Raw genomic sequence first — 72089 nt, forward strand, 5'->3', positions numbered from 1 at the left:
ACTTTTCTAAAGTCTACAAAGTAGCAAATTGCCCCCTTGTGTATTCCATATTTTTTCAACCAAGAACTTAAGGTTAACACCATGATCGATGGTGGAATGTTTTGGTCTAAAATTAGTCTATCATTTGGCTCTTTTTCCTTCTATTTCTACCTAACTACTAATCATGTGTTCAATCATGCTTCCAAAAAGCTTCCCAAGGAGGGGGTTGACTATAATAGTGCGGTAAATTTGATGATTTATTTATATCACAACTTTTGTGAAGAGGGAACACAACATGGGTTGTCCAATTTTCTGGGAAACCCTCAAGTGACATTATTGAAGATGCAATTGATATGAGGTGCAAGGACATTTTAAATATTGTGCTTGCAACCCATCTATATCATGTGCCTTCCCCCTGCCAACCTTTTTATGCCATGTTTGATATCTTCAATGATAAAAAGTGTAGTAGTGTCATTGATTACTGGGGTTTCCTATTTATTTTGACTACGCTCATATAACATCTTTGCATATTCAAGCCATTAACATCTCGTGATACTATTTTCTATTTGTTTTCTCTTTTGTTGCAACTCTTTCTAGAATCTTTTGGAGTTTTGTTTTCCAAGGCAATTAGCTCTACCCTTCTTATGTTCACATATTTTTCTTTTTTACACCTTAACAATTTTTTGTACTCTTACTTTCCTTGTCCATCCCATCTTCTCACAAATTTCTTTTTGCTAACTTGCACTCATCATCAAACCAAGAATATGTCGAGAAAGAATTATTTGCTTATCTTTTAGATCTAGTCCTCTTGCACTTGACTAAAGCTTTGTGAATCAAGGAAGCTACATATCCTTGCCCACAAGATGATATATCAAATAATTTGAATTATTTTTTATTCCTTAATAGACCGTTTGAGCGCAACCTTGAAGAGTTTTTAATTCTCGAGTCATAAGGATTCTCCTCCATGAGGGTGCTTTCTTTTATTTAGGATGGATTTGTTCACCCTATTGCATGTTTATATGAATGTCCAGTTTTTTATATATTGGATTATGATATAAACTTAGCCCTATTGGGCATTCTGCTATCATTAAATCCATTACTCTTGAAATGTGATCTTGTAAATAGATAACATAGTCTACAACACTTTGACCATTGTACATTTTACAAGTGATGTTTCCTAATTTTGGTCATGCCTTCATACCTTTACATAGGACCATTGTGTACAAACTACATACGCTCAATAATTTTGCCCCATAATGAGTAACATTACCCTTACTATTGTTTGAAGTTATTTCCCAAATTTGATCACTCTCTTCTTCTAGCCATAGCGGGTCACTTTTTTTTGTGCATTGAAGTTTAAAAGGCTAACAAAATTGATAGTTAGTTGATTCGCATGACCTCATATTTTGGACTTTAGGGATTAGAAGGAACTCATTAAAGGTATACACATAAGGGAAATCCCAATAGCCTAAAAAGGTCGACAAAATAACACAACCAAGAATACACTTTGGACTTTGAGGATCGAGGATGCTTTGAGGCATGAGTGTAAAGGAATCCTCAACAACCTAAAAGCTTGACAACCACCAAACTTGGGCAAAATGCAAGGCCTCGAGGCAAGGTTTCAAGAGTGATAGGAAAGGAATGCAAGGACAAAATACCTCAAAACTTTGACTAGGCAACAAACATGACAGCCAATTTTTTCAAATATTAAAGTAGGTATCAAGATCAAATTGAAGGCATGATGGCACGAGGCACCGAAACTCATTCTGATAATTTTCACAATTGGTCAATTTTTTGTTTTTTCAACTAGGCTATTTGATTACAATATGAGAGGGGGTCAACACAATATCCATGAGCACAATCCAAGCATGATTAACCCAATTAAAATTTCTTAGATCAATTATAAACTTAGGCTAGTCAAATGCAAATTGGAGACATGTAGAACAAAACAAGGCAAGAAGAAACACAACAAAATTGGTTAAGAGCTATGCAATACACATTCCCAATTCATCAATATAAGGATATTTGAAACTATTTCCTAAAAACTATTCTTTTGACATTTTATCACTTCTATATGATAATATTTGGAAGGCAAGCTCCTAACAAGTGAGGGTAAAATGTAAATGTGCAACGTACATACCATTTTGCAAACTGTATGGGCATCCTTAGTATATAGTCCTAAATTGTACTCACTTAAATACTCAAATTGACATACAGAATAAGATGAAACTCGTGTTAAAAAAAATCCACACCTTAAAATATCATTATGTCTATCAAATTAAAAGTACAAGGATTCTCAATTCAAGGTTGCATATGCAAAATTGGCATACTTCTCCAAAATCCAAATTTAATATTAGCGCCAAGCTAAGTCAATCTAAAATAGATCTATCAAATTAAAAGTACAAGGATTCTCAATTCAAGGTTGCATATGCAAAATTGGCATACTTCTCCAAAATCCAAATTTAATATTAGCGCCAAGCTAAGTCAATCTAAAATAGATCTATCAAATTAAAAGTACAAGGATTCTCAATTCAAGGTTGCATATGCAAAATTGGCATACTTCTCCAAAATCCAAATTTAATATTAGCGCCAAGCTAAGTCAATCTAAAATAGAATTTAACCTACCTTGAAACAAATCCAACATCCCAAAATACCATTCCTATACTAGGTTAAAAAGCAATAGTGTTGCCTTCAACTATTTCAAGTCGCACGTGCAAGATTGACCCATTTTTATCAAAATCTAAATCCAATTATTACCCTAAGTCAAATTTGTCCAAATTTAATGTTTGAGGTTGAACCAAATCATTCACTCTACTGTTCTTGCCACTCACAACCAGTCGTACCCTTGCCATAGCAAATATTAAGCACCAATTATTCTGATTGCATCAAATCCTTTATCAACAAACTCCAAAACCCTAGTTCTTGCGCTAGGTCATTCCATTGCCCAATCACATCAATTTACATTTGTTAATTGTTGCTTTAAACTAAAAGAAAATCATTAAACCAATCAATAGAATTTGATTTAAGCATAGAGAGGAACAAGCCAAATTCCCATCTCTAGCACAAGTTCGACTGCTGTTATTTAATGCCACCAAGATTTTCATTGCAAGTAGAAACATCAGGAAAATCTTAATTACAAGTACCAAAGATTGGAATATTATGGTTTAGAATCATGCCATTTGGTTCAGACCCACAAACGTGGGGATCAAGGCTGCAGATTCAGGATTGACCCATATTCAGAAAACAATTACAGATCACAGAACACAATCATCTCAATTTGTTCATAACAGATCCAACTTAAAAAATCAAATAACCGTTGTCTATCACAGCGAGTTCAATCTCCTCTCAAACACCAAGTTCACATTTATTTGTCATTTTATTCATGTCTCAGATTTGATCAAGTACACGTCTAAATCCAATGCTTTTATCCAGGGTAATTTATTTATTATTCTCTTGTTTGCAGTTATCCAGCCTACAAAATTATATAGGGTTGTTTTATTTCCTTACAACATTATATTTAAATATTTTGTGAGGCAATCTGCAAATACTATTATATTATTGCAGTACAAAATGAGAGAAACAGGAACAGCACATTAACTAATAAATTGAAAAACCATGCGCCCTTTACAAGACGAATAAGAAATTAATAACTATCACAAGTTTTCGGGTTGTTTTATTTCCTTAATAACATTATATTTAAACATTTTGTGAGGCAGTCTGCAAATAGTATTATATTATGGCAGTACACAATGTGTGAGAAACTGGAATCAGTACATTAACTAAATTTCAAAAACCATGCACCATTTTCAGTGACAAATAAGGAATTACGAACTATCACAAGTTTTCCCATGTAATATTGATATGTATTTAATAGCAAGGTCCATCAGCACATTTACAATGAAGACATTCCATTCCAATCCATATCAATATTCATGTTGATGACAAGAAGAGTTAGACAAACCCAGTACTCCTTATCGATATTGATCAGTGCAAATGCATGAAAAGTGTCCAATTAAATTCCAGGCAGGTGTTGTAATTCCAGATATCCACTGTGGCAAGTAACAAAAATCCACCACATATAAGGTACAGAAATTTTCTTACTGCGAGTAGGGACCAATACACTACTAAGCTAATGACTGGCTGGATCATTTTCTTTCAGCTATCTAAAATTATTCGAGTTCTTGAACACAAACTTCTCTAGGCATCCATTAATGCTCTAAGCATTTGCTCCATTTAGTGCACAGGAGTGTTCCACCCTATGCAACTCATTTAAAAGAATGGTAATACTCCACTACAAAACAAAAGATACTTAAAGGTCTTGAACCTATACTTTATGATCAACTTAAAAAGGCATACCAGAAGATATCCATAATACCAAAGGATCGTAATTATCAAAGCCTTCTCTAAAGTTGTTAAAAAGATAACTGGCTGTCAACAGTATGCTTATTTGAACTGAACTACAGATTGGATAGCAGCTGATCTTACACCTGTAATGACAAGCTAGGAATCACTCCGACTTCAAGGAAATAGCATTTGACAACAATTCAAATTTAATTTTACAACTCAATTTTTTCTAACAAATTCAGGGCATCAGAACTAAAAAAGAGATCATATAATACATCCATTCAATCAACAATTAATAGTACAGAACATGGCTTAAATCTGTTCATTCAGTATGAACAGAACAAAGGAGGTCACGAAGTTCTCAACCTCTTCTTGCTTATCAATGCCATGTGAAAGGCTGGAGTGTAGAACATTGAGCACTTCTTATCCTGTAGCCATGATAGACAAAGAACACCTGTGGAGAGAAATTGCTTTTAAGGTGATGGCCGGCCTTAATTGCAGCAATTGTCTTTCTTTCAACCCATATGGATGTCTTTTAAAAATGTACAGGTGATTTTGTGATCATCTCCTAAAGGTGACAAAGACATCCACGACTTTGTTACCTGATGAGTCTTGATAGAATTATATATTTCTTCTTCCTCCTTAAATCTATACCAGTCCAAAGTGATCACACTTAATGGTATGCCTAAATCGAATCCTGTGACACAATGGATCCTGGTGACATAAAACCCAAAAAAATCTTCAACTCCATATCAAGCGCGAAGACACCTGCTGAGCAAACACAACAAAATTATTATTTATCAGACAGTTAACAGAATAATAAAATAAGGGGTAAATTTAATATTTATCAGACTGAACAGAATAATAATATAAGTGGGATATGAAGCTTTCTGTAAACGATTAATTTATTGTATGGTACAGTACTGTATACTAAAATAGATTATGAGCTTATGCTGGAATTCACATTCATATGGACAAATAATAAATATAATTCAATCAATCAGCTGCCACTGCAAAAAACGAAGGCATGCATGACCACATCAATCATAAAGCAAAAGACTGCAAAATGAGCATTTCTATAATTCATTGGAACGTGAAACCAAACTAGGATTTCAGACTTTCAAAGCTGATGTAATGTCTATGACTTTGTTCCCAATAAATGTTTAAGAAGTTAAAAACCATTCAAAACGTAAGTTTTTACTACTAGATATTTCCTTCGCCAGATTAGATCCCATCTCACCAAAGCAAGCAAAAATTCCAATAGCTGAAAAGAGAACTAATTGTCTCTCGAGACAGCAGAGTGTAGAAGAGATACTGATATTATTTGGCATTTTGTGCCTCCTCCAGTAGGTGACTGAGGTTGGGAACTCCAGAGGAGACAACCATTCAGCAAGAGTAGGAAGCAGGATGATTGATAGATCAAGGAAAGAAAAGCAACTCCGGTCCTCCTCCAATTACAGGAAGATAGACAAATAGGCAAACTCTGACCCTTCCAATGAATCAAATCAAAAGATAGCCAGCAATAAAAAACAGAACCTGATTTTCTGAAGAATACAAGGTAAAGGGGGGCAAAGCTTGAGGGCAAATACAGTAACCTGATTTTCTGAGGAATACAAGGTAAAGAGGGGCAAAACCTGAGGGTAAATGCAGTGGATGGATGAAGAGGATGTAACTTAGTTCTATTTCCAGTATCATGGGATAAAACATACATCCGAGATAATTTTTATTTATATAAGACCCTTAGAAGCTATTCCTGAGAATGATGTGCAAGTCCAGTATCTTCCATGAATCATAACCACCTTCAAAGAAACTTCACTTAAATGGGTTCTTATCTTTAAAGAAAGAATTCATCCCTCAGGTGAATCGATACCTGTGAGAGGGTTTTTTTCCTTTAAAAGGAATCAGCTGTGGCAATTGGAAACTACTATCGGGCATCATCCTGACCCCATCAGTCACATTGTGGAGTTCTAAAAGAGATGAATGTAATCAGACTTTTTTTTCAAAATATGCTCAAGCCAATCAGAAGTGAAAATATGAGAGGTTAAGGAAGGTCCTATAAAGCTTATCCCTAACAATGCCAAATGTCAGTTGGTAGGAAGATGGCACCAAGTTACCATCCTCAACATTTCCTACAAATTTTCAGCAATAGGCATTGACCAGAAGGATTAATTATCCAAATGGCTGGATAGTCAAAAAGAAGCAGACTAGTTTTATTAAAAAGTTAGTTGATCTCTGATAATCTTATAACTACATGAGAGGACCTCCAGAGAAGGTGCCAAAACGAGTTAATAAGTAATACAAGGCAAGGGAAGCTGGAATTAAGGGGCATGTGCAGTGTACGGATGAAACCATAAAGGGGATGCATCTATTATAAGTTCTAGATCTAATACACAAGGAGAAAAACAAAAAATCAGAGCAAACTTTGCTCTGTGAGATGCCAGACAAATCCTTTATGAGAATGAGATGCAAATTTGGGTCATCTTTCACAATCAGTTTCAAAGAATCTTCACCAAAGTGATATCTTAACATTGTGTGACACTGCAATAAAGCTGGTCAAATAAGTCTTTTCACATAAAGTCAAAACCTGCAAGAGGGTTTTTATCTTTAGGACAATATAGCTGTGGGGCTTAAAGGCTACTGTTGAACAGTCTCCTGGTCCAGTCTTCTGGTAGATTTCCATGTGCAGCGTGGTCAACCCAACTATTTACAAAAGGTGCATTAAATCTAGTGGAGTTGGAAATATGAGGCCAATGCCGGTCTTATGGAACATTCCCCAAAGATGCTACAACAGTTTTGGTAGGAGGATGACAACCAATTACCCCACCTAATGTCTCTATAAATTCTTAAAAAATGAAGTGGTCAGAAAGATTAAATTGCCAGTTGACTGGATTGTCAAAAAGGGGAAAACTGGTTTTAGTAAGCACAGGTCGATTGTTGATAACCTTATAACAATTTGGGCATGCAGTAACTGAGTTCATGAGGAATACAAGGCAAGGAGGGCTCTAATGGTGCAAAGTCAGGCAATCTATCATGATCACTTTCAAAGAATCTCCATTTATGTGGGTTCTGATCTTGCATGGCACTGTACTATAGCTGGTAAAACAAGTTATCCTTTGGAGCTAGGACAATTCTACTAAAAGATGTGTAATGGGAGCAGTCCAGCATTTTCCAAAATATGGGTGCAGTCCCCAGCTGTCTGCTTATGTTTTCTCACGGAAGCTTTGTGTAAGGCTACTTTTCATTAATATCACTCCCTCATGCTAGGGGAGTTGAGTTTATTAAAGCAAGATGTTGGTTGAAGTCTAGATCTTAGCACCATGAGGCGCAGGAGCAAATGTTATCTTTTCTCACTTTCTTTGAAAGAAACTTCCCTCGTATGCCTGCTGTTAAAGGTGGCCCATCCACCTTGTTTGATGATAGGGAGATCATGCATCATTGGTCCATTGATTGGGAGGAACTGTTTCCTGCATAGCACCAATTTGAATTGGCTTGGTCAATCCCCAAGAACTTATCCTACCCCAATCGAGATGGCCCCTACCTATATAACTGGTGTGGGCCCTACTCTATGGAAGAAAAGCCAGTGTTTGGTAAACCATAATTTCAGACACCTTTCTAACAGCGATTCAGGACAAACAGAATGGGTAACCGTATAAAAAGGGGAGGGAAGCGAGCTGGCCACCCTATGGATAGTAGGGGGCCCCACCCCTTTATGTTTTACGACTTATAGTAGGGGCATGCTTGAAAGAGACAGCAATGGTGCCATATCCTAACTCCAAAAAATGCATTTTAGCAACGAACTTCCCTAGACTAAACATTCTACTACTTAAATATCTGCAAAAGAAGCAACAAACATCAATCCTACATCCACACAGGGGTTCTATAGGTTCTTTTGCTACCATCATTCCTGATGTCTTTGAAAAGAGTTTTGTACAGAGAAAACAAAGTAGACGTCAACATCAATGAAGATAATACAACATGGTTGAAGTCAAATTCAAGCATATCCATAGAAGAGTCAAGCTCTTGCACATTGAGGCACATACATAAATGTTATCTTTTCTCACTTTCTTAAGAAGACGCTTGCTTCCCTTTTATGTTAGACTGATGTTGTCGACATGTAAAATTGTCCTTGCCTAATTAAATAAATATTTTATTTATTTATTGTATCCTAAGCCTTCTATTAATTAAATAGATTTTATTTATTTAATTAATTCACTTATCCTCTTCTAGCCTCTCCTCATTTAAATAGATGTTTTTATTTATTTAAATTATCCTTTCCCTAAATTAAATAAATATTATATTTATTTAATTGGTCCCACCTCTTCGATTAATTAAATAGATCTTTATTTATTTAATTAATTCATTAGCTTTTTCTATTCATGACACTTGTCATTCATGTCTTAATTTGTCTTAAACCACCTCTCTAATATTTTATTATTTTCTCTACCTACCCTTTAATCCTAGCCGACCATTTATCCTTTCACCTCTTAAACTTATCCCTCCATTTTCTAAGGTGTATTGTGCACAAGAGCTCAACAATCCGTTCTTTGTTGAGCTCTTGTGCACAATACAAAATATGAGAGAAATCATATCAAACAAGATCAATGGAGATTAAACCCTACTAAGTATGCGAATGGTATAATCTTCCTATTTTGTTGTGATTTGCATGTTTTAGGTTCTTCATTGGTGTATGGTAGATTCTTAATTGTAGAACTAGGGTTTTATGTGGTTGGATCTTTGTTGGTATACAATAGTTTAACATTCCATTTTCACAGATGTAATTTATGTTCCATGAAGTAATAAAAGATGCATTTCTCCAAACCAGACGTCTCCAAGCATATCCATAAAAGAGTCGAGCTCTTACACACCAAGGCACAGGCATAAATGTTATCTTTTCTCACTTTCTTAGGAAGACACTTCCATTTTATGCCTGCTGTTAGACTGCTGTAATTCTATGTTCAGTGGAGTAATAGAAGATGTATTTCTCCAAAATAGAAGTCTCCATAAATGCATTTTGGCAAGGAACTTCCCTAGGCTAAATATTCTGCTACCTAAATGTCTGCAAAGAAGCAACAAACATAAATCCTGAATCCACATAGGGACTCTATAGCTGTCATCATTCTTTGTATGCTTGAAAAGAGGCTTGTACAGAGAAAACAAACTAGATCCACTAATCATTCCTTATGTGGAAATGCTCCTTTGCAACTTGAAGGTTGAGTAATGGGATAGGCCTTTTTATAGAAACACTCCTTTCCAGCTCGAAGGATGACTGGATAGAATATATTCAGTGAAAGAAAATAGGAGGAAAGCCATCTATTAACTGAAAAACAAAGAGATCTGCAGAGAATTTTTATCATAATCAATACTCCATAAGTGAATGGCTCACTTTATGCCTCCAGAAACTGTCTGTTAATGCATGGCCAAACCCCATGAAGGGCCACACGGTCCAAACATTCCTCGGCATCAGTTGACAAGTGTGAGAATAAACCTCCAATCCTCCATTGATGTATCAAGAAATTGGAGACATGTGAAAAGGTTGTCTAATATGCACTGGTATTGCACTTTTCTTGATCATACAGAGCATTTTTATCATAATCAATACTCCATAAGTGAAAGGCTCACTTTATGCCAAACTGTCTATTAATGCATGGCCAAACCCCATGAAGGGCCACACAGTCCAAACATTCCTTGGCATCTGTTGACAATGTTGTGAAATATGGATTGAAGAATAATGACAGCGATTCTGGAAGACTGATTGCCGTGAGTTATTGATCGTCTCCATCATTGAATCCGGTTTAAATACAAGAGGAAAGGTTGCCTACGTAGGGACATGTCCATATGTGGCAGTTGCCACGTATGGACATGCCCCTACGGAGGCAACCGTTTATAACAATTAGTTTGTTTATGTTTAATTTCCAAACTGTATGCTCTGTTAGTATATCACTCTCCAGATAATAACCGATTTACCATCAGTTAGATTCACGAGGGCTATATCTTAACACTCCCTCTTAGCAGAAGTGGATCTAAGTAATTTTCTTGGGAGCATATTCTGTCATGACTTCCAACACAATTCGGGACAACATTTAATATAGTCTTATCATGACAATAAACTCAATATCATGATATCCGGCTCAGTCCGGGACAACCACTTAAGAAGTCAATCATGAGATGATCACATACTTTAGGATCAAGATATCCAGCACAGTCCGGGACAACAACTTAATGTAATCAATCTTGACACTTGGTCAACTATTGTCAAGATCGTCACCTTGAAATAGTAACCTTAAACATAAGAAGATCGTCATCTTCTTGAACACAGTTAGAATATTGCAATATACATTTTATTTATTTATTCATGAACAAATTACACATGGTAGGAATTTCATCCTAATAATCTCAGTTATAATCTAGTCATACCAAGTTTACTTCTGAAGTATTCTATCTTCAATCTTGCAAGTGGCTTGGTGAAGATATCAGCATTTTGTTCTTCAGTACTGATGTACACTAGTTTTATGACGTTTCGATCTACCATATCTCTTATGTAGTGATAAAGGATCTCAATATGTTTGGATCGATTGTGAAAAACTGGATTTATTGAGAGCTTGATACAGCTCTGATTATCACAGTGAATTATTGTTGAATTCAAAGTTTTTCCAAATAATCCAAATAATAACTTTCTTAGCCATACCACTTCACGAGCTCCCATGGAGGCTGCCATATATTCTACTTCGGTGGAGCTTTGTGCAACTGCTGACTGTTTTCTGTTGAACCAAGATATCATAGCAGAACCAAGACTGAAGCAACACCCTGTAGTACTTTTACGGTCAGTGGTACTTCCGGCCCAATCAGAATTAGAATATCCTTCAAGTTGAATCTTAGCATTTTCATACTTTAAGCCAAGTCCGATTGTGCCTCGTAAATATCTTAAAATGTGTTTAGCAGCCATTAAATGTATCTTCTTAGGTTCAAACATGAAGTGACTTAATACATTTGTAGCATAGCAGATATCAGGACGAGTATTTACCAAATACATGAGTGAACCGACGATTTGTCTGTAGAGTGTGGGATCTGTAGGTTCTGAATCTTCTGCCTCAATTTTCAGCTTGTGCAAATTAGTTTCCATTGGTGTAGCTAATGGCTTACACTCCATCATCCCAAATCTAGTTAGAATATATGTGGTGTACTTTCCTTGATTTAGGAAGATGTAGTTTTTCTTCTGCCATACTTCTAATCCCAGAAAATAATGTAGAAGCCCTAGATCCTTCATATCGAATTCTGCTGCCAAATCTTGCTTACATTTCTCAATGAGATTATCCTCTCCTGTTATCAAAAGATCATCCACGTAAAGGACCAATATAATCATATTGCCATTTGAAACCTTGAAGTAAATGTTGGGATCTGCTAGGTACTTGGAGTACCCTAGTTTGGAGAGATAGTTGTCTATCCTTGCATACCAGGCCCTAGGTGCTTGTTTTAACCCATAGAGAGCTTTCTTTAGTTTACAAACATAGCAATTTTTATCACGTATGGTGAATCCTTCTGGTTGTTCTATATATACTTCTTCAATTGAACCATTTAGGACGGCAGTCTTTACGTCCATTTGGTGAATTTTCCATCCTTTGGATGCTGCAATTGCAATGATTGTTCTTACTGACGTATACCGAGCAACTGGGGCAAATGTCTCTTCATAATCAATTCCTGCTTTTTGAGAGAATCCCCTGGCCACAAAGCGAGCTTTATGTTTTTCAATGCTGCCATCAGATGCATATTTGATCTTGAATAACCACTTGGATGAGACAACTGATTTGTCTTTTGGTCTAGGCACTATATCCCAAACATCATTCTTTAGTATAGATTGATATTCTTCAACCATAGCATCTTTCCAAGCCTGTTTTGATAAGGCTTCTCTGACATTTGTTGGTTCAGAATTTGTGAGTTCGGTTAGAAGTGCAGCATAACATTTTAGAGTTTTTGTTCTCTTATTTTCTTTGGAAATTTCATTTGGTTCTACATTATTCTCTTCAATCATTTTCCTTGCCCATAGAGGTCTTTTCTTGTTATTGAGTGTTTCAATATTTTCATCAACAAGAGGTTCAGAAGCTCTTATGATGTCCTCCCTCTCAGTGTCTGAAGGTTCGGAATTTTCTATGATATTCTCCCTCTCAATCTCAGTTATGTGATCTTCTTTTTCTTTAGTAATGTTATCATCCTCAGGTTCTTTGAGTGTAGTGTTTTCTTCAAACTTTACATCTCTACTTATCTCAACAGATTTTTTCCTTGGAATGTAAATGCGATATCCTTTAGTATTTTCACTATAGCCAATGAAGATACCTCTTTTTCCGGATGGTTCTAGTTTTGTCCTCTTTTCTTTAGGAACATGGATATATACGGGACAGCCAAATATCCTTAAATGACTTAAGTCTGGTTTGTTCCCTGTAAAAGCTTCTTCAGGAGTTATGTTTTCTAGAACTGAGTGCGGACATCTGTTTTGAATGTAGACTGTTGTATTTGAAGCTTCTGCCCAGAATGAAGTGTGTAAGTTTTGGTCATGCATCATGGCTTTTGCTGCTTCAATTATGGTTCTGTTCTTTCATTCTGCTACTCCATTCTGTTGTGGATTATATGGTACAGTATACTCCCTCTTAATCCCAACAGAATTACAAAAGTCTTTGAAGTTGTCAGATGTATATTCTCCCCCATTATCGGATCTTAACACCTTAATTTTCTTCCCTGACTGGTTTTCTACTAGTGCCTTGAATTCTTTGAACTTAGATAGTACTTCATTTGAGTCTTTGCACTTTAGAAAATATATCCATGTTTTTCGAGAGTAGTCGTCAACAAAGATTATGTAGTATAAGGATCCAGTTAGGGATGGTGTTGACATGGGACCGCATAGGTCTGAGTGAATTAGTTCTAAAATAACTTTTGATTTGTGCTCGCTTGAGGGAAAAGAAACTTTGACATTCTTTCCCAAGGCACATCCTTTGCAAATGCCTGTGTGTTCAGATTTTAGTTGGGGCAGTCCTGAAGTAATCTTCTTTATGTTGGATAGAGCACTATATCTTAGGTGTCCTAATCTTTTGTGCCATAATTCATTATTATTTGAAACTTCAAGATTTAGTGCTTCCTTTTGATCACTGCATAGTTTGTATAGGCTACCATCTCTTGAACCTGCTGTTATGGCATTTTTGATATTTGTATTTTTAGGCCAGAGTAGAACTTTATCTTCATTGAAGGTAACCCGATATCCTTGATCAGCTAGGCCTGAGATTGAGACTAGATTTCTTTTTATTCCAGGTACAAACAGAACATCCTTTAATTGTAGAGATACTCCATTTCTTAGTTTGATAGTACAGGTCCCAATTCCTTTCACAGGATATGTGGAGTTATCTCCAATAGTAACCTCTTCACTTGAGTGCCCGTTAAGTGTTTCAAACTGATTTCTGAATCCAGTTATATGCCTTGATGCTCCATTGTCTACGATCCAAGTGTTTTTATTTGTATTTATTTCGCTTGATAGGGCTAAGAAGAAAAGTGAGTTTTCTCCTTTGACTTCGGCTAGAGTAGCTTGTGTTTTCTTCCTTTCTGGACAATTCCTGTGAGTGTGCCCATATTTGTCGCATTTGTAACACTGAATTTTAGACATATCTCTTTTCTGATGGTTTTTATTTCCTCTCTTCCGTTTGGAGAACTGTCTTTTTGTTGAAGGTATTCGTATTAAGTGCTTGGATTTCTCCTCCTTTATTTGGCCCTAATCCTCTTGAGATTAGTCGAGATTCCTCTTGAATGCACTCATTCTTAAGTTGTTCAAATTTGGGTAAGGGGGGTGTTCTGCTAATACATTGAATGTAGGATTCCCATGAAATTGGTAATCCTCTTAGGGCTATGAGAGAGATTTCTTGATCATCTACCTCATTTCCAATAGTTTGTAATTGGTCTTTTACTTCAGATATCCTTGAAAAGTATGTAGATATTGTATCATCTTTATTCATCTTTATGTTTAAAAGTTGTTGTTTCAAGGTTAACATTCTGCTCGCATTGTTAACTTCATATGTATTTTTAATGGTTTTAAATACTTCATATGCTTTAGGCAGTCTGGCTATAGATGGAAGAATATGATCTTTGACTGAGTCAATAATTATTTTCTTTGCTTTATTATTACGCCTTTTCCAGGTAGATTTCTCTGGTTCATCATTTGGCATGTCTAGATTTTCTTCTATGTAAGACTCTAATTCTAGTTCTTCATGAATGGCAATGATTCATATCTTCCAGGAAACGAAGTTGGAGGCTCCTTCGAGTCTATCTTCCACTCTCATATTACTTGACATTTTGAATATTTTCTTAGTCGGATATATCCTCTGCGTATATAGCCTCTGCGTCGATTTGTTATTTACTTCCGATAAATGCTTATGGGTAATATGGCTGTCTAATTTATTCTCTTAATATGCTGGCTCTGATACCATGTTGTGAAATATGGATTGAAGAATAATGACAGCGATTCTGGAAGACTGATTGCCGTGAGTTATTGACCGTCTCCATCATTGAATCCGGTTTAAATACAAGAGGAAAGGTTGCCTACGTAGGGACATGTCCATATGTGGCAGTTGCCACGTATGGACATGCCCCTACGGAGGCAACCGTTCATAACAATTAGTTTGTTTATGTTTAATTTCCGAACTGTATGCTCTATTAGTATATCACTCTCCAGATAATAACCGACTTACCATCAGTTAGATTCACGAGGGCTATATCTTAACAGACAAGTGTGAGAATAAACCTTCAATACTCCATGGATGTATCAAGAAATTCGAGACTTGTGAAAAGGTTGTCTAATATGCACTGGTATTGCACTTTTCTTGATCATACTTGGTCAAACCCATTAAAACCCCAACATTTGCAACATTGCTTAGCATCTGCTGATAAGTCAGAGAATAGACCTTCAATGCACAAGTAATGTGTCAATCTAGGAGTTCTGAAACTTGAGAGATGGTACTTCAAATATCTTTCTAATATCCTTTATTAACATCTAAATATGAGAGCAATACAATGATTGTAAATCATATTTCTGAAAATGAAGAATAAAGAAAATTAACAAATAAAAAGATAAAAAGTTCTCAGATGTTCTTGCTTATGCTACCACGGTCTAGCAAACATCAGTCACCCACGAGGAGATTTCCTAGAAATAGATTGCACAAATCTGTTAAGGAAGAAACTGTTTGTGACTTGTATTGAATAAAAAATAAGTTTAAGATACAATGGCTGTAATTCTGATAAAACTGAATTTTAGGCAATAAGAACACAAACCTTTGCTCCTTAATGAAGAGAAGATATATAAAATGATTTTTGTAAGCAATATTTAATTGACACAGCAGATCGAATCTGAACATCATTCACACACCATGTATAAATAATGGGTCATTATAAAATATTGTAAATAAACTTGTATTAAAAAAAAAATTTACATTATTACTTTTATTGATAAGGGACTCTATTAATGACAAAACTCATATTGCAATTTGTAGCTGAGACTTTCTTTGTGTAGAAGGTTGAGGCATGGTTGTGTCAATGCAATTATTTTTGTCAGATAGAAGGTAACTGCTACTTGCAAAATGCTGCAAGTGACGCAATCCAAAATCATCTTTTACTTGGACTTAGTTTTGATTTGTCTCTCTCTACAAACAATTCGCTAGAACCATTACTAGCAACTGGGATACAAGTAAATGCTGTCAATTATTATATATATTATAAATAAGATTTTACAAGTAATATCCAAGTATCTCTAGGAATCAAAATTAACTTAATTTCCATTCAGGTTCCTTATCTCTGCCATCACGCATAGCTTACTTATTCTATATGCAGCAAGAATGAAAACAGGTGCTTCTTGCAACAGGTTTGCAGCTAGCAAATGCCCAAAACTTAAGTTGTTAACAGTCTTCTTTATTTATCCCTGATTAAAATTGCCGTTATTTGCTAACAACACATCTGATGCAGGTATTTGCTACTTTAAATTGAGTGCAAAGATTCTCAAAATCAGCATTTCATTCATTTATGTACTGCAATTTTGAAATATGGTGTGTCATTAAAACTATTTTTACCATCTCTCTTTACATAAAATCTTGCTAGTGTTGTGCATACGTACTGTGTATTTGGAAGAAAAAAAAGATTCTTAACAAAACGAGACATTTCATTGATATTTAATGATCATAACAGAATGTGTAATCTATATTTATCAAATTTAGGGCAATACAAGCTTAAGTTTGCAGAGGCGGTATTTCCAGATATTATTAAAAAATAGCAGATTAATCACTACCAAAAAAAAAAACACCATATAAACAAAGAAATACCACCAACATAAATATCTACTACTTCTTGACAAAATGCAGATTTGAAAATGATTTGAATGAAAAACAGCCGAGATTATTTATTATTATAACAGGATGTGAATCTCAATTTATCAATACCAGGGTAAGACAAGCTTCACAGGTAGCATTACCCAGATATTCTTGAAACTTTGACAGATTAATATACTATCAACTACATGTCTCCAAGTCCATATAAATACACAAATGCACTAAAATAGTTCAACTACCCAGTTATATGCTACAATATGTAACTTAAAAATATAAAACAGGGGAAAATCTCTCAAACAAATGAAGATTTATTTTTATGGATCATTGATCAAAAAATTATTTCTTCTATCTCATGTGGATCTACATCAGGTCTGCCTCTTAATATAACTTGACCAAATTCTGCATCCTGTTCTAATAAATTGTGCATATCATCAATTTTTCTTACAGTCCATGCTTTTGCAAGATGTCATGCCCCAGCCTTAATTACATTTTTCCACATCGTCCTTAGGATGAGTTCAGATATATATAATTCAGAAAATTCTTACTTTGTAAGACTTCACAATTTTCTGTGGGAATCAATAGATTAAGCCCTAATTATCGTCATAAGTAGTAATGAGAAGGCAGATCAATACATAAGAATATACAGTGATCCTTATATAAGTCAACACAACAGCAGATCGAAGAATTCATTGGATGAGCAGTCAGCCTAGACAAGACTCTTTTCCATCATACAACACCCTCTACAAGGAATAATGCCCGGATTTGTCAAGGCAAAGAACGGGTTGTTAAGGACCATAACAATAATTGATTTAATTAAGGGGCAGAAGATATGAGGGAAGGGGCATTACTCCTGGGAGGGTTGTGACCAAATAAAGACACAACCTTCCACCATCTCTTGAGGATATATAACCAGAACAACATATCAATCGAAGGCGGATATAGCCCACAGTTTTATCATCATCGAAGGATACAGAATATATTAATAGAATAGCAGATCATTAATATATTAATAGCAACTAAGATTAAGGAAGCAACAGATTAAGTCTGTAAATGCAGCGCTTTCTTTAAGAAATGTTAATCTTGCATGAAGCGACCCTTATTTCCCTTAACAACAGCAATTATACCTTTAACTACAGCAATCAAGTGAAAGGACAGCGGTTGGTGCCTTTTAAAGACAAAGGGTTATGACCCTTCCCATTGTGGAGGACATGTAAAAAGAGAATGATAAAGGGAAATAGAGAGAATAAGAAATATGTACAGCAAGGAAATTAAGACATTAGATATCTATTGGAAATAAATATCGAATACAGATCTGATTGAGATCATAAGGCAATAAGCATCTGAGTTTATCACACAGTAAGATATAACAATCCATCCCAAAAAACAGAGGCGTTGTGTTGTGATGTTTTCACACATCGCCCCATTGCAAATGGGGACCCCCTTGTTTTTTCTTTTTAGGGTAGTGTTTTGGCGTCTTAGGGTTTTGTCTCCAGTCTCTCACCTCTGCAAATGAGTCAAGTTTTTTAAAATTTGGAGGAGTCACCAAAATTAGTGAACTGAAGGAATGGTGGAAAGAGTGTTTTGATGCTACAAATGTGCTCAGATAGGTCGAAGGAGTAAAATCGCAATTTCTTGGGGTCAATTTCCACAACTTCCTATTTTTAGAAAATTTTACTTTTTTGCTTTTTTCTAAATTCAGAAAGTTTTGTTTTTTGGCATTTTGAGGCCAATCCGGGAACCTGCTTTTTCGGTCTGCTTTTTTTCTTGAAAATAGAAAGTTGTTTTTTTCTAGAAATAGAATGTTGCTTTTTGCTTTTTCCAAGAACGCAGGTGGTCGTCAAGGTAGGAAAGATGTTAAGGAGAATTCATCCAAAACAAACTTTTGAATCTAGAGGATAATTTCCAAAAAAGCTAATTGAAGATCACAAGAAAAATCCCTAAGTCTGGAGATTGGATCAAGAAATTCCTTGTCCAAATCATGAAAGTCCCTTGGGAAAGAAGGAAATTCCTAATCTCACGCAAAGCCTGCCCAAGACACATAAAAAGTTCCTCAACTGCTAGCAAAGTCCACCCTAGGAGTGGGTGAGAAAAGTGTTGGTACTTTGAGAAAAGAAAAAGTACAGAATTTTGGCTAAGTGTGGTAACATGGTGAAAATTTCCAATCTATGCTGAAGTCCGCCCTTCTCCAAGCATGAATTCCTCATGCCACATCCAAGTCCGCCCTGCCTTAGGAAGAATTTCCTTGTCTTCCTACCAAGTCCGCCCAAGGCATTGAAGAATTCCTTACCCAAGGTGAAGTTCGCCAAAGGAGAATGAAAGAAAATATGGCTAAGTGTTGGCGGATAGCAAGAAAGACTTGAGTCAAGATGATATTCACATGGAAATTTTCCTATCCAAATGCTAGGTCACCCTTTTAAACCAAGAAAATCCTTTGGCCAAGTATGAGGATCACCCAAGCATGCTAGAGAAGTTCCTCAACCACACGTTAAGTCTGCCAAGGCATGAGAGAATTATCCTAAGTTGTGATGTCCCCATCTAAACAATCAAAACATGATAATGCCGCTCTAAAATAGAATTTAATAATAAATAATAATATAATTAAAATATAAAAATATATGTATATAACCAAATAAATGAATAGAATAAACTAAATAAATTCTTAATAACAATAATAAACAGGATTTAATATATAGTTTATATTTATTAAATATTAGTACTAATTTCATATTTATCAAATAATAATATAAATTTTACAATAATAAAGATGGTCAAGTCTAAGTAGCAGCATCTATTAGATTAATGAGGCCTCAATCCATCTAAAGAAGGCACGATTAATATCTATAGTAGTAAAAAGATTCAGACTGACAGAGGATTACTCTAAGATTAACAAAATTATTTCTCATAAGTAAGTGTCGGTGTAAGCCTCATATGACTGCAGAAGTATTATACACAGAAGTGGAAGTCCGCTACACCAGACTCAATATTTTCGATTTCCAACCAAGACATCAATGCTTAGGCGTTGATTGGTTTGTTACCAATAAGATTCAACTCATTATATGTGCCAACAATTATAAAAAGAAGTAATTTAAACGTAAGTTTGTTTATTTTTAAAAATGAATAGTTATGGAAAGACATGGTCAAGCATCCACGATTTATGAAAGGATGGCTTCAACGTACTTACAGAATAGGAATATTAGGTGTGCCACGTATTAATGAAAAGGGAGGTGTTCCTTGAGCAAAGGATATATCTCTTCACTAGAAATCCGTATTTATAAGGAGGAATATGGAATTCAGATGGGGGAAATTAGGAAGGCAGCGGTGAGAATCCCACAAGTTTAGTTATTATTGGACATGAATACATCTCCAGACAGCAGCAATTATAATATGCGCTAATTAATATGTTAAGAGGCTACAGCAGATATATATATATGTGAAATACCTAATCAGATTTGATTATTCTATTTGACTCAAGCAGCACTCAGAAAACATATCTTAATTCAGCATCATTTATAATTATCTTGTGATGTGGAAGCAGATTATAAGAGAGGAATTCCACGTGGGGGTCTTTAGATCTGACAGATATCAGAATTAAAGTAAGAAGACTGCAATAGAAATTTAGATTTATTAGTATGGGAATAAGCTTGTCAAAGTGCTTTGGGGCCCACACAATAAATTTTCAAGATTCTTATAATAAAAGAATTCCCAAACAATCAGCAGATGAATATTTTGTCATTCTGATTCCTATAGTAGATGGACCCTCATACGGTGACTGCAGCATTAGGAAAGATTCCACAATTTTTGTGTGTTATTTGCAACAGCTCCACTAAAATGGAATGGGACCCATTTGGGAGAGTTTGGAATATTGGTTGTGGTTTTTATTTCAGCCCCTCTTAAGTCTTGCAGATTATTGATTGTGATTTGAGCAATCTGCATTATCAAAAGGGTCAACAAAGGTTTAAGAGGAGTCAACGAACTGCTGTAGATTGAAGATTTTTGTTTGGGAAAATTATTTGTGTTTTTTTACCCATTCTCCACTAATTATGAGATACCAATCAGATAAAGGCTGCAGTAAAACATGTTCAACAGTATTCAACAGTATTCAACAGTAAGAGTCAGCAATGGTTTAAAGGGTTGTTGGGACAGCATGGAAGATCTATAAATAATTTTGGGAGCAGACTTTTGAAGCATTTATATAAGTTTTATAAAAAAGAATGTTTGCATATTAGAGCATAGTAGAATAAGACATTGGATAAGTCCATCTGCCAAATTAGGAGATAAGTTCTATCCTCCAAACTACTCTTGGAATTTTAAGGAATTTTAAGTTAAGAATTGTGATGAAATGTATTTAGTTCTGATGAACTTATGTTTATTATCATATTACAACTCAGTTTAAGTTAAAATTGTTATCTCAGGACTACATTAAGGCAAAATCCCAAATGGGAACATTACATTAGTCATCATGAAGTCTGCCCTTGGTGGATAAAGAAGAAGTTTGACTAAAGCAAGTGTGGAGAACAAGAAGTTCACCCAAGTTGAGAAGGAAAAATTTGGTTAAGCTGAGGTGGATTAAAATAATTAAAGCAATGGTCAAAAGCAAAGAGAAAATTCGCCCAAGGTGAAAGTGGAGAGATTTGAATTTTTTTTGGCCAAGTAAGGCAACATAGGAAAATTTGCAATCAAGAGGAAAGTTCGTCGTGGATTGCTTGGTGAAAATCCTTGTTCAAACAGGAAGAACATCCAATGCCTAAGGAAGAAATTCCTTGATTGCCAAGCATCAAGTATGCCTAGGAACATGGAAAATCTCTCCAAGCAACAAGGATTATCCACAAGACCATAGGAAATCCGCCCAAGGGGATAAGAAAAGAGGAAGAATTTGAAAATTTTGGTTAAGTGTTGATGAATAAAGCAAAAAAAGGTTGAAATCAAGATAAAATTTGCCCGTGTTGAAAAGGTTCAAAACTCTATAAAATTTGCCTAAGAGAAAAAGTTCAAAATTGCAAACTTACAAAACATCTTCCAAGAGAATTTCAAAGCCAGTTTCCACACTCAAGGACAAATTTGAAAGTGATTCCTCAAGCAATTTAGGGAATTGAGGGCGGCTTTTCATTCGAATTCCAAATTTATTTCAGATTTTCAATCAGAATTTCTAAATTTTCCAGACATGCATAAGAACTTTCATTTCGAATTCTTCAAATTTTATTCAAAAACATCTTTTTTTTTATGGTTTTTAGGGGCAAATGCTTAAATTTCCAAAATTTTACTAAGTTTGATTTCTCGAATTTCATAAGAAATATAAGAATTATCCGTTGAAAATTCCCTCAAACTTTCCAAACATCCAACCCCCTTATTATTTTTAACTTAGAAAATTTTCATGACTTTCAAGTGGTAAATGTCAACTCGAGGAATTTCTAGAAAGGCGCAGATGAAGTTCAATAAGAAAGAACCAAAGTTGGAGTCCAAGATCGTGATGGAATGGAAGAGGTTTGAGGATACCAACCTTGGCAAGGAAATATTCCTTAATCCATAAAGGTGGCAAAAGATCTCATTCAATACAGGTGGCCATTCCAAAAGTTGACAAAGAAAGGAGGGCATCACTCCTAAAGAGGAATTCCATGAGTTAGAGGATTCGGTCAAGGAGAAAGAAAGAAGAAACAATCCAAGCAGTCCAAGACAAGGACATGGACATAGAAGGCCAAAGTTCAGAGCAACTTCTTCACTTTTACAAATCCAATCCAAAAGCAGCATTTTAACAAGGCATCCTCATTTCCATCCATTGAGGATGGTTTTTGAAAACAGGAAACAAATTGGATAACCACTTTTGCCACATGTGAAGATGAGGTGGGTATTTTGCCAATTGTCCCAATAGAAGAGCTCGGCCCCATAGTGACCAAGTTCATTGAATTTGCTGCCAAAGAAAAGGATGGGGGATGCACACTTTTAGAAGAAAGCTGGATTTGGTTGTTTATTTCTCATTGGTCCACTTTGGATAACTATGTTAGCTTGCCCTAATTAGAGTTGTTTTAATCTTGGTTGATGATCTTGGATCAATCTGGGCCATTGTTTTGTAATGGGGTGTCTCTATAAACCACCCTCCTCTCATTTGTAAAGGGAGAGATTTCTGAAAAATTGTTGTAGTGATACTTCTTAAGTGCGCAAACATAATTCATTGTTACAATTGTTGGTGAATTTTCTTGGCTCTCAATAGAATAGATTTCATTTTCAAGTTGATAAATTGAATGGAGGATTTGATAGAATTGCTTAATGTGGAATGGATGTGTTCATACTTTTGATAATTGGATGATTTTCAATTATTGTGCAAAGTCAGCCTAAACCAATAAATGAAAACTAAACTTCTATTGCTATATTCATTGTTCAAAATGTTGGTGAATATCAGTGATATGAAAATCTTTTGAATTCCTTAGAAGATAGCACCGTTCTTGTGTAATTGTTGAATTTGTTGAAACAAGAATTGGTTTTTGAATTCCACTTTTGCAATTTATGTCTCCAAAGTTCATAGGATTAGCTTAGGGTTAGAATTATCTTCCTAAACCCTCCCTTTTGCCCTTTTTTTCCAAATCTTAATATAAGTAAGATTGAAAGAACTTATCGCAAAATTATTTCAAAAAAAAAGAAGAAAGTTACAAGTGTCGGCAATCAACAGAATCCTTTGATTGATTCACTCCTCGAATAATTGTGCAAGTCCCCCTTGAGATTACCAGCATATCACAACGAACCAATTGAGACTATCCGCATGAATCTGGAACCTTGGAGTCGTCTTTGTGATCACACAGTCCGTCTGTTTAGCACATAGAAGATTTTGATCAAGAGAGAATAGGATATCTCTAGATATTTTATTCTGAGTTGTGTGTGCGTATAAAACACACCAACACGCCGAATAAGAGCAGATCTGATATAAGGGTAGAAACAAGGGCATTTACAAAAAGGGAACATTACACAAGGTGTGCAAGACTAAATGAAAATGCTGAGCATGTGAATCTCATAACCTTAGATAAACCAGTATTTTGTCAAAGAATCCTCACACAATTTATCTGAGATTTTCTTGAACACATATGAATACAATTGCCTTACTAGTTAGTCTACATGGAAGAGACAGTAAAATTTATGGAACTTGCATAAAATTTATCATGAGATTTTCTTGAACAAACAGTGCGCATACCTGGATATTTTCTTAAAATCACCCTACCTCTTCACGTGTAACTGGAGATATTGATTGTATAAATATGATGTTTCCTGGAGTTGACGGCACAAGTAATCACTTGAGTTCATGGAGATTGATTATTTGCCATTACCTTCTTCAATTATCTATAATGCATACAGTCTTAATTTATCATCTTGTTTTGCACACACACTGTCAACAAACCCTACAGTTATATGCTAGATAAGATAATCACATTGTTCAGAAGCTGCAGCAGCAGCAAATTTCATTTGCTCCATTTCCATTCCTTTCATTTCTTATTTGGTTCCAGTATCTGGTTCATGGATTATGACATAATCCCAGTAATTGGTTCAATAATTAAGCATCAAGTTAATTGTGCATTAAAATTTCCTCTTGACCAACAACCTCAGCAACTCTTTTAAAGATATGTCCTAACATACTTTACAGAAAAACATCCAAATTTGGGCCATTTTCCTTTGTAGTATCTCATACATTTGTAATATAGCATTTACATTCTTTCTGAAAAGGTCAAAAAATGGGTACTTCTACTGCATAACATCTATCATCTCTTGAGATACCTCACTGGGTTTGTACCAAAATTTAGGCATCCTCGATCCCTCACCAAGAATCATCTCTGTACAAGAGATCCCTTGAGCTCCTTTATCTCCTGCCAGGATAATGACATGGTAAAGATGATAAAATGGAGAAAATGGTTACAAAAGAAATAGGAAAAAAACCTCCCAGTTCCCCAAAACCAAACTGAAATTTGTCATGCCCCTGCCAAAAATCAGATCACAGCCAAAGATGGTCAAAGATTATGATTATGACATGGTAAAAATGATCAAATGGAGGAAAAGGTTACAAAAGAATTAGGGAAAAAACCTCCCAGTTCCCCAAAACCAAACTGAAATTTGTCATGCCCCCGCCAAAAACAAACTGAAATTTGTCAAGCCCCCACCAAAAATCAGATCACAGCCTGTATTAAACCATGGCTGCAAAGATGGCACCAAAAATGATGCTAACAATCCATAGACAAAGTAGATTAAAAGTATATTAGAGAGTTTATGAAGGCCACCGATTTCCTAAAATGAAAGAGATTTAATTAAAATTAAATTAAGAGTTCCAATACAGGGATTAAGGATGAAGGGTTGTACTCTTTCAAGGGGTAATAATTGTGAAAGGTTGTGACTCCCTCAATAATAAGATATAAAGGGCAGATCATTACTTGGGAAGAGATCATCATTCAAGCATCAAATCAGCATTACTCATCAAGAAATCAAGCAATCAGTAATAAATCTATCAATTCATCAAGCAATCGGTCTTGAATTTGAAGAAGTGACTTGGTAATAGGGACTATGAAACTCCTCCCAAGTTCATAAAGAGACTTAAGGACAAAAACCCTTATTTATCCTTATCAAGTTTGGACAAAAACCCAAATCTTGGTAAGCCTTGGAGGACGAAAACACTTATCTCTTTTATCTAGTTTGGACAAAAACCCAAATCTTGATCTTGGAGGATGAAAACCTTTGAAGGTGAACTAAAGAGTTTTCTAGGACGAAAACCCTAAAATACTCTTGGCACGTTAAGGAGGAAACCCTTAATCTTGTCACTGCTGAGTTAGGGATGAAAAGCTTTGGTTCAGCAGATTTGAAAGCATTTCCAGAGAATTCAAGATATAATTGATGTTCAGAATTATTGCATGATTTATTGATTTGGATATTAAAATAAATTCATAAGTTTTGACAAAGCCATTATCAATTTGATTGTTGGTTATTTTTTGAAGGCAAAAATCAGGAATATCCTAAAAAGGGACATTACAAAATTCACCTTCACCTGCATGATAAAAGTCCCATCTAGCCTAGTACAGAAACTAGAACACCATCTTAGGTTATACAATAGGGTTAGCTCCCAATTGTTGACTGCTGTGGAATGCAAATCGGGGATGTGGTTGAATGGAATTAAAATGTTGTTGGATGACACAGGTAACTACACAATTAAACACATACTGTGAGGTGAAAAGGCAGCAGACTTCTTATCAAACATGGCAATTTTGAAAAGATACATTGGTTGTCATATCAAACAAACCATCGACATGGCGTGGTCTTATTTTGGAAGGAAAAGTATAGCAGGACGCTGGCGCTGCTAACTCATTGCATACTCTCTGTAACTAAAATTTTCTGATAAATGAAAGGGAGCTATCCCCTTTGGTAGCAATTTGCTAAAAATAATAATAATATATATTATATGTATTATATATATGTGTAAGAACATACCAATACCCGAACCCAAGGAAAACCGTATTAGTACCAATACACAAGTCGGCAACTTAGATAAATATTATAGGAGGAGTAAAAGATTAAAAATGGCAGATTAAATGAAACCCAAAGGTCTTCAAGAGCACAAGGATGTACCATGACATGACAAGTTGGAGATGAGGATATTGTCCCTTGTCCTTCATTTAAATCAAATGAATGTCACTTGACTTTCATGAAAATAAACATCCATGAATTATGCTCATAAAATAAAATACCTTATTGATAGTTTGCTACATAAGTATTCATGTAGTTGAGCTTTGAGAAAGGGAAAATTCAAACTAATACTTCTCATTTCAAGACTGTGGTTAAGTTTACAAATTAATTTGACTTACATTTTCAAATCAGCTGTGAAGAACTGATGAGGGGAATTTTCAAGTGTTTGACAATTGTTAGCTAGCTCTGGTGTATTAGGTAGAATCCCTTTAGCAACAAGTTTTAGGGTTTTTTGTATTTGTTGTGAATAACGAGTTTAAGGATGATTTTGGGTGAAATGGGCTCCCTGCATAAGCTTTTTCACTTTTCTTATTTTTTAGCCATTTCCCCTATTAGTTTGTCCTTGCAATCATGGTCATAACATGGGCAATTCGGACTTGACGAACTTTGGGTAGGAAGTTAATCTTGTGAAGAGTTAAAGAGTTCCCCATAAATTGTTGAGCTCTTTTTCTGGGACACATATTTTTATTATTTTGTTATGTGATGCTTGTCACATTGCAGAATTGAACCACCATATCAAGATCAAACCACTGTCATTTAGGAACAAATTATTCTAGGCAAGAATAACAAATAAAAATGACTAAAATAAAAGTGTTAGAAAGAATTCCTATAGAACATTTAAAATAACTTTAAATTTTAAAAAGAATGGAGAGGCCACAAATATTGGTCTGCCTTATTTGATTTACAAAGAACCATCTGCAAATAAAAAAAATAATACTGAATACAAATAGCTTCTTCCTGCAAAAAAGCAAGTTCATTAATACCTAGTCCAAAGACCAACATGCACGTGGTAGACAGGGGTTGTATTGATCTGGACATGATTGGCAATCTCTGGGCAATATACTAAGTTGTTTGAAGTTATAATTTGTTATGGATGGTGGCAATTAATTGCAACAATAGCAGCGTAGAGATAATTCCAAAATCATGAATAAATGAACCATGAATGAATGTAGGTACAAATTTACATAGAGAACATGTCAAAATAAAGGAACCAACAAAACTAATAATTCCATAGGTATGTATAGATGTCTCTAAGAAGAGATCTAAAGCTACAACACACTGTTCTCTGCTCTCATTGATTTCTTCTTGAAGGTGGACCTCCCACAATGCTCATTTGCAAATATGTGTGTTGTTACATGGGGAAAGGTAGATGGAGCTATAAGTATATAAAATTCAAAAAGTCATTGTCGAAGAATTAATTCATCTCAAAATCCCAAATAAGCAAGTCAAGTGGGATTCATTAGAACACAATAGACTGGTCTCCAAAAATTTTGAGATCTATAATACATCTTAGTATTTTGCATTTTTATGCCCTTTGGGGCATCTTAGAAACCAAATCCCAAGCTTTTTGACTCAAATTACAAATTCAAATTTTGAGCAATAGTAAACATTTTAATTGGTCCACAAATATTTGCATGAACCAACTGAAGGACCTTTGATGCCAAGCTTGTCCTTTTAAAAATGGAGTTCGATGTTGCTTTCCTACTTGGCAAGCTCTGCATACACTATGTGTTTGCTACTGAATCTCAAGTAAGCCTTCTAAAAGATTCTCTCAAGCCAATTGAGAGAGAAAAGATAGGTTGAGATGTTCATAACGTTGATGCCAAAGAGTACTAATAGATGAACCCTTTGCAGCCAATGTATATGTCTAAGACTCGCCAATATCAACCAGTCCATACAACACATGATCTTTAGTGCCAGCTGCAATTGTTTTCTTGGACTCCTTGTCAACAATATGACACTTGGGATAGTGCTGCATAATCTGATTCACTGAGAGCAAATTGAGCTCCATGCTCAGAACATAGTATACATTAAGAAAATGAGATTTATCTCGCCAAAAGTAATTTGAAAATTGCCTTGGCCAACAATTGTACACTCTTCGCCACCACCAAAGATAACCGAATATGAGAAAGCCTTATACTCTATGAACAAATCTCTCCTGTGTGTAAAGTGTCGAGATGCTCCAAAATTAATATACCGTGCTGAAGACTTTGCATGATCTATTGGTTGTTTGGTCAGGAATGCATAGACGACAGACTCTTGCTTTGAATGCTCTGCAACATGAGCCTTTTGTTGAGATCCTCCCTAGTTGGATTTTTTATCAGCCAACCGCTTTATACAATGCTTCTTCATATGACCAAGTTTACCACAATAATGACATGTGATATTCTTTAGATTCTTGAAAGTATCATCAGATCTACCTTGTCCTTTTTGCTGAGAGGACTTGCCTTTGCCTTTGTCCTTGGCAATAAAAGCCTGTTCCACACTAATTGTCTCACTATTGCTACCAAACTGCTTCTTCCACCTATCCTGTTGTAAGAGCTTGTTGCATGGATCATCAAATGTCAGATCAACATTAGTAGAGGTGATGTTGAGATTTTCGATGAAGTGCTCATAAGATCGTGGTAGACTTTTCAGCATGATAACCACAATAACTTCTTCTTCCATCTTGTGACCAATGGCCTCCAATTGATCGTGAATGTCTTTGATCTTCATCAAATGATCATGAAAAGACATCTTGTCATCCATTGTAATCAAGAACAATGTATTTAAGGAAGAAAACTTTGCCTTTATCTGATGTCTCGTGTAGATTGTTCAAGTGAGCCCAAATTTCTGCAACAGTCTTGCCAGGTGGCACTTCTGGAAGCATCTCATCATTGACAATAACTTGAGCAGCATAACCGCTTCATAATTAGGTTCATCAAACTTGTACTGGTCTTCACCAGCAACTGTTAGACAAACATATTTACCAAGAACAATCTGATCAAGACACTGGTAGCCAAAAATAGTGAGCATTCATTGTTTCTAAGTATTATATTTTTTTATCGTTGAGCCTCTAGCTGCCTTCCAACATGATGTTGGGTAGCGACGCCATCCCCTAGCTATCCAAAGGCACAAAAAACGAGGTAAAATGCAACTTCTTAAATACCTTTGATTTTTGTTGATAAAAAAATCTTGTCAAACCCTAGGTCTAGAACCCAAGCAATCTTGAAGAACTTGTAACCCTAGTCGCACAAAACCCGCGATTTTAAAATCTGAGCGTGATTTTGAAAACCCTAGTCGTATGCAGAGTGGCATGGCATGTAGAGACCCATGATTTTTGAAAATATAGTCACAAATCGTAAAAAACGAAGCAGACAAACCCTAGCCACACGGAAAATGAAACTTGGCAGAGCCACCACACGGAAAAACCATAAAGCCCGCAATTTTTTAAAAGATCAAGCAAAAAAAACACAAAAATCGACAATTAGGATAGAGAAAGGAGTAATTTTGCAGGCATCCCGTCGTGTGCAAAAGGAATTGATAAAAACCCACAATTTTTTGTGCAAAAACACAGAGAAAAAATACACCCCAATTTCTTGATAGAAAAGCCGCAACTTCTAGGGCAAGAAACGTCATGAACTTGCAAAAGTAAGGCATGCATTTTTCTAAAGAAAAACCATGTTTTCCAAAAGAAAAGGAGCTTGCAATTTTGTGCAAAAAACCTTTGCAATTTTTGACAAAAAAAAACCTTGCGATTTTTCTCAGAAACAAAAACCGTGATTTCTATCAAAAGAAACAACGATTTTTATTCTAAAAAATCAATCAAAAAAACTTGTTAAAATTTCCATGAAATTTCCAGGTAAATAGACCTTAAATTTTATTTTCAAAAAAAAATTATCAAAAAGGAGACCTCTACTCTAATACCATGAAATGATAATTGGTATACTACAAAGGAGCGAAAGACTCCTTAAATAAGAGATTACAAACGATCTTTCCATAACGAAAACAATTCACAACAAGGAAAACCATACTAACTGAAAGAAACAAAGAAAGTTTCTATATATAGTGCTAATTGTTAGTTTTTAGCAATCAGACTAAAAGTAAATAACTGAAACTGAAAATGCAACACATAATGGCACAAAACAACACAAGAACACAGCAGTACTCTGGGAAAACCTCCCTCTTGGAGGTGAAAAACCCATCTACAATATCTCAGATCTTTATTAGGCAATGACCAATTGAATCTTTACAATGAGCTTCAACACTTGAAGCTATCAGCAAACTAAACACAGTAATGTCTGTAATATCTTCCACCTTGGGCACACTATAATAGTGAACTTATCTGCAGATGTTGCTGTCACAAAGATGAAGTTCGTTGATGATGTCCACAGCCTTCAATGACAGTTCGTTGACCTTCAAGTGAAGACTGCTATCAGAAAGGAAGGTTTGCTGCCTTCCAAAGGTGTTCATTGTGCATCTACAGAAATTCGCCAACTCCTGAATATAATTCGCTGATCACAGAGATGATTTGCTGCTCTCTGAAGTAATTCGCTTGATAGCAGATAGGAATGTATTCGTTGTTTTGTAGCAAACACAATTCGCTTGTAATTGTTATTATTTGTCCATTAATCATCTTACATATATATGATGCAAGAGCCTTCCATAAATACAATTCGGCTTGCATAATTTGACGCCAAGAAAACATTTTACATAATGTTTACACATTACACATTAATAGGTCAGGACCTATATGCAAGTCACAGCACGTTACATATGTATTTGGCATAAATCGCCCAAATAGGACTCGATAAGAGAAATGGTGAATTGCTAAGGCCAAAGGCCAATTAGCAATTAAGAGAACTAGGTCAGCCCAAGCAAGGGATCTGACCTAGCTATAAATCAACACTCCCTCTTAGCTAGGGAGGATCCTTTGAATAATCAAGTTACATTGTGACCATGCTTCATGGACTCTTTCCATGATATCCACCATGCATTTTCATAGAGGATGAATTCAATATACATCATGGACTCCTTCCATGATATTCATCATGCATACCTGCAGAGGATGAATCCTAAGTACATCATGGACTCTTTCCATGATACCCATCATGCACAACCGCAGAGGATGGACCCACCTTGCATTGCCCACAGAGGGTGGAAGAGGTCTTACACCTCAAAGAAACTACCACCTTGCACTCCGCAAAGGGTGGTCCTACCTTGCACTCCGTAGAGGGTGGGTCCACCATGCCTACTTGCAGAGGGTGGAACGAGGGCTTTCACCTCAACCTTCTCGCGGAAGATTGCCTTAATCGAGGGCTTTCACCTCAACCTTCTCGCGGAAGATTGCCTTAACCAAGGGCTTTCACCTCAATCTTCTCCCGAAAGATTGCCTTAACCAAGGATATGGCTTCCTCTGAAGCTGAAACAACAAACAAGCTCCCTCTGAAGCTGAATACAACAAACTCCCTCTGAAGCTGAAAACAACAAGCTCCCTCTAAAGTTGAACCTGATCGTAGTATCACCAACTAAGCTATGTCTCTTAGTCTTCAGCCTGTGATGCTTCCTCACAGGATGTCTCAAAACCTTCCTCTCTTGAATACAATCATCATCTTTATGCTCCTCAGATCGTCCTGAAAGCATTTAAGAGAGGTTACTAATAGTTCAAGACTATCATACATGATTCACTATCCAATGAATTGATAACAGCATAAAAAATTCAAAAAATACTTCTCTTATAAGTTAGTTTTCAACATAACCATCCACTTAGATCACACTGAATCATCTGATGATGGTTGCGTGGCCTTCGGTCCTCGCCATCACTCAGAATCCATTCTCATCCATAAGCACTTCATAAATACCCTCGCTACAGGAGTGTGAATTTGGTTTGAAATCTGGACACTGCATGACATTGGCAATCAATAGTTGTGAATCGTTTCCCAGTTTGTATGAGTAGAGCGATAAGCCTGATAGAATTGCATTCATGCTAGTCTTCTTCAACACTTCTCTGTGCTACCTGCTCTGATTTCTCAGTCTGCAAAAAAGATACAAGATCTACCTTCAAGCTGTTAGGCTTTATAGAAGGAACCCACTCTGATACCATGTTAGTTTTTAGCAATCAAACTGAAAGTAAATAACTGAAACTGAAAATGCAACACACAACAGCACAAAATAACACAAGAACAACACAGCAGTACCCTGGGAAAACCTCCCTCTTGGAGGTGAAAAACCCAGCTACAATATCTCAGAACTTCATTAGGCAATGACCAATTGAATCTTTACAATGAGCTTCAACACTTGAAGCTATCAGCAAACTAAACACAGTAATATCTGTAATATCTTCCACCTAGGGCACACTGCAATAGTGAACTTACCTGCAGATGTTGCTGTCACAAAGATGAAGTTCGCTGATGATGTCCACAGCCTTCAATGACAGTTTGCTGACCTTCAAGTTAAGACTGCTGTCAGAAAGGAAGGTTCACTGCCTTCCAAAGGTGTTCGCTGTGCATCTACAGAAATTCGCCAACTCCCGAATATGATTCGCTGATCACAGAGATGATTTGCTGCTCTCTGAAGTAATTCGCTTGATAGCAGATAGGAATGCATTCACTGTTTTGTAGCAGACACAATTCGCTTGTAATTGTTATTATTTGCCCATTAATCATCTTACATATATATGATGCAAGAGCCTTCCATAAATACAAGTCCGCTTGCATAATTTGACGCTAAGAAAACATTTTACATAATGTTTACACGTTACACATTAATAGGTCAGGACCTATATGAAAGTCACAGCACGTTACATATGTATTTGACATAAATCGCCCAAATAGGACTCGATAAGAGAAATGGTGAATTGCTAAGGCCAAAGGCCAATTAGCAATTAAGAGAACTAGGTCGGCCCAAGCAGGGGATCCGACCTAGCTATAAATCAACACTAATAACTAAAATGACCATTATAAACTAAATATGGCAATATTATTTTAATATTGACCCCAACGTAACATTCTTATGGGATGTGTAGGTGACTGTCATAGTGGAAGGCAACTATTTATATAGGGATTATATCTCAAAATGCCACCCGAATCAATCACTCATTCTTGGCAAGTAATAGTCCAAATGTGTTAAGTTTGGAGATGAGAACTTCCAAGTTGCCTAATAATCCTTCACATGGATGAAAATTCCAACACTTAACAAAATCATTACCCCTTTTACCACAATAATTGCAAGTGATTGGATGAAAAACATACATTCTATGTGTGAGCCAGACCCAAATGGGCTGTATTGATGTTAGACAAATTAAAGGGTAATGATAAGGATAGATATCATAACTAGAGCATATGGATACACACCTATTACATTTACATACAGATCTGCTACAGTAATAATGGAAATTGTGGTTGTTTGAGAAGGTTCTCTAACATAACCAAAACCAAAATTCTTGAGACTTATGTCTGGCTCTAGAGGTTTTCAAATTCCTTGACCATCTTTAGCAAGACCTAGACACAATGTATACCATTTTCTTCATCAACATGATTACTTTAAAACAATGTTACCGAAAACACCACACCCCAAACCCGGCACTCGTACCACCATACGTGATACAAATACAATACAGCACCAGTATGACAAGAAAAATGTTTTGGAAACTTACTGTTTTTGCACCCATGCCAAAATCGTCGAAATGCAATTTCTAAAAAAAGAGAGGTGTATTTAGAAAAAATCTTAATTAAAGCTTTAATCCAAAAAAACAAGCTATTTTTGTTATAAATAAACCCTCGAAGTGACTGATAGATATAGCATTCGATTTGGTGAGTTATTTGCATTAGTTTGGCAAATTCTTTCTCTACAATATTTTTTTAAGCGTTTCACAGTGCACTCTTTTCCTTGGTTCACCATATTCCAGGCATTTTCCAGCGGTTGCAGATGTTGAACATCGCGTTTTGTTTTTTCCTTGGCTATGTACACAAGTGTGTATAAATTCGAGCTTTAATAGTTTATTTTACATTTTAATAGTTCAATTTTTTAGTTCAATTTTAAATTTTATTAGCTCAGTTTTAATAGAGTTCAATTTAAAGAGTTTTTTTTATTTAAATTTTATAAGGTTCAATTTTTATATTAGTTCATTGAATAGTTTAATGAATTTTTAGGTTTAATAGTTTAAATTTTAATATTATTTAGTTTTCTAGAATAGTGTTTATATTAAAATTAAAAACATTAATATAGTTATTTATTAATATTAAAAACATTAATAATTATATTTTTATTTACAGTTGGCTTTTTTAAAAATTTATATAATATATAACTATTTTATATTTTATTTTATTTTATTTTATTATTTTTTGCAAGACACTAATCATGTCATCGTCATAGGATGTATGACCAAGTTTGGGCTAAGATACGAACAAAACAGGGACTAACAGAATGTTTTAGAAATGACATTGGGGTCAAGCAAGGCTGCCCATTATCTCCTACCCTCTTTGGGTTATACTTTGACAAGTTAGAGGAATGGATAGACAAGTTTGGGGGTGGGGGAGTTCATCTGACCAACTATGTAATCAAGCTGCTTTTATATGCTAATGACCTTATTTTAATGGCAAAAACAGCACAAGATTTGAAAGAACACTTGAAGGCTCTAGAACATTTTTGCTAAGAGGCGGGGATGCAGGTGAACACTAGCAAAACCAAGGTCATGATCTTTACCTTGAAAAGAAAGAAGGTCCATAGAGAATTTATCTTTGAGGGAAACACCTTACAAGTGGTCAATGAATATAAGTACCTTGGCCTAGATTTCCACAATAAACTCAATTGGGAAACATATAGAACCAAAAGGATCCAAGGAGGATGGAAAGCCTTATACTCACTCCAAAAAAGAAAAAAAACAACGGAATTATGGAATTGGAAAACTAAGAAAACTCTTTTTGGGCTTCTTGTGGTTTCGGTGGTATTATACGGATGTGAGGTATGGGGCAGCAGCACTGCAACAAGGAAATGGGGGCAAATAGCAAGATTACAAAAGCATTTAATTACAACTAGTCTCAAGATTTAATCATCTATCCAATATTAGATTATCCTAGCGGAGGCGGGGGCTTTCCCTATTGAGGCATCAGCTATGTTTCGGCTCTTATGTTACATGGAGGAAGAGCACATGGATGAAACAAAACATTAAATGGATGAATAAATGGAGTATTAACCTACAAGATTGCCCAAATAACAATGCAGAAATAAAAAAAATACGTACAAGAAAAATTCAAAGAAAGCATGTGGGCAGGTGAGATAGGGAGGAAAAAAGAATACTATATCAAACACTTCAATCCTACACATGACACAAAAGAACTGCATAGGAATGGACATAAAGTGGAAGGCAAAAATGTTAATTGCTCAAATAAGGACCAGCTCACATCAACTTAGACGTGAAACTGGGAGATGGATGATACCCAAAGAGGAATGGGAAGATAGAAGATGTAGATATTGCATGCAAGGGGTGGTGGAGACTGAATGGCATTTCATCATCGAGTGTCTAGCCTACAGTAACATTCAGAGTAAATATGTTAAGACACTAAATGCGAACACCTTGAGTAGTCTATTTGACGAAGAAAAGATACCAAGAGTTGCAGATTTCCTAATCAAGTTACATAGCAGAAGATCAAAGATGCAGAAGGAGGAGAAAGAAGTTTAACAGTTTGGATTTGTTCGGGCTTTGCATGTCTTCTTTGCTAGCTATTCGTGGGTCCCATAGTCTGTTTGGCCTCGTGGACGTCATTAAAAACATTCATTCATTCATCCTTGAAAAATTTCAAAGTGGTGGAGGATTTAAATGGAGGTGTCATGAGTGTTTGATTGATGATAAAGGTTCCTATACTAAGGTTCATGGGCACCTTTGCCACATAAAAGGTATAGGATGTGAAGTATGTCTTGGTCCAGATCATGGTGATACTCCAAGGAAAGGATTGTCAACTGAGAAGATTGCAAAATATCAAAAAGAACAAGATGAAGTTGATAAACGGGGTTCAAACATCAAATCAAAGGTCCACTCTATGTCCAAAGGTCACAAGAGGAGCAATTTAGGACCTAAAAGGCATTTAATTTGTAAAGTCGAGAGGATACAAATCAAAATATTGCATTTTGTTTGTATACGAATGGAATTTCATTTAGTGTGGTTCGCTCTCCATATTGTCAAGAGATGGTCAAGTCAATTAATGAAGCCCCAAAAGGATACAAAAGTGGATGGTACGAAAAGGTTCATGCCACCCTTTTGGCTAAAGAAAAAGATATTGATAGACAATTGCAAGTGATTCAAACTTCATGGAAAATATCAAGGGTTTCTATCATTTGTGATGAATGGAAAGATGTGAGAAATTGGCCACTACCCTTTTGGCTAAAGAAAAAGATATTGATAGACAATTGCAAGTGATTCAAACTTCATGGAAAATATCAAGGGTTTCTATCATTTGTGATGAATGGAAAGATGTGAGAAATTGGCCACTAATCAATGTGGTTGTAATAAGCCCAAAGGGGGCAATGTTCTTTTTAGTAGTAGAATGCAATGCTAAAGAGAAAATTAACTAATTTATTGCCAACATTCTAATTGAGGCAGTTGAGTCAATGGGGCAAGAAAGTATTGTTCTGGGAATCACAGATAATGCAAAAGTATGCATACCAGCAAATTTAGTTGTGAAAGCAAGGTATCCAAACATTTCATGGAACCCTTATGTAGTTCATTCTTTGAACTTAATGATCAAAAAAATTGGCAAAATTAAATGGATACAAAAGATTTATGAAGAAGCCAAAGAAATTCATATGTTTATTTATAATCATCACATTTCACAAGCTATTTACAGACAATTCACCAAAATTTATTTGTAATAATCTCATGTTTATTTTTTTTATATTTATTTTATGAAATATTTGTAAGATTTTTATGTTTCTAAAAATTATTATTTTTTAATTGAAGGTGATTGAGACACACTTTGTCATGCACTACATTGTTCTAAAAAGGCTTATGGATGTCAAACGAGCCTTGAAAAGTATGGAGATTAGTGACGTTTAGGTAGTTTGGAGGCAATCTCAAATAGATAGAGCAACTAATATCAGAAGATTAATCTTCATAATGATTAGTGGGTTCAAATAGAATATTTACTCTCTTTCACTAAGTCAATATATACCCCCATTCCTCATCGTGATATCAATCAACCAATATTGGGTGACATGTATGATTGCATAGATACAATAATGGAACAAGTTAAAGATATATCATTATAGCAAAAGAGCAAGACCCGTCTAAATTTTTTTATAGACAAATATATGAGATAATCAAGAAGAGATGGAATAAAATGACAGCTCCTTTGCAACTTTTGGCATATGCTTTGAACCCCAAGGTACTACCATGCTAATATGTTAGCATTGCCAAATACGATAGCACCAAATATAAATGTTGAGGTTGTTGATGGATATAAATGAGCTTTTAAAATAATGTTTACCAATCCTAGAGTTGATACGGAGATTCGAGATGCGTTTGGGATGTTTGCATCCTCTTATGGAACTTATGCAGATGTTGATGCAATGGCAGATAAAAAAAAAATAGACCCTATAAAGTGGTGGAACTTCCATGGTGCCACAACTAGACATTTGCAAAAGTTGGCTATCGAACTTTTGTTACAAGTTTATATGAGTTATATTCTAATTTAAATTATTTCTTATTTTAATTTTTATTGATTGTTTGTGTCATTGTTACTAATAATAAAAACTTTTTTTACAAGTTTCAAGCTTTGCATTTGAGAGGAACTGGAGTACATATGGGTTCATCCTCCACAAACTAAACGAAAGTACCTAGTAGACTTTGAGTTGTACAACCTAAGATGAGTGACATTGATGTATCCACAAATGCATTGACACATCTCAATCTCATTGTTGATAATTCTGACATAGTAGGAGGATCCTCTAGTGAATCTTCAATGGATTTTGAGAGTCTAGTTGGTGGTCACAAATGATCCAATTATCCTAGCTCTTCAAAGAATCTTGATAATCTAGATCTCAAATTTCAAGAGAATAGTGATGATATTTTTGACAGCATGTGATTCTACCAAACTATTAATGTATTTGAATTTTGTTTTAATAATAAAACTATATTTAAATATAGTATTTGGAATGTCACAACTATGTGTCCATATTGCTTTGTTAAATATATACGTGTGTTTTTCATGAATGTCGTATCCCATCGTTTCTAGATGAGAGGTCTCGAAAAATGGTCATATCTGTATCCACATCCACGTCCATGCAACTTTGCTTTAAAATAGTTTTCACTTTGCCAAATGAATTTAATGGATAATTAAATGTTAGAAATCAAACAAGCTCACTATGCTCTATATGTCTCTATCTGAGCATCTTGTGTTGAAACCTAATTCATCTAGAAATCTTAGCATGGGAATTTTCTGAAAAATGTTGAAACATAATCACAACAATCGTAGCATCGGAATTTTCTGAAAATGTAACAGAATGATTCATGAAAGAATGGAAATTAAAAACTCGAGACATGTTATAGGTGTAAGTAATTAACTACAACAATTGTAGAAAAGAAATAATCCCAGAAAAGTAACTAAATGAATCATTGTAATATCCCTAAGTAAATATTAATATTTCCTAGAAATAATCCCAGAAAAGTAACCAAATGAATCATTGTAATATCCCTGAGTAAATATTAATATTTCCTACCTTATTAATTTATTTCTTATACAACCAAATTCCATTTTTTATATTTAATCAATGCCTAATATTTAATAAATTAATTTAGTGTCTAAATATTAATTTAATGTCTAAATATTTAATAAATTAATTTAATGACTAAATATTAATTTATAATCAATAATACCCTAAACCCCAAAGCATGATTGATTCAAGAAAGAAGTATTAAAGTATACAGCAGTGCGTTAAAAGTAGTTATTAGAGAAGCATCGAATTAGTAAGTGAAAGGACATGGTCCATGTGCTGACCAATGTGCACTTCCAAAAGGTGCGATTTGACTTTAAATACTCTCCAAATGGTGCGATTCCTAAAGGAAAAAAAGAATATTGTCTTCCTTAAAAAAGGGTACGATTTGCATTAGAGATTATATTATTATTGTGACTATCAACAAAGAGAAAGATACGTCTCTTGAATCTGAAAAGGCATATATCTTAGAAGGATATAAATAAAGATTGGAAATGAAGTTTAAGGCATGGAAGGAAAATACAAGGAAAAGGCTGAGAATCGTGTCTCAGAAAATTAAAATTACAATTTGAGATTTGAGATCTGCTTGCCAAGGTAGTAAAAGGGAACAGCCTGGTACGTTGGCTGATCCATATAACACGATGCTCTCATTAGGTATATATGTTGTCTATTTTAAGCAATATAAACAGTAATATAAGTCAGAAATATCTGACATGTAATGCAAACTAATATATAAAATAATTAAGATAAACAGTTTAACAGTCTTCTAAATCAGAAAAATATAATAATGAAAATCAGAATGAATATATACATATATATATAACAATAATAGATTGTAAATCAGACAGAATTCTTAAATAAACATTAAAGAGAATATGAATATACTATTCATTCTTGCTATTACTGTCAGTATTTAAGGAGATGGGAATGAGATGTTCCAAAGAAGGGCAGTCTAAATCCAAGCAATAGGTTAAGTCCCAAGATAGGGTAGGGATCAGTGTCCCGTAAACTTTGAGGGCATAGTCCCAAGATAGGGTAAGGGCTTGGATCTGTAAACTTTGAGGGAACCTATTGGAGTTGGTCTCTAAGTGCTTTGGTAACACGCATATCCTCCTTCCTTAAAACTGAAGTAGTAACAAAGGTTGGTAATTGCATTAAGAGTTATGGAAGACAACCTTTATTATCTAATATGGTTGATGAACAATTTACTTATTAATAATTGATAAATTAATTGAACCATGGATAGCACAGATTTGATTCATGTAAAAACAGATTTGTCTCCTAATCAATTTAGTTTAAGTCATAAGTATATTGAAATAGATTCATAATGTTAATCAGGTAGGGGACATTATAATCATGAGCAAGTAAAGATTAAAAATACACAAACATAACTGTCTCTTAATAAAGAAACTAACTACTTTATTGGTTTGAGAGTTATGTACAGCTATCTATTAGATGAGATGTAAGTTATTGATTTCTGATAATTACATTAAGGTCACAATTTTGAAGATGAGATGTGATCCTCTCTTCTCTATTACTGGAAGGGAATGACTGTTGACCTCCATTTATGCTGTACTCTGCTTTGCAATCTGCATTGTGCAATCGTATTGGAACTACATCGGTAAAAGTAGATTAAGCAATTTGTATGTTGAATCCAAAACATCATTATATGAGAACTTATTCTTCCTAAGAACCTGAAAGGCTGAAAAAACATATGACAAGTGTCCTCCCAACAGATGAAAAGAATTTGTTGTGAAGTGAAGCTCATAGAAACAGAAAGATACAGTTTTTTTAACTTTTGGCAATCTTCATACATTTTGTTTGTTTTGCATTATTGAGGTTGTTTAGGGGTGATTTTCAGAAAATTGCACTACATAAAGAGGAATGGGATGGAATCCTAATTTTTAGCCTGCTCAATTTTGAATTTGTAGCCTCTTTCCTAAAGGAAAGAGGCTACAAATTGTTGCTGAATGTCTCATCACTATCTCCTTTAAGCATCACATAAAAAAGCTTTTATCTTTCTAGAATACCCCGCTATTCCCATGCATAGTGCAGTTAACTCCGCCCTCGTTCCCAATCAAGCAGCAAAGAGGATCTATTTCTCTTCAACCAGCTTTGATCGATTGGTTTGTGTGCTCCCCCTTGATCAACTAGGTCCCCGGCGAGAACTGGATGAAGATGATATGATTTATGGATGACTAGATAGTTTCATGCAGGTGAATTATGCTATATTTTAGCTTTCCTCATTTCTGGTTTTGAGCTGTGATACTTTTCATCATCAACATTTCAGATCATACTGCATGATCCATCATCAGGATGAAGCAAATATTTATTTCAGTATAAATATTAGTTACTATTATTATATATTTTTTAATATATTAACAAATATATTATTAAGATATAGAGAGTATTCTATTAATATAGATTAATCCAATATAATTAACGATAGATATTTAATACCTCAGCAAACAACATGAAACAAATGGTTGTTCATGCTGAAGAAATCATGAAAAGCATTTAGCGCTCTGTCTCTGTTTCTGCAGGGGTCCTTGTCCTATCTTTTTGCTGTCGCTGTGCTTTCCTTTTGCTGACTGTTTCTGGTTTTTATAGGTTATGTTATGTAAGTTGATCCTTTCCGGTGGGATCTTTTTGTCTTTTTGAAGTGACCAGGCACTTTTTTTTCTCGTAGCTCTGTTCTCTTGGATTGTACAAGGTTCGGGTACCTTTCAAATACCTGCTTTTACTTAATCAAAACGATAGATATTTAATATGGTATTAGTTTATAGAAATATATAAGATTTCTGGCAAAGATGTTACGAAATGTCCTTAAGTGCCTAAAAGAGAGAAGAGAGGCAAGAATGCCCTACCTGCCAATTTCAACCCTAAATCAACTATAAATTCTTTTATTGGCCCACAATTTTGGCATTCATCTTCTAAGGAGATTTCTAGCATTCTTCATTTTTTACCAAATTTCCCCATTCCTTGCAATATTCTAGTGGCACAACCTTCACCTAAAAGTAATGCCTGGAAAAAAGAGACAAGATGAGGCTAATAAAATGCCAATGGTAAACTTTTGATTCAACAATAATATAGCCTTCAATGTGGCAAGCAGTCCATATTAGAAGGGTTGGTAAATGCATTAAAAGTTGTCGATGTGCAGTTTAAGAATCCATTGGCTAAGGATTTTAGTAGCCCATTTCTAGAGGAAACCATTAAAAAAACAAATCTTGTACTTGATGAACAAAGGAAACTATAGCGGACAAAAGGCTGCAGCATTTGATCAAATGGATATACAAATGGTAGGAATAAGTCCATAAATGCATTACACAAAGTCAAGAATGTTGTTACCTTGTACAATATGTTGTAGGGCATGATCCAAAAGGATGGGGTGGAGTATGTTGTTGCCAATGTAGCAACATATGTAGTAGGGGTAGACTTATACAAGAAAGACATCCACCATTTGTTGGAGCCTTTGTGCCTCACATTGCTTGGATTTGATACTTGACGACATTGAGAAGACTCGATGGGTTAAAAGTGTTGTTGAAGCTACTAGACAATTTACCTAAATTATCTACAACCATACTTGGGCCTTTAGTTTAATAAAGAGCACGTTTAAAAAAGGAGCTTGTGAAATCAAGGGTGACACAATTTGCCACCAACCTCTTCACCATGCAAAGAATTGTAGCCTCAATTACTTCTCCCAAGTAGATGTTTGTGAGCAATGCCTTGATACTCAACCAATTTTTTATTATTGTTTTTTTTATTTTCTAATAATTTGAAATTTATTTTCAATTTTTTTCAGTGAAAGCCTTTGGTCAAGGTTTTGTGTTTGGTGGATGTGGATGTCATATCAATTATCTTTTTGAAGCCATAGGTAGAACCAAAGAGGACAGTCTGCATTACTATCATGGTAACAAGAAAAATATGAAATCACTTGGTGCATCATTGATTGTAGATGAATGACCCAACTCCACCAAAGAATTCATATCTTGGTGTACTACCTGAAAGCAAAATCATTCCAAGTTTCATAATGATTTTTTTCCTTGGAAATTTTACATTGTAGTGTTCTTTTCTACTAAATCTACTCATCCATTGTTGTGTTCTTTTCTACTAAATCTACCCATGCATTGATACTTGATTCCTTTGTTATTCCCATCATGGGTAAATCTCACACACAAATCCAAATTGAATGGCCTTAAATTCTACCTTTGATCCGAATTATGGATTCAGATGACAACACCTAAAGTGAGAACCTACGGTATTGTGGATTTGCTTACACAAACAAGGTAACCACAGAATTGAAGCAAGCCAAAAAGTGATTCATTCTATTCGAAAATCCAACATATAACAATTAATGAGATTCCAAGGGTCACCAAAACCCCTTGAGAATCGAAACTCAATAGTCATATTTGTTTATTACATAATAAAATCAAAAACTACGAAATTTTCAAAAAACTATATCAAATTTTGTCCTAACTTTGACAAGACCTAACTTTCTACTCAAAGGTCGAAATTGTGAGTCGTTTAACTCGTTGGAAAGGTCTCCAAGAGTTGAAGGCAAAGTCCTGAAAGAGATTGCCTATGGCAACACTCTCAAGGACCGAGCAAAGTTTCAAGGGCTGAAAATGCCCCGAAGGCCTTCAAAACTCCCAATTACTAACATGTAGAAAAAACTAGAAAAAAATATGAAAATATTTTTTTCGATATTTCAAAATCGTTTCTGATCATTACTTCCCCCCTTGAAAAGCTATGGGCCCCATTGCATCAACACTCTGGAGGAGATGAGGAAAATGGAGCTGAAGCTGCTCCCAGGTAAACCACTTTCCTTGTTGAGCAATCTGCCCTGCTCGAACCACTTTGTACAGATAGATCTGCTGCTGTTTCAGGGTTTTCACCATGGTGTCCACAATCTGATCACATTGCAATGGAGAAGCTGCATCTGGATTCAATTCTGTAGTGGAAATTTTTTCTGCAACATCTAATAGTGGGGTAAAATATGGCTTAAAGAGTTCCACATTGAAGACTGGATGAAGACCCAGAAAAGGGGGTAAATTGAGCTCAAAAGCATTATCACCAACTTGCTTGATGATTGTGTATGGCACATAACGCAGAGGACGAAGCTTCCTATTGGCACCCTACAATCGTTCCTTCTAGATATGCAACCACACCTTGTCCCCGACATGAAAATTAAGGGGAGTGCGATGCTCATCATGTCTCTCTTTATATTTCTTATTGGTATACTCCAAGATTTCATGAACTTGTTGTTGCAGATGATGAATTCTATCAATGAACCGTGCTGCCTTATCTTCCTCCTTATCAACACGTGGAACCAAATCAGGTTGAATAAGTGGTATGGCAACATCCATGGGTGCAAGTGGTTGATAACCAAGACAAACCTCAAATGGGTTGTGACCAGTTGAACTGTGAATTGCCCTGTTGTAGCTATGTTGAACATATGGAAGACTTTCATCCCATGTGCAGGGATGTTTTGAGTGATACATGCGTAGGAAGTGAATGATCATCCAATTCACTACCTCTGTTTGGCCATTTGTTTGAGGATGGAAAGCAGTAGACTTTGTTAATTTTGTGTCCATCTTCTCCCATAATGTAGACTAGAACTTACTAAGAAACCTATTGTCCCTATCTGAAATAATGCTATTCGGCAGACCAAAATGAACCCAAATGTGTCCAAAGAAAAGCTTTGCAATGTCCTCTGCAGAAATTGTCTTTTTACAAGCCACTATTACTGCCATTTTTGAGAACCTATCTACCACAACATACACACAATCGTGGCCTCTTTTGGTGGCAAGAAGACTAGACATAAAGTCCATAGAAACTGAATGCCAAGGTTTTTCAGGAACAGTAAGTGGCGAATATAGTTTACGATTGGCAGGCTTAGCAATAGCACATGCAGTACAAGCTTGAATATATGAAATGACATCATTTCTCAACTTTGGCCAATAAAAATACCTCTGAAGTATAGCAGTAATATTACCTATTCCAAAATGACCAGCAACCTTACTAAAATGAGCTTCCCATATCAGCTTTTTGAGTTCTGCATTGGGCACACAGATTTGGCCAAGGTGACAAAGCATTCCATCCTACAAATAGAAGTCATTCACTTGATTTCCCTTCACCAATTGATTATAAACATCTGCAAACTCAACATCATTCTCATACAAGTGAGCCCAGGCTTCAGTTTGATGACCACATGTGTCCAATACCATACTTATAGTTGCAATCGGAGGCCTGCTCAAACAGTCTGCTACTTTGTTAGTGCTTCCCTTCTTGTGGCGAATATTGAGATGAAATTGTTGAAGATAGGCTGACCATCGTTGATGTTGATCATTCTGCAACTTCCCTTGTGTTTGCAAAAATTGAAGAGGTTTGTGGTCTGTGTGGATGACAGACTCCTTACCCAAAATATAATGTTTCAACTGCTTACAAGCTTGAACGATAGCATACAATTTCTTGTCATAAGTGGGATACCGACGCACTGTATCAGGAAAAGTCTCACTATGATATGCAACTGGGTGACCATGTTGCATGAAGACTGCTCCTAGGGCATATTCTGATGCATCAGTTTGTATTTCAAATGGTTGTTGTAGGTCAAGAAGAGAAAAAATTGGTGCAGAACATAACCTACGTTTTAACTCCTCGAATGCTTCTTGTTGAGCACCTGTCCATTTGAACTTTGCTTGTGTTCCCCCCCGCAATGACTGATTTAAAGGCCAAGACAAATGGGAAAACCCCAACACAAATCTGCGATAAAAGTTTGCCAACCCCAAGAAACTTCGTAACTCTGTGAGATTTCAAGGAGATGGCCAGTCCTTAATCACTTGTATCTTGTCAGGATCAACATGGACACCCTCACTGTCAATAACATACCCTAAGTATCTAATACTCTGCATACCAAAGAAGCACTTCTTCTCTTTGTTTGCATAAAGCCCATGATCTTGTAAAGTTGAGAGAAGTTTTTCCACATGTTGCAAATGTTCCTCCCAAGTTTTGCTGAAGATGAGTATGTCATCCATATATACCACCACAAAGGAATCAGTGAACGGTCTGAGTACATCATTCATCATTCTCATGAATGTCGCTGGGGCATTTGTTAGACCAAAAGGCATCACTAGCCATTCAAACAACCCCTATTTAGATTTGAAAGTTGTCTTCCACACATCGACTGAGTCAATTGGTACTTGATGGTATCCCGATTTCAAATCAATTTTTGTGAAGAATCGGGCCCCTCTAAGCTCCAAAATGTCATCTATCCGGGGAAGTGGATACCTATTTTTTATTGTAATTTTGTTCAAGGCCCTATAGTCAATACAAAGTCTCCAAGTTCCATCCTTTTTCTTTGCCAGAACAATGGGACTGCCACAGGGTGATGCACTTGGACAACTATGTCCCTTCTCAATCAATTCTTGTATTTGCCTCTTAATTTCATTATTTTCTAATAATGATCTAAGGTAGATTGGTTCATTAGGCAATGGAGTTCCCGGTATCAAATCAATAGTATGTCTCACTTGGCAGTGTGAAGGTACCCCAGTTGGTAACTTAAACAAATTCTCATATTTTATCAAAATCTGATCCATTGATATTTTCTGCAGTGTTGTGGTGTTTGTGATGGCATGGGAATTATATACTGATTTCCTTTCTTCTTCAGAACGAATCATCAATAATATGAATGTTCTTGTTCTAGCAATCAACATCCTACATTGCTTAGCACTAATCAAAGATGTAGAGTGTGCAGGGCTTACCTATGGTATTCGGTATTTCTGCTCACCCAATCTAATTGTCACGCTGCGAGGTTTGGACTCATAAACACCATGGCACTGGTACATATATGGTTGTCCTAGCAAAACATCACAAACATCTAGAGAGGCTACATCACAGATTACCTCATCTTTGAAAGGCTTTATAGAGTATGAAAGGCGACATTACTGGTGGACTTGAATATCTCTCCCTTGACTTACCCATCCCATTGAGTAGGGTTGTGGTTGTGCTGTTATTTCAGATTCAGTCTCTTCACAGTCTCTGCTGATATTAGGTTCTTTTGACTTCCACTATCAATAATAAAGTGCAGGGCTTTTCCTCCGACCCACATTTGTGAATGGAAAAATCTTTCCTCATCCTCCCGAGGCAATATCTTTGTAGTAGCTACTATTGCATATGGATCAGCCTCAACGACCTGTTCATGACTTTCTTTTGTGCAAGATTCTGCCACCTTGGGTTCTACCTTGTCGTCATGTGTCTCCATCATTAAACTTTTTATAGTCCTGCAATCTTTTGTGTTATGAGAGGGACTTTTATGGAATTCACACCGCATGCCGATCTCTTGTGCCTTCTTCATACCCCATGCCTTTTTCGGTGGTGAATTGGGAGAAGATTCCTTGGAAGTTTGTTTCCCTGCAGTTTTGCCACCTTCACCCTTCCATTTGTTGTTTGCAAAGTTTTCCCTCCTTCCTTTCTGTTTGAATTTCTCCTCAATTTTTGTAGCAAATTTATATGCACTAGGTAAAGTCTCTATGTTCAGGAATTCCATTTCGGTTTGGATATACCTATGGAGCTCGTTTTGATATTTTAGAACTCGATGCTTCTCACAATCTTTGATGACAAGTTTTGCTGCTAAAGCATGAAACATATTAGTATATTCCTAAACAGTTTGGTCCTTTTTCTGTCAAAGCAATTGCCACTGCATATATTTATGTTCATATGTATCTACAAGAAAATATTCTTCCTTTATGTGCTCCATGAATTCTCCCCATATGGGTTTTTGATCAAAAATAAAAGTATTACCAGTTTCTACTGCCTTGGATGCTAACTTTGCTTCCCACGAATCTTTCACATGATTTTCAGCTTTGAAAAGAGCGAAGGTAATTTTCTCTTCATCTGAGAACTAGTTGACAGAGAAATACCTTTCCACTTTTGAAACCCAATCATCAACAGCATCCGCATCAATCTTTCCTTGAAACACGGGTATATCGAAATTCACTTGCACCTTGAATGGTGTATACCCCGTGAATGGCGGGTTTGCTTGTGACCCACGACTTTCCAGCATGTGCTTGAACTGCTCCATCATTTCTTCACGTTGTTATGTTAATGCATCTGCAACCAACACTTTAATGTCATCGTCAGTCTGCAACTTAGCCATCTGCGATCATGTGCGTCTCAAAGGAAGGTAGTCTAAAGGATTCCTTGTTTCCAACCCCAATCTTTGATATGTTGATTGCATGCGATATGACATACAGAAGCGAACTTGCTCTGATACCACTGATCCGAATTATGGATTCGGATGACAAAACCTAAGTGAGAACTTGCGGTATTGTGGATTTGCTTACACAAACAAGGTAAACACAGAATTGAAGCAAGCCAAAAAGTGGTGCATTCTATTCGAAAATCCAACATATAACAATTCATGAGATTCCAAGGGTCACCAAAACCCCTTGAGAATCGAAACTCAATAGTCATATTTGTTTATTACATAATAAAATCAAAAACTACGAAATTTTCAAAAAACTATATCAAATTTTGTCCTAACTTTGACTAGACCTAACTTTCTACTCAGGGCTCGAAATTGCGAGTCGTTTAACTCGTTGGAAAGGTCTCCAAGAGTTGAAGGCGAAGTCCTGGAAGAGCTTGCCTACGGCAACGCTCTAAAGGACCGAGCAAAGTTTCAAGGGCTGAAAATGCCCTAAAGGCCTTCAAAAATCCCAATTACTAAAATGTAGAAAAAACTAGAAAAAAATATGAAAATATTTTTTTCGATATTTCAAAATTGTTTCTGATCAACCTTTCAAATCAGATACCAGAAGATCTATGGGCAAGATGGATCTTGGTTGATCCATTGCGTGTATGGGACGGTCTCGGTACAATCTACGCGCATCTCGGAATTATCACTTCATTCAATGGATGGGGCAGAATGAGATGTATTTTATTCCCGGATGGATACAGAGATATAGATAGACCTGGGCCCGATCCATGAGATGTATGTGCAGCCCAAATACCCATGGGATACCCCTACCCACCTCCCCATTCAATTCATTCCTCATTATGAAAGGGCAGGCTTCCATTCCTCGAACCACATATGCACCTCCACGGCGGGTTTCAATGCAAAAGCCTCTTGGCCATTCTAAGGAAGACTAAATTATAATTCACCAATGCCAAAGAAAATTGAAAATCATTTCTTGTAGATATGGAGACTTGAGCTAAAGAGGATCTTCTCCACAACATTCATGGTAAGGAAGCTAATAGAGGAGCCTGGGAACATCTCAGCAAAATTTTTGCTCGAGCAAATGATGGGAGCATTGTCCAAATTAATCATAAGATGAGCAAAACATGACCTTGCTGAATTCAACTGCATCTAAGTTTCACTTGGAAACTCGAGGAATTGGTATTGCAATTGAATTTAGTTGATTCAAAGTATGTGAAATCCAACAAAGAGCACATACATCTTACTCTGTAAGTTTTACCTCTTGATATGGTGACAAACATGGACACAATTAAAGAGAAGTGCTACTCAGTGAAGAATTGTGACAACCAGCACAAAAAGTTGTGCCAATTGAACCAACATTGCCATACATGAAAAACATATGTAGTCCTCAAATATTTCAGCCATTTGCAGTTATACATAAGATAAAGAAATCAAATTCTTAAAGGTGGGGAGACTAGTAGATGCCTACTGATATGCAGTCAAGATAGGGTGAATTTTAATCAAATTCTTCTTGAAATGGATTTCACGTGTTAGCATTGTGTTCTAGGAGTTCAAGTTGAATATGTTCCACACATCTTGGATGAGTATTCTATTTTTAGAAAGTATCAATTCTCATTAAGTTGGATTTCAATGAGCTTCAAAGTGTGTTGACAAAAAACAGAATTTGCTTTTATGCTATTTTTATATTTTTCACAACTTTGGGTGGACGTGCAGAAAATAATTATAATATTAATATTAAGTTGTCAAATGGTGAATTTAAAGACAGTTTATATTAACTATTTATAAAGGTGAATTTTAGGTGACTTCAGTGCTCAAAAAAGTAAGAAATAGTATAAAGTCAATTTTTGGGAGCTTAAGGATTGTTATTAAAAGGTGATTTTAAATTATAATTTCCAAATAGTTCCAAAAGTGTTTATAAAAGGGAAATCGGAAGTAAAGAAGCCCATTAGAATGTTTCATTTTACTCTATTTTCTTTGTGATGGTGTAACAATGTTCATCTCTTTTGCCTTAGACTAAGCCCTAAGGTAAGATTGGTTTCAGTGGTGAAAGATTCTTCCCTATTCAATTCTGTATGATTCATTTGGAGTCGGTGCATGCTGAAAGGTTTCAAAGGTGAATTCACCCAAAGTTCACATTTGATCTTAATTTTAGCAGCATGAGAGTCGGGAAAAAATTGATCTACCTATACAGGCAAATTACAAATTTGTAAAAGATTTGCAGGCAAATTATAAATTTCAAATTTGTATGTGTTCTGTGTGCAAGTGTGAGGCAAATCACAAATTTTTTGTGCAGTGTGTGCAGTGGAAACAAAAATTATAAGTGGTGTGTGTGTAGTGGAACAAAAAATTATAAGTGTTGCGTGTGCAGTGAGAGAATGGGTTAAAAATAAAATAGAGTTTGTGCAAGTCAGGTTTTAACCCAGCCGTACCATTTAAGGTACATGGGAGTGCTGTACACCTTGTATATTACCCAAAGGAGTTTGATGCATTTGTAGAAGGCTACAAAAAGCCTTTCTAACTCTTACTGCAGCTTTTGGTAGGCTTAAAAAAGCCAGCACAACATTCTTAAGGAAGTTGCAGCATTAACATTGCTGCCGTACCATTTTCAAAAGCAACCGCACCATTAAGTAGAGTCCCATACAGTTATGAGTCTATGACGGAAGGATGTGAGTGTTAAGAGGTTGTTGATTGATCTGTATTTCATCTTCCTGCTGAGGTCAGCAATATTACATATGAATATTTGCATTTTGGTTAGTTTCATCAATTTTGTTTGCCATTTCTGATTGAATCAGTTGCAGCATGTATATGGTAACTAGTGCACACATCATTCAATGATTTAAAGTTGTGATATTGATTCTGTTCATAATATCATTCCAAAACAATGATGAATGCAATCTGTTTGACAAAATGCCTTTGTAAAATCTTTAAACATTGGCATGAATTAACAATGAAAATATGATTGATAATTTCAGTTGCAGCTCTTGTGATTGTCAAAATTCTTCATATTAAGTTGTATGCAAAGTTTTTGACGAAATGTCACAGTAAGTTGAAAATCAAGTATTGCAAGCTGTCACAACAGAGTTCACCAAATTTCAAGCACGAAATTTGGATTTTGAAAAACATTAAACTTTTACATAAAATTCGTTGAAATTCAACTTCATATTCGTCTGGAAAACACAAATTTTTTTTCATTAAAAAATATTTCAAAATCGAAGACAAGAAAAAAGTTGAGCTGTGAGGAAGGAAGATTGAGAGCCAACATTTCCACCGTGCAACTCCATTCATTCATACCGAGCAACTCCTCCATTTCCTCTGCACAATTCCATCCACTTCTTCTGCATGATTTCTAGCGATTTCCACAGTTCCTCCACTCACTGTTCATATTTAGGTTTTCAATGTGTTTCTGTATTACTTGTTTTATCTGTTATTTGTTTTTTTAATGTTTAAGGACTGTGGTTGCATCCACATTATTTTTCATGTTTAATATTAATTAATTATATAAATTTTTAGATTGTTATATGATTAAGTTAAATTAAACTGTTATATGTTTAATATTCAGTTTAATTTAACTTAATTAAATAACAATTTAAAAATTTATATTATCAAACATATAGTATAATAATATTACTAATAAATTGTTATAAAATTTATATTATTAAACATATAGTATAATACTATAATAATAAAATTTATGAACTGTTTTGAATCTTTGATAATTTTGTGGATATATTACTTTATTTTTAAAATTTTAGATTTATATAAGGCGAATTTAATGCCAATTTTTTTTCTGAATTTTTTCCTTTGCCAAACTTCATCTAAATAGTATTGTTGCCGAACACAAACACAAATTTGAATTCGTACCTTGTGACTTAGATTGCAAGTATATGAGCAAACTTCCTGGTAGGATTACTACAAAATCATTTTGAGGTTATTCCTTTCCCCAATCAGACGGTTTGCTAACAAGTGTCAAAAGACTAGCCATTCTGGTAGTGGCGAGCAGCAAATCTGATTGGTCATAGGCGTTGTGGTGGCCCAAGCAAATACATTAATACTTGTATTGAAATCTTTCCTTAATTTGATATGGAGTACTCCAAATGATTAGCACAATTGAGTGCTATTTTACTGAGTAATCTCATTATCAATACTCCACATGATAATTGCAGTGATTTCTATGTTATGATTAACACCGAAAGAAACAATTGGTAGCTATAAGCAGATGACTGATGTAACAACATCTTAATGTTTTGTAAATTTCAAGAGTTGCCACTTATTGCTTAGCCTGCCTGATTGATTTGTCCCAGGCTTGACTCAATGTCTTCCAGATATTATCTTACTTGATCAGACATCATCATACTGGACCATTGTTGGCTCTGCTCCAGAAAGGATAAATCATTATAATGGTGATTCTCATGCTCAGCATGGCATTATTTCAGACCATAGTTTCAACGATTTCCCTATTGTGACTATGCAGGAGTTAGTCCATCAAAGCAGAAACAGAGGAGAAACATCCAGCAAGTTTACCATGCCGATCAGAACCAGCAGACCTGTTTCAGTCAATAAACCGGTCAAAACCAGATCAAACCACCAAAAAACAGGTCAGAGCTAAAAAACCACAGGTTTTCAAAATGGGGATGGTTTTTTCTTATAAACCCTTCAAAATTCATTTTATTGACATTTTTTCAATTTCAGCTTTATACTTTCAGTTTGTTATGTCATTGCCAATTAATTATAAAATAGCCTGGACAGAGACTTGATGGAAGCCAGAATGTTGCATAAAGGCAAAGACCCAATCAATGTTCAGGGTAAAGATAGCAAAGGCAGAGGTAAAGATTTTATTACCCATCATTATGAATCAAATATCCATCACTAGAAGAATCTACAGTGCACAGTAAATGAAGAGAGAATTCTTTATTCAAGGATTATAAATGGTAAAAGTTGTCCACGGTGATGGATTTGGAGCTTCAGCAAATAATGCTGTTTAAAAGCCTCAAGTTATTTTGAGGAACCCAACATTTGCATAGGATTGACTTATTATTTTAAGGTAGTTGTGAATGTCATTTTTAGAGACCAAAAATTCTGCTTCATTTGGTACTAATTGACTGGAAATCGTAAAGGAATATCACAAGAGACTATGTCTGACAATAAAAGGTAACAGTGGCAGTCTTCCACTTTGATGTCTCAATTTATGTGGGTAATGAAGATGGTGTAAAATGGTCAGCTATGCTTTCTCTGAAGAATAAGCTTGTACCAGAAGAAGCTCTTGCACAGGATTGCCCCTCTGTTTACATGCAAGAACCCTCATAATCATACCTAACCTATAAAAAGAATCATAAACAAATCATAGCAGGTTCGCAATTACTCTCATATAATTGTATATACAACATTGTACTGGCCAGATATTTAATTATTCTTTTTCGGTATGTAACCAGCTACATTCCCTGTGGAAATCCATATTGCTTATGAAGGTAAATATATTTGGCACTCATGAATTGTAGCATCTTAACTTGAAATTTAGCAAGTGTTCTGATATCCTTGAAACTCAGAAATCTCCCATAAATTCCTCAAAACTTGAAATTTAGTGAGTGTTCTGATATCCTTGAAACTCAGAAATCTCCCAAATGATATTAATATATTATTTCTCACATTATGCACACAGTAATCCTACAGCCACGGGCACGGAGAGAGATTAAATCTAAACAAGACACAGTACTCAAACAAAAAAAAAATCAAGTGTCCAAGCAAGCACCAAAAAATCAAGCCATACAGAAAATATCAACCCAGAAACTTGTGCCCAAGGAATCTAATGAAATTTTTCCGAGACTTAATTTGATTAAGAGACTTGCCATTAAGCTTCTGACACAATATTGTCTATATCGGCCCCGACATTGCATTTGACCCCAAAATAGGTGAATGTGCAGCATAGGCATTAGACTCGCTTCCAGAGGAACTCCCAGTATCGGAGTCTACAAAGACACAAAGATTAGTTAGTAATAATCCCCCCAGTAGGAAACACTAGATTTCATAGGTATTTCATCACAAGCTAATTAATAATAAATAAAATTGAAAAAAAAACACAAAGGAATAAGAGTTGTAAAGAAGGAAAAGTATGTACACATTGTCTAAATATAACCAAAATATTCAAATCTACAGAGAATCCTGGAAATAAATACCACTAGAAGAAGAACCAGAATCACTGCTCGAGCTGCTCGAGCTGCTCGACCTACTTGCAGAGCCACCATTCTTCTCCATCTTAACAAGAGGGCAATTTGATGGCAGAATATTGTCTCCTGTTTCAAACTCTTGTTGCCCTTGCTCTCCTACTCAGGATATTCAAAATGCAACTTGAATTTAAGTTGCAGAAGGTAAAAAAAACGGTACATATAACTTTTAAACCATTTATTTATCAATTCAAAAGGTAAAGATTTACCGTTCTTATTTTTCTTTGGCAGCTCAGACACGGTGGTGGGACACTGCAAATAAGTCAAGCATGTCAAATGCAAGTAGATATACAAGATAGTTCGATAGGAAAGAAACGTCAAATGAATGCAACTCTATTAGTTCACCTTGTCTCTGACCAGTTCATTGATACTTTTAGCCTGCTGAGCAAGTTGTTCTTTTTTCTTAAGTTTGCTGAGGCTTTTCTTGAAGTTTGTTACAAATCTATCAAGTTCCCAAAGCGTTTCAGTGTCAAAAGTGTCTATGTCAACCTCTATCTCTTCGTCTTGTTGACATAGAGATGGATTCCTCTTCTTTATAATCTGAACTATAAGCTCCAATCTATCTGCGGGCAAATTTTGAAGGTTTGCACTTAGCTTTTGCTTTTCTTCAAAAGTCATAGCACGTTTATGGGGATCTTTGGCCTTGGGTTTTTTGCCGGTTGGAGTTCTGCTTGCAGAATGATTTATTGATCTTATCTTTGAAAGGGATGGCCCTCCCGCTGTTTCAGGTTTCTTAAAGTTCTTTTTTATGTCTGCTAAAGGAAGTTTCTTCACACTACAACTTGCCCCAGGTGTCTGCGCACTTCCATATCTCGAGTTCATCTTGCTTTCAATGTGCTCTGTGTATATAAGATTCCATCGCTCCTCAAATAACTGCAGCAACTGCTTAGCCAAGTTATGCACATCATGCCCTTCAGGGTTATAAGTCATGGCATTAGAGAATGTCAATCTTATGTCTTGTGCAAAAGATGTGGGTGAATTGTACATGTTTTTATCCAGTCTGGATTTCACAGTTCCGAGGTCCATTGGATTTTTTATTATGGTGTGATAATCATGAAGTCCAAGAGCCTCTGCATCAACAGGGGAATTGAACACCCAACCGTGCTTGTGCTTCATCAACTTTGAAAGTAGCGAGCTGCACTGCTTGAACACCTCATTTGGAAACTTCTGAGACGACATATCATATAGTTTGGATGGTACAGTTTTCTTACTGCCACCAGATTTAGATTTCTTATTCTCTGCAGGTGGGAATTTATCTTTTCCTAAAACAAAATCTGAATTGCGGTAATACTGATTAGCCTTTGGAGTGCGCTTTCCTTTGTCTGCCACATCACTTGTGGCTGGGTTGTGTTCAAAAAGAGATATACTCAACTGTCGCGCTGGCCTCGACTCTCTTGCACTCTGCTTGGGCGTAATTGCCCCACCAGAAGCTACTTCGGACGTAACCTCCTTCCCGCCATTGTTCCTCCCATCATTGCCAGAGAACTGGGAGGCACTGTAGCTAGTATTCCCTCCCGGCAGGCACCCCCTCAGTTGCAATTCTCTTGCTTCAACTTTCTTAAACGTACCCCTCACCTGCTCCAATTCGTTTGTCAACTTTCTGCGAAGTTCCCTTATCTCTTGCTTTGAGTACCCATCCAACTTAATAGTGACATGGGCAGCTTCTATGTCCCTGTTCCGCAACCCCCCAACGCCATGCTCAGGCATGGTTTCCTTGGGGGCATCGTCATTCTTCCCGCTCAAGCTCGAAGAACCATCTGATGCTGATGCTGCTGGTGCTGCTACTCTTGCTCCTGTTGTTGTTCCTGCTCCTGCTCCTGCTCCTTCTCCTCCTCTTCCATTCACATCCGTCATGTTATCGCCCTCCCTTGTCGCTTGCCCTGCTGTTATATTATTAGCTGTATCAAACCCAGGATTTGCTTTAGCCCCCTTGCCGTGCCCTTTTCTCATGTATACCAATTTGCTTTCTCCCCATCTATGCTTATCGCGAGACTCTTCATGCCCGACCATTGCCGTACACTAAAACTAATGTCACCAAGCGCCTCCCTGAAAAGAGACTAGCCAGGAGTGCTCTCTTCTTTCGCTTCACAGTGTTCTAGGGTTCCTTATCCTACTAAAACTTCCAGAAGGCCGTTAAGAACCACCATCATTTCATTTCATGTGTTCCAGGCGTAACCCACAAAATATCCAACAAGAAAGGGAAAACGGAAAACAAGAAAGAGTTGACTAAACGGATTGCTGCAACGACGAAGCATTTATGAGACGATCTCACTATATGGAACTTGTTAAGTTTTAAGATTTAAGGGAGGGGATTCGTACCTTCGACCGGTGAATCTCTGCAAAACATGGATTGTGGGCCGAGGGCCTGATGATTTGTGATATCCATCCATGCATATATTATAAATAAGCGAGAAGAGGAAGCAGGATATTCGCTGTTGACCTAGGCTTTTTCTTTCTTTTTCCAAATCGGACGGTTCTCTGGTGTTGTTTGCACTGACGAAGGTTTAGATTGTTGCCACATGTTTCTGATGACAAAAGCTTATCTGCTGAATCGTTGTTGGGGCACCAGAACAGTAACTTTAATTTCTCAAGTGCTCACAGAACGGGAACTTTAACTCTCTGTGCTTTTTCTACTTCGGTTACCTTTGGGAACGGTTTAAGCGGTTGCCCCGCCCACCTCTAGTAAGTAGCCTTTAAAGCACGCCGATCATGGACTGCCTGCTTCAAATTAACCCTCTCCCTTTCAGCTTCATTATGTGGATTTTTTTTATTTAAAATTATTCAATTTTTTATTTCGTCAATTTATAGTAATTTTGAAGGTGTGTTGGGAGGAAGAACATCTTAAGGTTCGTGTCTTAATGTGCACATTCGTTATAAGTGGGTCAGATTGTGCTATTTATATGTATGGATCTCAAATGTTTGGAAGGAGGGCTTGGAAGGAGAAGTCTAGATTTATCTTTGTGCTAATTTTTTTTATTCTTGAATTCAACTTGTTTGAAGACAGACGAAAGGTGTTGGAATTAGGGCAATGGTTTCTCAACAAAGACTTTTTATGCCTGAAACCTTGGTTTTCATCTTGTGATCCTCATTTTGAGTCATTCTCTACAACATGCCTTTGGGTTCAGTTTCCATTTATGTTGTTGCAATTTTGGGAGCTGGAGAGCCTAAGTGCTATTAGTAATTTAGCTTGGCAAGTACATTTGCTTTACAAAGGAAACAATTAATTATGCAAGTCCAACTTATGCCTATTTATGGGTTGAAATGAACCTTTCTAATGGTCTTCTCGTTGAGCTAACTTGATTGTGGGAAAGAGAACATAACTTGTAGACTATGAGAGGGTAACCTTCAGATGTAGGAAATGTTTCTCTACTAACCACATTACTTCACAATGCAATAAGTCGAGTTATGGACACAATGAACATGCTTCAAGAGATAGACCCACCTAGTGGGTGGGGGTGGAGCCTCATCGTTACGGTATTACACTTGAGGGAAAAATTGATATTCTTGTACCTATAGATACTCCTAAGGCTATTGTGAGTTTCGATTCCCCCCTTCGATTGTTGCGCAAGGACTACCTTCAGGGAAATCTCATGTTAAAGGTATTATTGGAGATTGCACTATGGGTTTTTCAAACTTGCTTGAGAAAGACAATTCAACGACTACTCCTCTTGTTGAAGGCTTAACAACATCTCTTGAGCCTACAATTTTCTTTGGGTATTGCAGGGGATGATGGTTTAAGGTTGTGCATTATCTCTTTAAAGCGCCTAGGGCTTTCGAGGTTGATGACAACCCAATGATAGGTAAATAAATGTTGAATGTGGATACTATCCCATAATCCAATTAAGATTGGACTCTGGTGAAGATGAAGAAATTCTCTCATCAAAAACTCCAAATGACACGAAGATCATCCAAGAGAATTAATAACTTTTGACTTTCATTAGGCCTTTGTGCCCATAAAAGGATGGTGTAGCATCCTAGATTGTACACCTTTGCTAAGGGTGTCCAATTCCACACTTGCTTAGCACTCATTCTAGTGTGCTACATTCTAGTATGCATTATAGGACTTCATTATGCATTTCATTCAAAGATATGAGTCATTTCTCAATCCAAATCTCAATAAAACGTTACATGGGCCCTTAAATCATAGGTGTGCCCTTTAATACATTCATCACCTAATTAGGCCCTAAATTATAACATGTGTGACCTTCCATATTTGACCCCAATCTCAAAACCCAATTTATATTAAATCCTAGCCTCTCCTCGGCATTCCAAATCTCTAGTTCAAATTTGGGACCACATTGGAGGGAGCGGGGTGCCCGCTCCCCTATTTGGCTCAAATTTGAACCACATAACAGTCAACTAGGTTAAGTGGGAAATCTCTTCCCGTGTCAGCCTGCTTTGAGTTTTACACCCAGAATGCTTAGTGAGGTATAAAGGCAAGTTATCTCATCTTATTTAAGAGAGGATGCTATTGTGAAAGATTAGTTCTACAATTAGAAGATACCCTATGAGGTGAAGATCTACAAATCAAAGGAAAATCAACAAACATCAAGACTTCAATTCAATTTTTTTCATCAACATGGAAGCTTCAAGAGATGCTAGAGGATAATAGGGAATTATCGGCTAATGATTGGTTAGTGCCTCTCCCTTTGGGTGTGGTATGATTTCATGTTATTCTCATGTTTCTACATACAAGCTTCAAATCTAGGTTTCACTCTTTCAAGTTATGTGATTCATACAATTTAATTTTCAATATCATTTAGGGTTTTACTCTAATACACTTGAGTAGATCTCTAGGCTATCTTTTATGCATTATTAGCTCATGCAAATATTAGACACGCTTTAAATTCAAGAGCACACACAATTCTAAATTCGATATTCGCTATTTGTGGACGTGGAAATCACCAAAACAGGGGGTTGACTAAGGCAAACCCCTATATAGCCACACACACCATTTTTCTATCTTGTTGGTACAGTTACAAGCCCAGACCCAATTCCGACGGAGAAATTTGTTGGTATTTTGGTATGGTTTTGTCATTGATGTCAACACCTGCTAAAACACTAACACTTTGGAGATCCAGTAGCATTCACCGGCAAGCAAGTAACTATTGCACAGTTACTGATATATGGTTCACCGGCAGGATATAATGATCACCGGCACTCGGAATTATGTGGAAGACACTTGGTGATGTCGAAGACATCGTTTGGACATCTTGTCCTAGAGTTATGTTCATCGGTATATTCATATTTGCATATTTGCTTTTACCGGCAAATAGGTCCAGGGTTACCTAGGGTTACACCGACAGGTTTATCTTTTCGAGATCAGCATGGCACGCTATGGAGATGATTAATTATTGTTGTAAATGCATTAAGCCGACATGTTTAATCAGTTATTGCATCGGATATTATATTGTTTGTAAAATGTTTTTATTGTAATATCTTGTAGAGTCGACCTACTAAAATTGGTCTTAGGTTATGGTATAAATGTAAGATCTTATTTGTAAGATCAAATGTGGAATGCGAGAAAAAGAATTGTGTGAAGGTATATGCGAGATTAAGCAGAGCTATACATGAAGACATCATTTGAAGGTGAAGCTAGGTTTTTGTGAAAGCATATCAGCATTACACTGGTACTGAATCCAGCATATGAAGATTCTATTTTGTGCAGTACATTCTTATTGGATTTAACCATCCAACTGTAGTCAATGTGACTCCCATTTTGTGATTGAGTAGTGAGCTCCAGGCTGTTGGCCTTTCTGCATGTGCAGACCCCATTTATGTACACTTACTATATGCAGTAGTATCATCTGATTGTGGGTAAGGTTTCCCACCATGGTTTTTCCCCTTACAGGGTTTCCACGTACAAATATTGGTGTTATGTGTTGTGGATGACTTTATGTTTATGTTTCATGCATTAATCTTTACCGGTATAGCAATTAACTGTTAACATTGTCTACCGGCATACTTAATTGGTTTACTGATATTAAGCATTAAGTTGGTTAAGTTGTTTTTGGTTTGAAATTTGTTGACAACTTATTAGCCCCCCCCCCCTCTCAGTTGTCTCCGGGACCTAACAAAATCTACGTTCCAACACTACCACAGACCCAGATCTACAATTTCATGCAAAGTTGTTGATCATTTTTGTGTCAACCTTAGCCATGCAAACAAATGATTTGAGATATCTTCACTGGCTAAAAACCTTGTTAAAATCCCTAAGGCCTAAAACTCTAAACCCTTAAGGCTTTTGCCTTAACCTTTTTCGGCCTTATTCTTTTCCTTTATTGACCGGCATGGGTGGTCATTTCACTTAAGTTTACCGGCTGGAGGGTCCCTCTTCATGGCGGGACTAACCCCTTTCACCTGCTACCGGTTGGTAGAAGTTTTTTTTTTATCGCTCATTGCACAGTTGGGAACTTTCCACTTTTGTTCCCTACTGCAATTGTTCTACTTTCATGCAAAACTACGATGAGCGATATGGTCGGGAAGAAAAGAAGTTGTTAATGTTGGAGTTTTCTTGTCTCTCTTTCCTTGCAAACTGGAACAATGCTACATTCGGCGACTGTTCCACTTTCCTGCGACACGCCCATGAGCGATGTGGCCAATGATATGAAGGAAGGGTTGTTATCATTGTTTTGCAGCAATCACGAACTGGGTCCCACCCTTGGCTGCGATACAACGAGGAGGGCTCATGGTGGGGGGCCTTTACGAAATGGTGACGGGTCATTGGCGATGAAAGGTAAAGAAAATATTATCGTTGTTTCGCAAAGAGGAAGACCATTGGCAAGGTCCACCTTGTGAAACTGTGATGCGGCCAAGGCAAGGTTAAGTAAAATGTTATTGACATTTCACAGTAGTCAGAAACAATGTTACATCCTTGGCTATGAAATAGCGATGACGCTCGTGGGGCCAGCTGATTTAATAGTTAATCGAGGTCGCTCGATTTCATTAAAGAGCTAGATCAATGACCATATTTTAAACTTATTTTATGAGGTTTTTAAAGACCTCGTGGCTCAATCCTTGTCATCCACTTGTGCACAAAGAGGAGGATCGAGTGACCCGATTTCAAACCTAGAGAGTGCATCAAATTTCAAATTTTGTTGCCCGAAGTGGTTGTCAACTTAATGGGTTGAAAATCAGTTTTTGCTCCTATCAATGGCCCAAATCAAATTAGATTTATCCCAACCACTTTTAGGCAGTCTTCGTTACTCGACCATGACTTTGCAGAGGATTTTCATACGTGGACCTTGCCCATTTGTTGCAGAATGGAGACTTTTGGGCCAATAGAGGACATTCAGATGCCATTTATGCAGGATTCTCCCTTTTTTCAGGGATTGTTGCTCTTTCCCAATTCTAGGCGATTTCTTCAGACACACAACAATTAGATCAATCCATCTGATCTAATCCTCTCTTTTTTGTAACATAACCCTAGCTGGTGAGGGTTTCTGAGCCTATTGTTTTCATTTGAGTTATGCCTGATCTATAAAGACAAATTTTGTAACTCTTTCCAAGGGTCCTCTCCCCGTTTCTCTCATAGAAACTCATACTTTCTGCAACTATAAACTTTGTCTTGCCTTTATATCAATAAAATTGTTTGTCTCACCTCTTTTCAATTCAAATATTCTTTGTAATGCATTTTACCTATTTATCTAAATGTGTTATTTTCTGATTCTTAGTTTATGTGATTGTGTTAACACCCTTGTAGACGTTGTCTGTGAATTGTTTTTAGTTCCTCTCTTCGTCTTACAGGATTCTAACCTTTGCATGTTCTTAGGGAGATGATTAGGATAGGAATTTGTGCATATTTTTGGGTAGTTTTCATTGATGTCTTGTGCAGTTATGGGCAACGAGGATCAACTTTCAATCTAGGTGCATCACCTTTTTTCTCTTTTAGCATCCCTTCTCCCCTTTTCCCCTTAAATCATTAGAATAGGTTTTATAAGTGTTGGGTTGGTCCAACACTGCACCCTGATTGATAAGGAAGTTGCCCTTCTCCGAAGACTCAACCTCACATGCACAAGGTCCCACACTTGGAGGTTGTTTTCATGTTTCACAAGGTTGTTGAGCACAAGTGTTCAACAAGGGAGCAAACTTTTGTGACAACAGTTTTTGGCATGCTCGGTGGGACTCGTTTTCAACTTATATGCTAAAGATTCAATGTTGTTCTTAGCATTCTAGCCTTTGGAGGCCATTACCATTCAAGCACTTGGCAACTCCAATGGCAGATCTAGGTGAACTCACAAAACTGGTTCCCACTTTTTGACCAACTTTGACACTTAGATGAACATTTTGAAAAAACCTTCACTTTCTGACACCTATAACTTTTAAACCATTAAGAATTTGAAAATGATGTAAACTATTGATTTGTAACATCTTCTTTATAGATTCTAAATATATTTTTTTCAATTTTTTGTTGAATAAAATTTTATTGATTTTTCCATCTCCCTCAAAAAGTAGTTTTTTACAGCAAACAACATTTTTTAAGAGTGATGTGCATCCCGAAATGCATAATTTTTTTTCTATAAATGATAAAAACTTAATTCTTTTGAATTTTGTTTTGTAACATCAATACCCAGGGAATGTAGTTGGTTTGATAGTGATATGTTGAATATTTTTCATTTTATTAAGTTTTGAAGTCTGACTAAGTATAATTAGATATAGGTGTATGTTTGAACACGTAACTTGTTCTATATATATCAAAATTCAATGTTATTTTTTTGTTAGAAAGAAAACATAAATACCTAGTGCATAGATATTTTTTAGAATTTTTTTGAATTAATTTACTATTTTTCCCAATGCATTGAACAAAGAAGTTCATGTTCAGTGAAAAACCTACATTCATAAGAAATAAAATTAAATAATCAATGAAATTAAATATATTAAAAATTATACTATTTGGAAAACTTATAATAAGGATTGAATACTTAAAAAATAAAACTTTTAAATGAATTCATTTGACCCCCCAAAAGCTAATGTAAAATTGGTTTTTTATCAGCATTTGATAGATGCAAAGTGTAACGCCCCGCCAAGGACCCCCAGAGTAACAACAACTAATAACTCAAATACATAGCAAATGAATTTTATTTTTTTAAAAGGGAAACATAACACGTCAACCATCTTTAACTGAATACAACACTAAGCAAACACATTACACCACTTAGAAGAAATCATAACAATATTTAGCAGAAGACAAACACATCACGTAATAGAACTCTAAGGGTTCCCTAACGTCACTACTAACAACATTCACTATCATATGTCAATCATATAACTCATCACATAAAGATCTACACTAGGTTCATTTTGAAACACCAAATGAAAGATTCCTATGATAACCTTCATTGAGAAATAAGAAAATATATGTTTTGTGTCATAAAATTGCGCCTCCTGCAATTTTAACCATATTTGAAGTCCTCACCTTGGTGACGACATCCTCCTTCCTATCCAAGACCTATTTCTATATTTTCACCCCTTATCCCCTTCCTATTTGAGCCCTGAGATACCCTCAAGACCCTGTCCAGGCCCCAAGATAGGGCAGGACAGGGGTGTGGCGCCCCTGTCCCACCCTCTTAGGGTGGCCCCATCTACACTTTGAGATCCTAAATCTCCTCAATGTTGGTCTTTTATGAGATGAATTAATCTTCAAGAGGTATGTATAAAAGGGAATTGTTTTTCTCATTTTCATAAGAAGGAGGAATGGGAGGCGAATTTCAAATGAAGGGATGATAAGCAAGCATAGGCAAAGATATACATCATCAAGCATTCAAGAATTCAAGTCTTCTTTCTTCATGTGTCTTCTTCATTCATCCATTGGAGCAACATTACAACATTCATTTGCAAGTATGTGTATGTGTTAGGGTTTTGTCATGTTATATGCCATTTCATGCAACACTTGTGATTACATTCAAGAAGCAAAGCAATCATCATCAACAAGTTGTAGATCTACAAGGTGTACATTTCCATTATTTACATTCAAGCATTTGCAATTACTTTCTTTCAAGGTTGATTCCTCAACCGGGGTTTGACTGAGGCAAACCTCTATCCACAACTCATTTTCCTCTCTTTTCTATGTGTAGGTTGTAGGTGCACAACTGTAATTGTAGGTTTGGGCTTCATTTGCAGAGATGGAAAAACCCTTTTCGCTTCGCGGATTTTGTGGAGGACCTTGTACATTCCAGCCATAGTCCTAATGACTTTTTTCCAATTTTGCAGGGTAGATCTGTATCAATCTAATTAGCTTGGATCTGAAGTTACAGCGCAATCCTGAACTTGTAGCTCCTCATTTCACTCATTTTCTCTCTCTTTTTCACATAGTCAACAAGTCAACCTTCTCATTTACAAAAGAGGGTAAATCACACTTCAACCCTTGCAATCCACTTGGAATTTACATCCTTGTTTCCCTTGTATTTGGATCTAGTGGATTCAAGCCCCTCTTTTGAATGTACGGTTCCTCCAAGTGAAAATCATCCTAGTGGCTTCCTTTCTCTCTCCTAGGTGGGGAGTCACTAGGATCCAATTTTTCACTTTACTTTTTGGTGAATCCAATGTCCTACACATTAATTTTGATTTCTCATTATTAGATCTGATTAAATGTAATTTGGATTTCAAATTTTCATTTTCAAGTTTGATCTATTTGCAAATTTTAGAGGTTAATTGCATAAAAACCTTAATTTTTCATTCTGAGAAAATTAAGCTGGTGAAGTGTAAAATTTTAATTACTTGTTTCAAATCTGATTTTTATTTCAAAATTGCAATTGAAATCTGTCTCTTTATTCTGAAAACTCAGTGGTTAAATCATAAAACCCTAATTTTTAAGATTTTTCTATTTTTGACCTTTGACTGCAAATTTGACCAACCTAGACATCTCCAAATCAGCTGTTTTTTTGGATTCCGCAATAATATCATAATACCTATCATCCCTGAAAAATTCAAAAAAAAGTTGGTCGGACCGTGTGCACTTTCGCCACTGTTCTCAGTTTTTTTCTCGAAATTTTAGGAGACGGAATTGCCTGTGTTTTTCTGCTTAAATCCATAAAATTGGCGTACTTTATCAATTTTAACACCCTCTAAGGTCGAACACAAATTCAAATTCAAATTTCAAATTTGCAGTTCAAATTCCATTTCCCCTCCTTTATTAAATTTTCTATGCATGTATGGGTGAATATTATTCTTGTTTGATCATCAATGAATATGGAGTTCTTATCTTATTTTGCTAATTCAATTTCGAGTTACATTAAAGATGTTCGTGGTGTTCCCTTTCATGCATATGATGATAATTTGGTTCCCCCTTTCATTCGTAGCTATGATTTACCTTCTCCCAAAATTGATCTCATTAATGAGGGCACATTGGTGCAACAAGGGAATATGGACACTTCTTTCAAAGATCTCCCTCCTAAAGATGAATCTTTGGAGAATTGTGTTCCTTCTTCTCCTAAAAACTACCTCCCTCATAAGGATTATTTGGTGCAAGAGGATGATATTATGGCTACTTATCCTAATGATACCAAACCTTCTTTTCATGATCTTTCCTCTAAAGATGAAGCATTAATTACATATAATAGTCCTTTTTCTAATGAGTGTCTTGAACATAAAGATACCTTAGAACAAGAGGATTATATTATTTCTCATCATAATTCTCTCTCTCCCAAAAATCAAAAGCCTAACAAAAATCAAATCAATTTCATTCATGTTCCTACGAAACCAAAAATTCTTCTTGATTATCATGTTGTGCCTTACAAATATACTAATGAGGTAATTGATGATAACATAAGTGAAGCATCATATGCTTTCTTAGTTCCTACAATCCTCTCTTCAATTCACTCAAATACCCCATCTCCTACCAACGAAGTTCCTAAAGAAGAACTCTTAGAGGGTGATTGGGGTCTTTAGATTTTACTCCTACTTTTTCTAGAAAGTCTAAGATGCCTAAATTTCATGTTCCAAATTTTTCTCTTAACACAAATCTTGAAATTGATTGGGACTCTTTAAACTCAAATCCCATTCCCCCTAAGAGTGAACCCTATTTTGAACACACACATGGATGCAATGGCCAAATGCTTGAATATGAGCGACAAAGTCATGAGAAATTACACTTTCCTTGGTCCACATCTTCTTCTCCATTGTCTTGTAAATCCACACCTTCTCATTCTAATTTTGAGTTACAACAAGAAAATGTGTTGACCAATCTTCTCGATTTCAAATTAATATTTCCTCTTTGTCGTAAACAAAGAAGAAAACATAAACAACATTCTCAGATTTCTTCTTTTTGTAAATATCATCAAACCCATGGCCATTCTACTAATGAGTGTCAAGCTTTGAAAACGCAAATACAACATTGCATTTATTCAGGCATTTTAAAAATAACATTTGACAAAGAATGGCCTATTCATCATGATCATTTAAAATAACATTCAAGTTCCTATTATGTTGCTCCTCACTATGTGACATAGTTAGCCTACTTATTGGGGGCTCTTTGTCATTCGTGGTGGTACAATTTCAGGTGAAATCTGTACTTAGTGAGCAACATAATAGTCTATTTATTTTTGCCTCTATGCTTGGGGGGCAAGAATGTTCCTTTTTTTCTTTCTAAGGTTTCACTATTTTCTTTATGAAGTACATTATTCATAAACTTGATGTCCTTTCTGGCATGGAGCATTCCTTTATGCGAGCGCATGTCTGTTCCGTGAGTGGGATCTTCTCCTTGCTTGAAATTGTACATCTATTATGATTAATCCCTATTTAGAGAGATTTTGTGAACCTTCTTCTTCTTCTTTCTCTCTCTTTAAAAAATTACCTCTTCTATTGTGTTATTCATAACTTGATATCCTTTCTTGAATGGAGTTATCCTTCATGCGAGCGCATGTTTGTTCCTTGGTTAGGATGTATTCCTTGCTTGAGACGGTACATCTTTCATGAGCAGTATCTCTCTAGAAGTTATGTAATTCTTCTCATTGTCCTACACTTGGGGGGCAATGATCTCTCTCCCTCTCTCTTTCTCTAAGGATCCACTTTTCCCTATTGTGTGGATGGTGTGAGCTTTATTACTTGATGTCATTCCTTGTGCGAAATTGTTGGTTGTTTTCTCAAGGATTCTCTCTTATACAAGAGGTGTAAGTCCTTGATTACAACCTCTTTTCCACTTGGTAATGTACATCTACGATAAATTCACCCATCCCTCTTGAGGATAAACGTGAGTCATCCCTCATTAAGAATCCCTTTCACCTAGCAATAGGAGGAAGGATTGCATTCTTGTTCTCTTCTGCACTTCATTCCCGAAGATGTTATATTTGTCTAAGACAAATCCTCTTGGAGGTAGATGTCTTTTGAGCAAAGATCTCTTCTCCTCCAAGGATCTCCTTTACAGTTACAACAAGATATCTCTTTTCAACTATCTTATCCTTGCTTGAAGAGTATTCCTTCTCTTGCTTGGATTTATGACATTGTTGCATAACGAATATCTTCTTTGTGATGAAGGTAGGTATCCTTGTTCTACTTTCCTTAAGATATCAAAATCAACCTATGTTGACATCTTAAGGGGGGGGCACCCACACTGCTCCCTTGTATTATACTTCTCTCATGCATTGTACAGTGGGACATTCTTGGAACCAGAGGGAAGCTTCTTAGAGCAAGATGTCATCACTTTTCTCTTGTACAATGGGTCATTCTTGAAACCAGAGCACAAACTCTTAAAGCGAGATGATACCACTTTTTGCAAGGTGATTATTCTGGGAACCAGAGCACAAACTCTTAGAGTGAGATATCACACCTTTCTTGACACATGTACTATACATTCTATACAGGTTGTAGCACACTCGAGCATAGACTCCTATGAGGCGCTTCAAACCTCACTTGCACACACATGCGCTTGAGGTTGGATGGAACTAACGATGTTCCCACTCTCCTCTCTTACATGGATCACCCATACAAGCTCTGGGGGCTATATTTACATGTCCTTCTCTCCATGGATCACCTAGTTTTAGGGGTGAGATGTCCATGGTTTCTCTCTTGTTCGCCTTTCTTCTCATGGATCACCAAAGTGTGTATTCATGTTCTCTCTCTTCTTCCTCTCATGAACCCATAGTTTTGCTATTGATGGTTCATGGAAGATGTCATCTTTTCTCTTTTATGTGATCGCTTGTGTTTATGTGATGGCATTGTTCTTTGTGTCCTAATTAGTTGTTGAGATATCTGAGTATCGAGGTCTCTTCAGCTAGTTGGTTTGTTGTCTTGTGTATGTTGTGTGTCTTGTGAGCTTTGTTTTTGTTTCGTGTGTCTTGTTCCTTTTTGTTTTGTGTGCTCTTGCATATGTTTGAGTGAGTTAAGATCCTAAGATTGGGGGCTTGGTTCCTCAAGATTAGTGACATCTTATACTCCTTGTGATCTTGCTCCGCATCTCTCATCTTCATCTCTCTCTTTCTTCTAATTTACTTGCAGTAGTGGTGTAAGCCATAATCCCGCTAAAGTGGGGGCTAAATGTAGTGTCATAAAATTGCGCCTCCTGTAATTTGAACCACATTTGAAGTCCTCACCTTGGCGACCACATCCTCCTTCCTAGCCAGACCTATTTTTGCATTTTCACCCCTTGTCCCCTTCTTGTTTGAGCCCTGAGATACCCTTCGGACCCTGTCTGGGCCATAAGATAGGGCAGGACAAGGGCATGGCGCCCCTGTCCCACCCTCAGGATCCTAAATCTCCTCGATGTCGACCTTTTATGAGATGAATTATTATTCAAGAGGCATGTATAAAAGGGAGTTGGTTTACTCATTTGCATAAGAAGGAGGAATGGGATGCAAAATTCAAACAAAGGGATGATAAGCAAGCATAGGCGAAGATATACATCATCAAGCATTCAAGCATTCAAGTCTTCTTTCTTCATGTGTCTTCTTCATTCATCCATTGGAGCAACATTACAACATTCATTTGCAAGTATGTGTATGTGTTAGGGTTTTGTCATGTTATATGCCATTTCATGCAACACTTGTGATTACATTCAGGAAGCAAAGCAATCATCATCAATAAGTTGCAGATCTACAAGGTATACATTTCCATTGTTTACATTCAAGCATTTGCAATTACTTTCTTTCAAGGTTGTTTCCTCAACTAGAGTTTGACTAAGGAAAACCCCTATTTACAACCCCTTTTCTTCTCTTTTATATGTGTAGGTTGCAGGTGCACAACTATAATTGCAGGTTTGAGCTTCATTTGCAGAGACGGAAAAACCCTTTTCGTTTCGTCGATTTTGTGGAGGACCATGTACAGTCCTGTCATGGTCCAGACGACTTTTCTCCAAATTTGCAGGGCAGATTTGTATCAGTCTAATTAGCTCAGATCTGAAGTTACAACATGATCCCAAACTGGTAGTTCCTCATTTCACTCATTTTCTCTCTCTTTTCCACATAGTCAACAAATCAACTTTCTCATTTACAAAAGAGGGTAAATCACACTTCAACCCTTGCAATCCACTTGGAATTCACATCCTTGTTTCCCTTGGATTTGGATCTAGTGGATTCAAGCCCCTCTTTTGAATGTAAAGTTCCTCCAAGTGAAAATCATCCTAGTGGCTTCCTTTCTCTCTCTTAGGTGGGGAGTCACTAGGATCCAATTTTCCACTTTACAATATGTAATTCACATAATTACATTTATTTTAAAGATATCTATTGTTACCAATATATATAAATAGTTACACCATATTAATGATCCTAAAACATATGAAATCCCCAAGAAATCCATTCTACCCACCTTTTATTTCACGGATGGAAGGTACAATAAACATGATGTAATAAATGATTTAGCATTTGATTCAAATCTTGAAGCTCAAGTACCACGGGGAACGACTATATCGTCGCAAAGGAGATTAGGGCTGCAACCCAGATAGTTCAGGGATTTCAGGCATAATGATAGGTTGAGATTCTTTGCGAATCCAGGTTTCAGAGCATGGACGAAACCTAAGTGGGTTTGGGAGGATCAGAACAGAGTGTCAGGGTTTGGTACAAATTCTATGACACACGACAAATGGAGAGGATTGTCCTCGACCCAGAAGTGATCATCACTTCAACCACAACATTCACAGTTCCAATATGGCAAGTGCCAAAATGGATTGGCAGAAGATCCGTGACAAGGAATGGAGGCCGAAGAAGATTCCTAGATCGAAGCCGATGAAAAAGGTAAAACCTAAACCTGTGGAATCCCAAAAGTTGTCCTTCCTGGATTGCAAAAGTTGGAATGATTCAGTGGCATTTTTTAGAGATAGGGTTTTGTTTTTTCTAAAATGCTTTGGGGATTGGTCGACTGTGTAAACACTTAAATTAATTATTTTAATTAATTAATTTAATTTCGTCATATAATTAATTTATTAATTATGTCGATCCCTATAGTTTCTCAATATTAATTAAAAATAATTAATATTGACACTATAGTCTAGTTATTGATTTATTCAATAAATCAATCTACCTTTATTCTTCTAAAATCCCTAAAATTAATTCTCTCTAAATCTCCCCTTTAATTAATTAATCTCAATTAATTAATTGATCTAGGTGATTCCTACAAATCACCTTTTCCTAATCCATCATTAACCTAATGAATTCTTCTTGAAACCCCCTAATCTCACTTATCATTATTCTTCCAATTATTAATTCCCTCCACTCATTCTCTCTCCTAGTCAAATCCTCCTACAAATCCTATTTGTCCTAATTCCACCTAATCATTCTTCTAATCCCTCCCCTAACGAGGTGCTAGTGGCTATTCCTTATGATTAGCCACAAAGTCATCTTCTTGTCTCTTCCATCCAACCACCTTCCTTAAATGCCCTTTCCCTAGGTGAAAATCTCACAATCCTCTAAACATCTCTTCCTCCAAGGATTTTTTAATTCCTCCTTATTCCTCCAATCCCTATGAATATCCTTTTTGAGGAATTTTTAATTCCTCATCCCCATCTCTCAAGGAATATTTTATTCCTTTTTCTTCCCTAGGCACATTGAGAAATCTTCCTAATGAACCTTGAGGAGTGGGAGACAAGAAATGTCTTTAAGGAATATCTCTTGGTCTCCACACTTGCCTTATCACCTCCTATTGGGCCATGTGTGGGCTCACATGGAATCCCGACCCTTCATCTTGGATCAATCCTAGCCCTCCATTTCTTCTCCTCTTCTCCTATAAATTGAGGACTCCACTCTCTTATTTCACATCTCCAAATTAGCTAAGTTTATGTTGTCCAATTGAGTCTAATAAATCTTCCATAGCATCCAAACTCTACTTAATTTTCCAGTTATCCATCACTTAGTCAAAATCCCTCATCCATTCCATCTAATCGTCTTGTGCACAATCTTGGAGAGCCATCCACATTCAACAACGGAGCCAATCCAATCAAGTCAAGGAGGGGCACAGCCTTGGCTTCATCAAAGGCTCAATCTGAAGGAGAAGGTATAAATTTGCAAGCTATAAATAGTTTTTTTGTGTTTTTATGTGCTTTGTTTAATGTTTTCATGTTTTTATATGTTTGAATGCTCTATTTGCATACTAACCACCTAATGACACCTTGCTTGTTTTTCCCCTCTTCATTTTGGCATGCCCGGTGGGACCCACGTCCCTAAAATTTAACTTTTTTTTTGAGTTTTTGTGAGCTTTTTGTCGCAGGTATCGGAACAGCGCGAGCGTCTGCAAATCAGTGCGAGCGACATAAGTTTTAGCACGTGCGCACGCGCTTTAGCGCGAGTGCTCAAAATTTTAACTCACCTTTTTTGCGGGATCCCAGAAGAGCACGAGCGCCACTGAAACAACGCTTCTGACAATTGCTTTTTCACATCTCCTTTCAGTTTAATGTTT

The 72089-nt window shown here is 36.1% G+C and overlaps 1 protein-coding gene across 4 annotated transcripts; it reads right to left on the minus strand.

Moving 5' to 3' along the window:
• Nucleotides 1-4342: 4342 nt before the first annotated feature.
• Nucleotides 4343-56941, minus strand: LOC131064454 (transcription factor GTE4). Of its 4 annotated transcripts, none has more exons than XR_009111273.2 (6): nucleotides 54618-56941; nucleotides 54482-54524; nucleotides 54225-54371; nucleotides 53898-54017; nucleotides 24426-24514; nucleotides 4343-5091 (listed from the first exon to the last, which is right to left on the minus strand). XR_009111273.2 is itself a non-coding variant. In XM_057998601.2 (6 exons), the coding sequence occupies exons 2-5, from the start codon at nucleotides 56280-56282 to the stop codon at nucleotides 53923-53925; spliced, it is 1950 nt and encodes a 649-aa protein (XP_057854584.2). In that variant the 5' UTR covers nucleotides 56283-56510; nucleotides 56592-56940; the 3' UTR covers nucleotides 4343-5091; nucleotides 53898-53922. The 4 variants fall into 4 exon arrangements, 3 of the variants coding, with proteins under 3 accessions (XP_057854584.2, XP_057854586.2, XP_057854583.2); XM_057998601.2 differs by lacking the exon at nucleotides 24426-24514 and having other exon boundaries at nucleotides 54618-56510; nucleotides 56592-56940; XM_057998603.2 differs by lacking the exon at nucleotides 24426-24514 and having other exon boundaries at nucleotides 4343-5094.
• Nucleotides 56942-72089: the final 15148 nt, after the last annotated feature.

The sequence above is a fragment of the Cryptomeria japonica genome, chromosome 2, assembly GCF_030272615.1.
Source record: "Cryptomeria japonica chromosome 2, Sugi_1.0, whole genome shotgun sequence".
Lineage (NCBI taxonomy): Eukaryota > Viridiplantae > Streptophyta > Pinopsida > Cupressales > Cupressaceae > Cryptomeria > Cryptomeria japonica.

Excerpts from the sequence above, each read along its gene's own strand:
- LOC131064454 (XM_057998603.2), bottom strand. The coding sequence starts at position 56,282 with ATGGTCGGGCATGAAGAGTCTCGCGATAAGCATAGATGGGGAGAAAGC. Across the intron at positions 54,372-54,481 it reads GCCAAAGAAAAATAAGAACG|GAGAGCAAGGGCAACAAGAG; the intron begins GTAAATCTTTAC and ends TATCCTGAGTAG. Across the intron at positions 54,018-54,224 it reads TTCTGGTTCTTCTTCTAGTG|ACTCCGATACTGGGAGTTCC; the intron begins GTATTTATTTCC and ends GTGTCTTTGTAG.